General features: G+C 46.9%; 4 protein-coding genes across 8 annotated transcripts in view; 3 read left to right on the top strand and 1 right to left on the bottom strand.

Annotated features, from left to right (window-relative positions):
* Positions 1–2392: 2392 nt before the first annotated feature.
* Positions 2393–15164, top strand: Rasl12 (RAS like family 12). The gene is made up of 5 exons (XM_076925807.1): positions 2393–2591; positions 4684–4740; positions 10776–10849; positions 11488–11678; positions 13837–15164. Exons 1-5 carry the CDS (start codon positions 2489–2491, stop codon positions 14210–14212), a joined length of 801 nt encoding a protein of 266 aa, XP_076781922.1. The 5' UTR covers positions 2393–2488; the 3' UTR covers positions 14213–15164.
* A 567-nt stretch (positions 15165–15731) lies between these two features.
* On the bottom strand, positions 15732–25456 carry Slc51b (SLC51 subunit beta). The gene is made up of 4 exons (XM_076925808.1): positions 25148–25456; positions 18591–18711; positions 17013–17103; positions 15732–16102 (listed from the first exon to the last, which is right to left on the bottom strand). Exons 2-4 carry the CDS (start codon positions 18679–18681, stop codon positions 15898–15900), a joined length of 387 nt encoding a protein of 128 aa, XP_076781923.1. The 5' UTR covers positions 18682–18711; positions 25148–25456; the 3' UTR covers positions 15732–15897.
* An 8823-nt stretch (positions 25457–34279) lies between these two features.
* Positions 34280–51756, top strand: Mtfmt (mitochondrial methionyl-tRNA formyltransferase). 4 transcript variants are annotated; one of them, XR_013107670.1, is made up of 9 exons: positions 34280–34523; positions 35516–35725; positions 37781–37903; positions 38770–38872; positions 40032–40213; positions 43094–43185; positions 46515–46593; positions 47942–48024; positions 51328–51382. XR_013107670.1 is itself a non-coding variant. In XM_076925811.1 (9 exons), the coding sequence occupies exons 1-9, from the start codon at positions 34330–34332 to the stop codon at positions 51360–51362; spliced, it is 1041 nt and encodes a 346-aa protein (XP_076781926.1). In that variant the 5' UTR covers positions 34281–34329; the 3' UTR covers positions 51363–51587. The 4 variants fall into 4 exon arrangements, 2 of the variants coding, with proteins under 2 accessions (XP_076781926.1, XP_076781924.1); XR_013107671.1 differs by having other exon boundaries at positions 51282–51331; XM_076925811.1 differs by having other exon boundaries at positions 34281–34523; positions 40032–40107; positions 51282–51587.
* A 5269-nt stretch (positions 51757–57025) lies between these two features.
* The window catches only part of Spg21 (SPG21 abhydrolase domain containing, maspardin), a 25662-nt gene continuing 13002 nt past the window's right edge, over positions 57026–69685 (top strand). The window contains exons 1-4 of one of the 2 annotated variants that reach the window (XM_076925812.1): positions 57026–57253; positions 61272–61358; positions 64606–64767; positions 69437–69517. In XM_076925812.1, coding sequence (XP_076781927.1) covers positions 61296–61358; positions 64606–64767; positions 69437–69517 — 306 coding nt within the window. In that variant the 5' untranslated portion in view covers positions 57026–57253; positions 61272–61295. Of the gene's footprint in view, positions 57254–58793; positions 58905–61271; positions 61359–64605; positions 64768–69436; positions 69518–69685 lie in introns of those variants that run through there. The other variant, XM_076925813.1, reaches the window with a different exon arrangement.

Raw genomic sequence — 69685 nt, forward strand, 5'->3', positions numbered from 1 at the left:
GCCAGCAACACAACCTCCACATTTTGGCTGTCTGAAGTCCTCTATAAGAGCTTTGACTGAGGGAGCTAGACAAGAAGAGTTGAGCTACTTTCCTGAAAAGAATAGACTGACTCTCTCTCTCTCTCTCTCTCTCTCTCTCTCTCTCTCTTCAGGAGGGGGGGTTTGAGACAGGGTTTCTCTGTGTAGCCCTGGCTGTCCTGGAACTCACTCTGTAGACCAGGCTGGCCTTGAAATCAGAAATCCACCTGCCTCTGCCTCCCAAGTGCTGGGATTAAGGGCGTGTGCCACCACCGCCCGGCTAATAGCCTCTCTCTTGAGCGAACTGCCTTCTTCTCTCTGAGATAGGCTCTGACATAGTACAGGCTCCGCCTGTTCTCCTGATCTTGTAGGAGAGAATGAACTTGAACTGATTCTCTCGCCTCCAACTCACAGCGACTGGAGTTAGAGGCCTGTACCATTAGTCACTCTAGTTTATTTGATGCTGGGTGGCGAATTGACTCGAGGGCCTTGTGTGAGCTGAGTCCCAGCCCAAGAAAGACTCTAAGCAACTCCTCCCACCTCACACAAACTCGGACGTGGCAAAACCCTCATCTGCTGGACCTGTGCTGGCTCCACCTTGCTCTCTCCAGCACTCCTGCAATGAGACAAGTTTTCTCCCCATGGACCCCATCTGGAATGTCTGCACAGGATTGTACCCAGCCCAGGGATGTGACTACAACCTGGTTCCTACTTTTCCAACTCCCACAACTCAGAGGAAATCACCTTATGCATCAGCTGTTCAAGCAAGTCTGGTCTGAGGTACAATGTACACAAATGCCTCTGGTATCTCATGAGCTTTATAACGGCTGGTTTACTGTGAATCCCTCAACAGCTAGACCAAGTCAGAACTCACATCCTGTCCGTTGCTTGCTTGGGAGGGATGCTGCCATCCTGTTTATACCCTGGACCCTCTGCCTGCTGGCCAGGTTTCCATGTTTTTTTTCCTGGTTGGTGTAACAGGGCCCGCCAGAACTTAGTAAGCCCCCAGACCTTAACAGAACTGACTCCACAATGGAAGTACCATTCCCCCCACAAAATACACCTCATACACAGCACCACCTGCCAAAACAAAAACAAAGACCTGATCCATCAAGAACCATGATCCCGGGAAATTCTCTAACTGCTTTTCTGTCTTCTGTAGTTCTGATTCTGGATAACTGTCTGGCTACCTGAGATGTGTCAACCTAAGAAAGGGTTCTGTGGTTAAAAGCTTACCCTGAGGAAGGCTCAAGGCTACACTGGGATCCCAAACACCCAGCTGGCTAACTAATAGACTTTATATTGGCCTAACAGCTCTCCCAGCAGGTGGATTCCCCCCGTAACTGTGGGCGAATGGGTCATCAGCTCACCACTGTGGGGCAGGAATGGGATGGAGCTAACATTTCCTTCTCCATTCCAGCATGAGTGTTTTCTAGAATATAGGTCTTCAGGATTCTGGAATTTACTCAGTCTTGCCAAAATCGCATCCCAAAATTTTGTATTTATTTGCCCATTGGTATTTATAGATAGGAACGCCAAAACCCGAAGAAGTGGGTGATTTGCCCAAAGTTACCTCAGCACCTAAGTTCTGTGCCCTGTCGCCAGCATAACCAGATATAGCTGAGACCCCAGGGAATGACCCCCTACTTCATCAACCTTAACACCAAGCTCAGAACTACTGTTCACTGTAGAACATAGAAGACATGTTCAGCCTTTTACTCCTGTCAGGGACAAAAAGTAATCCAGAATGGATTAGATTTCTGGAAGTCGATCAATTATACATAATAATGAGTTTTGATGTGACATTTTCACACATGCATCTCATGTATTTTGATCATATCCACTGTCCCATACTCCCTCTCACGGCCCTACCCCTCACCCATTTCCTTCTTCTTCCCAATTACCTTCCTTTCAATTGTCATATCTTTTGATTAATTTTTGACGACCCAGTGAGTTCCATTAGAATTACTTACAGGAGTGTGGGTGAGGTGTTTTATGCTTGATTTGAGACAGTCTCACAAGTAACTCAAGCTATCCTGGAATTCACTAGGTAGCCCAGGCTGGCCTCCAATGCGCCACTGCTGCAACCCTCCCTCTGCCTCCCAAATGCTGGGTCATGAAGTCTTAGCAAGGCACACAAATCCTTTGTCCCAGGAGTCTGAGTTCTGCAGCGATGCTACTTGGAGTCGCCCACGCAAAACACAGACGTGGAGTGCTGAGGCTGAGCTGGTTGTAGTCTAAAGCAAAAGTGACACAGAGAGCAAGCAGGAGGCCTGGAGCGCAATCCTGGTTGCAGAGAGCTCTGGAGAGGGCTCAGCGGCTTTTAAAAGGTGTTTGGAGCACGGAGGCCACGCCCCGTCCACGCCCCGTCCACGCCCCTCCTCCCGCGGCCGGACTCGGCTGGGTGACTGGGGGCGTGCAACCAGCAACCCATCGCCCGGAGACCGGCGTGGCCATCAGCAGCTTCACCATGTCGTCGGTGTTCGGCAAGCCCCGAGCTGGCAGTGGGCCGCACAGCGTGCCCCTGGAAGTTAACCTGGCTATCCTTGGGCGCCGCGGAGCGGGCAAGTCTGGTGAGTGGCGTGGAGCGCGGAGGATGAGGGCAGCTTCATCCACCAGCTCCCAGGGACTTGCTTCCCTCGGTGGTTGGGCGAGCCTTTTGCCTCAGTTTCCCTCTTGCTTCTCCATCGCTTTTGTTTATCTTTAGCTGCTTGCCTGGCTCTTCCCCTGCCTCTGTTCTCCTGTCCCCCTGTCCTAAGAGAAACACAAAGAGTGTTTCTCTTAGGTCCTCTACTCATCTGCATCCCTGGGACCAGCAGCCAAATCTCATCAGCTGACACTAAGCTGAGACCTGTTGGCGCTGGTCTCCAGCCCCGGGTCCCCTTTGAATTTAGTGGCATTCTTGCTACTCCTTGTTCTGTGCTGTCCACCCCCTCAACACCCCCTCCAAGAAACTTAGTAGAAGTCAGTAGAGATTAGAATTTCTCAGGCTTGGGCCACTCCTCCGCTGCCAACCCTTGGGACTCTGAAACAGACTATTCTTATCAAATGTATTTGTTTCAAGCCAGACCCCTCTTGACTTTCTGGAAGAAGACTAGAGTCCCAGGTGCCAGGAACTTGTCCTTGGGAAACCTTAATCTTGGGCTACTGCTGAGATAATTTCTGTCAACCCTGAACCTTCATCACTTCTAAAAGCCATCACAGAGACCCCAAAAAGGAGTGTTTACCCTGCTCTCTGACACTGAAAGACCCAATAAGCTGTAGATGGGTCGCCAGAAGGGGCTCCTCTGGCTGCCCAGTTCCTGCCCACAGTGAATGGCCACAAAGCCTGTGAGCTATAGTTTTTCTTCTCCTCCTTTCTGTGAGATTCCCTGGGGAACTTTGAAGCCAGCACCCCTGCTTCAGAAGTGGGACCCAGAACAAGGTTTCCCTTTGTAAACCAGCCTGTTCACAGTGACCCGTCCAACGGTCAGCTAGTGACTACATGGATAAAGGAAATTCTTTTTATTTTTTGATCCAGTCTCAAGTAGCACAGGCTTGTCCCAGGACTCGTTATGAAGTCAAGGATAGCCCTATATTCCCTGAATCTTCTGCTTTCCTCGTCCAAGTGCTGGGTTTGTAAATGTGCACCACCATTCTTGGTACTGCTAAACCTGGGGATGGAACCCAGGGCTTCACGCATGGTAGGCAAGCACTCCACCAACTGGGCCACGTTTTCAGCGCCAGATAGTTTAAAATATGTATTCCCTGGCTAGTAGTTTGTCAAATGGCAGTGTTGGGAACACTTCGAATCTTATGTTTATTTTCGATCCCATCAAGAGCATAATATATTTGGCCGACTCTTGCCTTTGTGTGCTGAGCTCTGAGCAGAAGCAATCCTGTCAGTTCACGCTACAAGGGAAAAAGAACTACTTTTTCAAGTCTTACATTTTCAAGAGCTAACCAAGAGGGGTGTGGAAGTCCCACCGAGAGCCAAAGCCCAAGGTGTAGAGGGCCCAGACTAGAGTGTGTTTACCTGGGACATCGCCCGTCATGGACCTTGTCTGGAAACTCATGTCCTAGGGCAGAGGTGAGGGGATCAGATTCTTCCCGGCAATTGCCAGCCCAGTCTTCATGTACTGCAATGGTTCTCAACCTTCCTAATTCTGCAGCCCTAATACAGTTCCTCATAACCTCCAACCATAAAATTATTTTTGTTACTACTTCATTACTGTAATTTCGCTACTGCTATGGATCATAATGTAAATATCTGTGTTTTCTGTGGAAGGGTTATTTGACTTCCAAAGGGGTTGCGACCCACAGGTTGAGAACCACTGGCTTACTGTCTCTAGCATGTGTACGTTGGGTTGGTGGAGTCGCCAAACTTCAGGATAAGTAGACGTATGGTCTTGACCCTGGATTTGGTTGTTCACAAATGCCTCTACTTTCATGCTCCCAGAAATTTTTAGAAACTAATCCCAGGGTGCGTGCAGTTAGTGGGGCTCGGCACCTTATTCCTGTGCTTTCCGAGCCAATTCCTCTGCTCTGCAGCCTGGGGCCTTTGGAGAGCCAAGCTTGGTGTCAGCAGAGACCACAGAGGCCAGTTGGGTCTTCATATAGTGACAGGGGGAGTTACCTCAGCTGCCGATGCAGCGGAAGCCTGAGCTTACCTCTTTCTTCTTGCAGCCCTGACTGTGAAGTTTCTCACCAAGAGGTTTATCAGCGAATACGATCCCAATCTGGGTAAGAAACAGCTCTTCCCTGGGCTTCTTGCTGCCTAGGCCCCACCTGGATAGTCCCCTGGGAGCTCCCCATGGGTGGGCCCTGAGCAGCCTTGTGGCTCTTAGGGGAGAAGAGTAGGATTCCTGAGATGATTCAGTGCACACCAGACAACCGGGGGGGGGGGGGTAGTCCAGCTCAAAGAACTGAGACTGTTGGCCCTAAAATATGCAGTGCAACGAGACTTTAGAAGAATGTTTTTCTTAAATAGCGGAATGTCCACGTCCAAATAGGCACGGTTATTCAAAATGTTCACTCAGTGTTCTTCCCGGGACAGCCAGACATACTATTTAAGGGACTCTCTATTGGTGCTGGACATTCTTTGAACCAGGAAGAATTTGTTTTGTTTTAGAATTTTAAATTTATTGTATTATAAATATATATAAATGTTTTGGCTGCATGTATGTCTGTGCATCATGTGTGTGCCTGATACCAACAGAGTTCAGAAGAGGGCACTGGATCCCCTGGAACTGGCGTGACAGATGGTTGTGAACCACCGTGTGGGTGCTGGGAATGGAAGCTGAGTCTTCTGCAAGAGTAACAAGTGTTCTCAACCACTGAAACATTTGTCCATCCCTTCCTGCACTTAGTTGTATAGAGCTAAGTTTGGATGTTGGCTCTGACATTTACTGGCTGGGTAACTTTGAGACAGTCACTTAACCTCTCTGAGCTACTATTTTCTCATCTGCCAGAGGAGCCTAGGCATAGCTATAACAGAATTGCTTGAGGTTTAAAGAAATGGTGCATGTTAGCACGTGACCCCAGCAGACTCTCGGAGAGTATTTACTTCTCCTCAGATGGCTTCTCACACGTACAGCCCTCACATTCATCAGACCTGGGCTGTGAAACTTATTTTTAACAGAAGGATCGTCCCCTAAAATAAACCCTAATACCCTAAAGGGACCCTGATACCCAAGACAGACAAAATTAGAATCTGATCAGCACCAAAGTCACTTCTAGCTCATGTTTATAACACATTTATTTGTAAACTGTCCTGAGGACAACAAAATGTCTGAAAGAGCTTAGCTTTTTGAAAACGATGTTGTTTACCCATTCATTAAAATCGAATAAAGTGTCGGTGCCCCAAGGCTGACCCCCCCCCCCCCCCCCCCCCCCCCCAAGGGTGCACAGGACTCTGGGTCACAAGATGAGGCCCCAACTGCAGCATTGCCCCCAACAGGCTAGCAGTTCATGCTAGACTAGAATACAGAGGAGGACGAGAGCGCTCAGACCTACAGCTACCATTTTTATTCTGAGCCTGGTTGTCATGTAGCTCGAGCTAGCCTTTAAACTGTCAGGGTGGCCAAGGATGACCTTGAGCTTCTGATCCTCCTGCATCCACGTAAGTGCTGGTGTGCACTACCTTGCCTGGTTTGTTCTGTGCTGCTGACTGAACCCAAGGCTTTGTGCATGCTCCTAGTTCAAACACCTCAGTAGGCCAGACTGGGAGACCCAAGCTGCTCCCATGGAGAGAAGTCTGGATGTACAAGAAGAGGGTGTGTCTCAGGAACAAGTGCTCAAACAGCTCTGTAGCCTTTTGCAGGGTCTCCCAGAAACCTGAGCACTCGTTGGGGACTCTTTGAGGTGGAACGCCATCCCCATTTTCAGCCTGATGTGTGGTATTAGCTATAGCTTAGACGGTCTGTCCCGTGGATTGAATTGTTTTTGAATTCTGTTTCAAAGAATTACTATCAGCTAGGCTGTGGTGACTCACACCTTTAAGTCCAGCACTCGGGAAGCAGAGAGAAGTGGATCTCTGTTTGTTTGAAGCCAGCCTGGTCTACAGAGTGAGTTCCAGGACAGCCAGGGCTACACAGAGAAACCCTGTCTCAAACAAACAAGCAAACAAACAAACCCCAACCAAACAAAAAGAACTATTATCACCTCCATTTTCTAAGAAAGAAACCGAGGCAGAGTGGACTCAGTGAAGGCAGAGTGGACTCAGTGAATCTCCTAACATCACAGAGCCACCTCAGGTTCAAAGGAAGGAGAAGTTTCTCCACTTCCTGAGAACTAAAGTTATGGGTCCAGAGGTGGAGGTGTGTGGGGTCCTGGGCTCTCTGAGCCTCAGTTTCCCCATATGAAGCCTGAGACTGGATTGTCTGTGTTCGAGTTGTGTCTCCTGGGTTGTGGCTGGAGCTGCTAGGAGCTGGAGACTCTGCATAGAAGGTGTTTGCCTGTGCTCTGCCCTGGGTGGGCAAGGGGCACCAGTGAATATTCTTTCCTGGCTCCTACAGGGACAATGTCAGCTTCTTACTTCATCTGCCTTCATCTTCTTCCTGCAAGGACAAGGATCCTCATCGTGTCTGAGGTGCCACCTGATGTACATTCACACACACCTTCTTTGATGCCTTTTATAGAATTACTATTTTAAAGACATTGAAGTCCCCAAGGTCAAGATAGGCTCTACACAGCTATGCCTGCCTGGGTGAGGATCTGCCATTCCAGCGCCTGAGGCCAGTCAACGGGTGGCCTGACGTGTCATCCAACCTGCACATCTCTGCGATTCTTTAGAACCCCTACTAAATAGGACACTTCATGTCAGACATAGTTGGGAGACCACCAGATCCATCATTCGTCAGGGGACAAGGGAGTCACAGTGGAAAGGCAGCCCAGAAGTCCTAAATTCAAGTCCCCCCCACACCTCATTAGTGGAACCAAATGAATTCAGTGCGTCTACCAAACATGCTAGGAAAGCCTTCTACATTTGACCTGTATCCCCAGCCCCCCAACGCCACCCCAGTTTTACAACAGGGTCTCACTACATTGCTCAGACTTGTCTTGAACTCATTCTGTAGCCCAGGCAAGGCTTGACCTTGCAATCCTCCTGCCTCAGCCTCCCCAAACAACCTTGCCATCTTTGGGCAGCGGAGCTGACAGATGATCTGCTAGCCTCTTGGGTAACAGGAAGACCAGGAAGACTAAGGTTAAAGTAACACTTGTCACTGGGCTGGGCAGGACTTTGCCTGTTTGGGGTTAGTGCCTAAGAGGCAAGTTTGGCAGGAAAATAAGAAATATGAACACAAGATAGGCATCCAGCAACAGCTCTTCTTGGGCCAAATATAGTTAAGCATTTGTAACATATTTTCCGTTATTTTTTTCCCCCTTCTTCTTTGGATAAGAGCAGCTATTTATCCAAGTCCCCAAAGCAGGCCGGGGACGAGGAGCTGTCTGTGACTCAAGTTGGATGTTAGTGGGCCTGGCATGTGTCCAGGCCTGCTTGGCTGCCAGCGGTGGTCAGAGAGAAGTATGTGACTGTATTCCCCCTCAGCCCCCCCACAAGGGTGCTGTTCCCAGAGTGGCCACTTCCAGGAAGGCAGAGAACACCTCAGTTTTGCCTAGAAGGGTCACGCAGTGAAAGGTGGGGTCTGAGGGCACACACATACAGGTGCCAGAAGCACAGGGACAGCGGGGTTGAGAGAAGCAACTGTCAGCGTGCCAGTGATGGTTTCTGTATGCCGGACCACATTCTGATGTCTTGGTTTTAAAGTCATCAGAACTAAAAAAAGAAAAAAACACAAACTGGTGAGATCCAAATAAGGTCAATCATTTAGTTCGTAGTGTAGAACTAGCATCAGTTTCCTGGTTTGGCGATTGCGCCGTGGTTATTATCTAAGGCGTTAACACCGAGGGAAGCAAATGAAGAGCGCGCGGGAGCTGTGTGAGTTAGTGACTTCTATTTGAGTTTAAAATTATTTCTCTAGAAAATAAATGGGTTGTGGGGACTGCGGATATCACTCAGTCAGTAAAATGCTCGCCACGTGAGCACGGGGGCCTGAGTCCGCACCTCCGGCACCCATGTCAAAAGCGAGGTCCGGTGGCGTGCATCTGGAGAGGCAGAGACGGGCGGATCGCGGATCGCTAGAGCTCAGAATGAATTGGTGAGCTTCCAGTTCAGTGAAAGATCCTGGCTCAAAAAGAGAGGAAGAGGGGTGGGGCTGGAGAGATGGCTCCGTGGTCCTTCCCGAGGACGCAGGTTCTGTTTCTAGCACCCATAGTGGATGCTCACAACTACCTAAAACTCTAGTGCCAAAGAATTCAGTGCTCTCCTCTGGTCTCTTTGGGCACCAGCACACCATACAGGCACATAAATAAAAATAAACCTCTTTTAAAAATAATAAAATGGGCCGGGCAGTGGTGGCGCACGCCTTTAATCCCAGCACTTGGGAGGCAGAGGCAGGTGGATTTCTGAGTTCGAGGCCAGCCTGGTCTACAGAGTGAGTTCCAGGACAGCCAAGGCTACACAAAGAAACCCTGTCTCGAAAAAAACAAAATAATAATAATAATAATAATAATAATAATAATAATAATAATAATAATAATAATAATAAATAGAGGGATTGGGGATTTAGCTCAGTGGCAGAGCACTTGCCTAGCAAGCGCAAGGCCCTGGGTTTGGTCCTCAGCTCTGAATAATAAAATAAAATAGAAAGAAGCTGAAGAAGGCACAGGTGTCAAACTCTGACCTCCACACGGACATGCGCACACGGACTTGCGCACAGGGACATGCGCACACGGACATGCGCACATACAGACACCACATCCTCACCCAAATAAATAGAAACAAAAGGGGAAATGATTACCTGGGAATGTGTATCTGCCCTGTTCCTCACCACCGTTTCTGGGTATTTGTTACGAGCCAGGCCGCAAGCCTGGAGTCCTAAATAGTCTTTCCACGGTCCTGGAAAACAGGGAGGTAAAATGTGCTAGCTCAGAGGCAAGCCGAGCAGAGCGAAGGGTTGAAACTCGTTAGCTCCGGCTAGGCAGAGGTATGACACGCCTTTAGTCCCAGCACTTGGGAGGCAGAGGCAGGCAGATTTCTGAGTTTGAGGCCAGCCTGGTCTACAAAGTGAGTTCCAGGACAGCCAGGGCTACACAGAGAAACCCTGTCTCAGAGAGAGAGGAGAGAGAGAGAAAGAGAGAGAACGAACAAAAAAAAGGAAAAGAAAAGATAAAAAAAAGAAAAGCAAACTGTTAGTTCAAGTTCATAGTGTTTCTGTTTCAGGACACACTGACACACTCCCTGAAAGCTGAAGTGGTGTGACCAAATCAGGTAGTTGAAATGTAGCTGAAATAGGCTTTTGGGGAAGTATGCAGTATATGTGCGTGCTGTGTGTGTGTGTGTGTGTGTGTGTGTGTGTGTGTGTATGTGTGTGCCTTGTATGTGCATGTTGTGTGTGTATGTGTGTGTAGTCTATGTGTGTGTGTTGTGTGTGCTGTGTATGTGTGAGCTGTGTGTGTGTAAGTTTGCATATCTGTATGCACAGAGACCAGAAGAGGCATCAAACACCTTGCTCTGTCACTTTCTACTGTATTCCTTGAAGAAAGGGTCTTCACAAGCCTAGGCATAAGCTGATAGTCAGCAGTCCCCAGTAATCCTCCAGGATTTTTTCTGGGGTTACAGGAACGTTCACATCTGTGATTGGTTTTTTACGTGGGTACTGGGGACTTGAACTCAGATCTTCATGTTTCTTTAGCAATCACCCCTCCCCAGTGAGCTCTCTCCCATTTCCCTGAAGTCGGCCTGGCTTCTACATCACCTTGTCTATTGAATGAGGATGACTTATAAAACCTTCGAACTTCTGAGTGAGGTCTGGCTGCCCTCTCCCTGTCATATCAGAAGCTTCTCTTTTCCTTTGTCTCCTATTGAGGGAAGAAGTATTTGGGGATTCCGTGTGGTGTGGGCCAGGTACTGTTCTGGGAAGGGAAAATTGAAATTCCTGGAAGAAATGCCAAGCCTCAGCTGCTGAATCTATGGGCCACGCTGTATACCACAGACTTTGTGTATGAATCCAGAAACGGCCCATCCCCCAGGGCATGGTATATAGTGGCCTCTGATGCTTCCACCCTGACAAAGAGGGACAGTAGCCTGGTTGCAGCTCCCAAGGGCCAGTCAAGGTTACACAAGAGTCCAGCACAGGAGGGAGCTGGGACATTGACCTTGTCCTTTATTGTGTGGGCTGCCATGCCGCTGACCTGGCTGACCATGTGTGTTGCAGAGGACACCTACAGCTCTGAGGAGACTGTGGACCACCAACCTGTGCACCTGAGGGTCATGGACACTGCAGACCTGGTAACATTAACCCTTCCCCCAACCCCATCCCTGCTCCCCCCATCTCCCAGAGAGAGCAGACAATCAGTGTGGCCCCTCCAGGTCCTGACCTCACAAGGGAATCGGGAACCCTTTAGGCTTCAGTCCCTGAATGGGACTCTTGACTTTTCTGGGCCTGAATCTTTCATTTGCCAAATGAGAAGGGTGATCGCTGATATCTTCCCAGATATCTTAAGATGTAAGATATGCCTGTTTATTCAGGCACTTCTAGAGAGTCTGTGAGCCCAAGTCTCCCCAGCACATGCCCTGTCTACCCACTGCTGGAGTCAGTTCTCAGAGGCTAAAGGGGCAGTGTCCATCTGACCTGAAACCAGGCGTACTCAGGGACAGCAGGTCCTGGGAGGGCCGTGCCAGAACCTTTGACTGGGTGCCCAAGGGGCCAAGGTCTCCAAATCTCTGGCTGGGTGGTGGGAGGAAGGTTCATGACACAATGCCTCTTTTCACACCAAGCCAAATCGACACTGAAGTGCTCCTTTGAAAAGAGATCTGTTGGGGAACAATATACAAAGACTCAAAGGTGGAAAGGGCAGCCCAGGTGAAGGCCTCCCCCCCTCCCAAGTTCTTCTGCCTCTCAGTTAGGGTCCTCTCTCTTACTCCAGGACACCCCCAGGAACTGTGAGCGCTACCTGAACTGGGCCCATGCCTTCCTGGTGGTGTATAGTGTCGACAGTCGCGAGAGTTTCGAGGGCAGCAGCAGCTACCTGGAGCTGCTGGCCTTGCATGCCAAGGAGACACAGCGTGGCTACCCTGCCCTGCTGCTGGGGAACAAGCTGGACATGGCCCAGTACAGGTGAGTGCAGGCCCCTTGGCCCTCTTCTCTAGAGCTTGCTTGCATAGGGATGCAGGGTGGCATCCTGCAGCCAGGAACAACAGTGCTCTCAACTTCAGATAAAAGAACTGTGTTGGGAGAAGGGACTGGGAGTCTTCTAGGCACCCAAAGACAGGAAGGGAGAGACACCTGGGCTACTTAGGACATGGACTGGAACCCCAGAAGGCAAAACAAGCACCCCTTCCTTTCAGGTGCCTTGGTGGTCTCTTGCCTGAGGCCGTGTGACATTCTGGTTGCCTTCCCAGCAGCCGACTAGTCATTTAGTGACCAACTCCAGTCCCAAGGAGAGGGTCTAATTTGCTCCTTGGATCAGGTGACTGCTGTGGTCCAGGCATAGTATCTCAGGCTTGCTGCCACAGTTGGCTGCTGAAGGCAGGCCTCTCTTAGAAAGGGTTGGATTTGAACCAGAGGTCACAGACTGGGCCAGAGGGCAGGGCACCCCAGAATATTACAGCCGTATTTTACTTGGCTAACACTGTTTTAAATGACTTCGATTTGGAATGCTTTAAGGTGGGGCCTCTCCCTTCAGCTGACCGCAGGCCTGCCACTCCCTGCGGCTTCTACCTCCACCCTCTCCACACATCCAAGTCGCCGGCCTGGCCTTAAGGTCCTTGACACGGAGGCCTAAGCTTGAGCAATTCCACTGAAACTCTCCAGTGTGGACATTGCCCCTTGTATCCAGCACACCTGCTAGGTGTGGCACCTTCCACTTGTCCCCTCTGGCACCTTCCACTTGTCCCCTCTGTTCTTATTCTTGTTTTCTCAGGTCCCCGAGGCCCAGGGAGTGATGTTGTGGTTTTTTCAGAATAGATCACACAGGCAGAGGGAGGAGAGAGTTATGGTTTCCTGAAAAGTAACCATGGTGGTATGGGGGGCCTTCTGCATGGGTGGCCCAGCCTTCAAGCTAGGAAAAATTGCATCTTGGGGAATTAGGGAAGTTATACAGTGGGTAAGTCACTGAAGGTGGTTTTCAAATTATCTTGGAACCCGAGAGATCCGAAGACTGGATTGTGTATGAATATGAAGGAGAGTGTTCAGTATGGTGTGTGTGTGTGTGTGTGTGTGTACAGAATATTGTTTTGACCCCAATGTTTACCAAAGAGATTGTTGAAAAATGGTTTGCAAGTGAGTGACCAGGAATCTAGGACTTGAGTGAACAGGCCTGTTCCCTGTGTTTGACACATGGTGGTTTGCCCCACTTCCATTTCAGTTGAGTACAGCACCAACAAACAGGTTAGGGTTTTGTGGCACAACATGCCTCCCGACCCCTTGCTCCTGTCAAGTCAGCCTTGGCCCAGAGCATCCTTACCCTGGCATCCCCTCCCATCTTGGGCTGTGCCGTGGTCCTAAGGAATGGTGGCTGGGCAGCTCATCAATGGGTGGTGGTGTTGAGCAGGATTCAACCAAGGTGCAACCTTGGCCTCAAGATCTGAGGAGTCCCCGCCCCTCCTCCTCTGAACAAGAGCCAGTCTTCTTTTTTTTTTTTTTTTTTTATTTTTCTCCACCTCCATTTCCATGGGTTCCAGTCAGAAGCTCCTATGGGGACCCTCCACTTGCAAACACTTATCCTGTCATCACAGGAGGCAGGTAGAGACAGCCCTCGGTGATATGGCACCCTCATCGCTGTTCTCTGTTGGCCCTCAGCTGGACAAGCAGACAAATCACCTCTGAGCACCAAGAGTCTCAAAGTCACGGGCTTCCCTCATAATCTGAGGGGTGCTATCCCGTTCATTGCAAACAACTGGTTTTTACTGCTAGTCCCTCAAGCTGAGGGTGGCCATTTCTTGAGGAGGTGGGCCATGGCTTTCTTCATCTGGCCACAGGCAGGGTCTAGCACGGGAGAATTTGACTTGGCCTTTCTCTCTTCCTGGTATTCATTCCTAAATTCCAGCTTTGGCAGTCGAGGGCTAAGTCTGTAGCAGGTACTACGCTAAGCACTCCATGCAAGTTATCTTAGTCCTAACAGAGGTGGGTGCTATGATGCTGTTACGTGGATGAGCAAACAGACTCAGAGGATGAAGATGGGTCCAGACCACTGGGTGGGGAGATGGGTGTGGGGTTCTCTCTGCCTGACTTGCAGTGACCTTCCCCTGACTGCCTCACCCTGGTTCCTCTCCAGGCAAGTCACCAAGGCGGAAGGTGTGGCTTTGGCAGGCAGATTCGGGTGCCTGTTTTTTGAGGTCTCTGCCTGCCTGGACTTTGAGCATGTCCAGCACGTCTTCCATGAGGCTGTGCGTGAGGCGCGACGAGAACTGGAGAAGAGTCCCCTGGCCCGGCCCCTCTTCATCTCTGAGGAGAAAGCCCTGTCCCACCAGACCCCACTCACAGCCCGGCACGGGCTGGCCAGCTGTACTTTTAACACTCTCTCCACTGCCAGCCTGAAGGAGATGCCCACGGTGGCCCAGGCCAAGCTGGTCACTGTGAAATCATCTCGTGCCCAGAGCAAGCGCAAGGCGCCCACCTTGACTCTACTGAAGGGCTTCAAGATCTTCTGAGGTTCCTTCTGCAGGGACCTGAGGCTCAGCTGAAGCCTGGGGCTGCAGGGAATGGGCCGAATTTCACTCGGATGAACCAATGGCCCTTACCCTCTGGTAGATAGCAGATTCCACCTGCAGCACCAAGCAGGGTCCCTACGTGCTCACTGTGTGAGCCACAGGGACAGGGATGCTGCTCCTGACTGCCTCACCCTGCTTCCTTGCCAGGCAAGGGCTTGGACTCCATGGTAACCTCTGCATCCACCACCCTGGAGGGAAGCTGCCCCCGTTACAGACAGGAGACTTGGAGTCAGCTGCAAGCAGAAAGGGTCTGCAGTACACATCCTGTGTCATGACTCTCCTGCTCCAGCCACTGCCAGACCAGCTGCAGCCCCTGTTCAAAGAGGCTTTGTCTCTGTGAAGGCTTGCTAACAGTGTACAGGATGGCTGTCCCGGAGGTCCTACCATCACCTGCTGGTAGGAAGAGGTAGGCCAGCTACTCAGACGCCCAAAGTTTATCCGAGAAAATTCTAGTTAAAAGAATCCTATGCGAAGGGTTGGATAGGACAGAGAAATCTGGACAGAAGCCCTACTGTACTTGCCTCTAAGTGAAGGGTGCAGAGAGGGACTGTGGGTTGTCCAGGCTAGAGAGCCTCCAGCCTTTTTTCACTGGCACTGGGGGACTATTATGACCACTTTGTTAGTAGACCCCCAGGACCACCCTTCTTGAGCTTAATGAGCAAGGTGGCAGAAAGTCATTCTACCCAGTGACAGTCCTCAGGGAGTTCACAGCTGAGCTGACAGGATCAGACACCCTCTGGTGGGAACCACTGGCCTGTTCACCGTTAAGTAGGTGCAGTCTGGTTTGGTTGGACCTAGGTCCCTCAATGATGAAATTGTTCAAAGCCTGTTTTGGCAAGCTAGATCCCAAACCTTTTGGGGTTAGTAAGGCAGAGTTTTACATAAACTATTTGGTATTTTACCAAGACTCAAGCGTGAGAAATCTGTCAAAGGCAGGGCTACAGCTCTTTCTTACTGTTTACCACAAACTCTGGATGTGGGGCATGAGAAGGCCTAGGCTGGGCAACCTAGGACACCAGCTCCTTTGGCTCCCACACAGCAGCCCAGGAGTTTGAACCAAGAATATCTCTAACCCAGTCTTCAGCTCAAGTCTATAGCTGGAGAAGCTGAGGTCAGAGGGAGGCCCTGATCTATTCAAGAGCTGCAAGTCTTGGTCCTTTGTCATGACCAAAGACCAGCTCTGAACTTTATACATTTTTTTTTTTTTTTTAAAGATAGGGTCACTTTATTATGTAGGTCTGGCTGTCCTGGAACTTGCTATGCAAACCAGGTTAGCATTGAACTCACATTGATCCACCTGCCTCAGCCTTCTGAGCGCTGGAATTAAAGGCTTCCACCTCACAGGGCTGAACTTTGACCTTTCCGTGCAAGCCCCTTGTGTGTGCTTTGTAGACACCATCATTCGAACCCAGTACACGATTCCAGCTGCCCACCTGGAGAAGCATTTGAATAAAAGACTTCTTTAAATAACAAATTTTCGTCTGGTTGCAGCTTGTTTATTAGGTCTGCTAAAAATAAGTTAGGTGGCTTGTGGGGTATTGTCTAACCTAAGGGGTTTGAGGCCTCGGAGCTGAGCTCAGGTCACAGTCCTGTGTCTGGCCAGGGCAGTGGTCCCTCAATGCTCCCTAGCTCTCAGTTTCTTGTGGGTCTGGTAGAAAGACGAGCGAGGCGTCTCTCTCATCCAACTCAGTTTCCCCCAGGGCCAAGTCCGGCTTCTCTGAGACCAGTGTCTCTCTTAGGAGACCCAGGCTATTCTTCTCCGTCATCCCGGAATCATCTAGATGCAGGTCGTCTGGAGTTTCTTTGTCTTGTGACTGCTTCTTCCGATTTCTAGGAGGAGAAATGGTATTGGTGGGGGATACTGAGTGTTTGGGTCAGGGCCCAATAGTTAGCTTGAGGGGAGTCCCTCCGTTCAGAAGTGACAGTGGCTCCCAGTGGTTCCCATGCCTGCATCTGTTGTCTCCCTGCAAAGCCACCTGGGCTAAGCTTTGATTGCCAGCCCTTTCTCTTAGAGATGAGCAAACATGCTGTCGGAGGCCAATGAAGCACGTGTCTGCATCACACATCTAAGTCTACCTATTCTGGCCCTGTGACCTTTCACCAAAGCACACTGTCCTGACCCCAGGGCTGTCATCACACTTAGTACAGGTCTTCACCTGCCAGGCTGTATCCCTAGGATGCTGCCAGAAATCCCTTACTAACCTTCTACCTCTTACTCTACCTGTTTCACCAAACAGGTTTATCCACACCACTGGACATGTGTGTAAGACACAATCTTACACATGGCTTCCCACTGCCTCCTCGACCTGACAATCTTTCTAGTAATCCCTGAAAGTGTCTCCTTTCTCTAAGCTGGTTTACACAAGGAACTCTTGGACATCCTGGCCACAGTGGAAAGAACTGAGTCCCTGGCCCACGGGAGAGCAGACTTGTACCTGCTGCTCCTGTGGTCGTCTCTCAGTTGAGTCTGCTGAAGGGGATGCTTTCTGACAGGCTAAGAGGGCCCAGGACCACTTGTAAAGGGTAACACCCTTCTGAATCCTTCCAGCTTACCGGCTGAGGATGGGGGTGGGGGGGGAGGGGCAGCTGCTGGGTTGTTTATTTCATAGCTTTGGTCTTTGATGACCAACGTCAAAAGCTGAAGAGCTAATTTCACTAACATGACTCCTGCTTAGATCTACCATCTAGGAGGGAGGCCCCACTGCTCCCTGTGGAGACCCACACCTACCCAACTCCTCACCTGTTGGCCAGGATGCTCCTTCTCAGGAGGTACATGCTTATCACCACCACCAGGACTGCCAGAACCAGCATGGAATAATTCCAAGGAGCCGCTGAGGAGGGACACACAAAAGAGACAGACCCTTGAGCAGAGGCCAGGGCCTTCAGGCTCATTCATAGCTGAGGTTTGGGCTCAGGCCCATCTCAGGGCCTCCTTTGTCCCTTCTGTGGAGACTCCTATCAAGACCCCTTGCTTTACAAGAATTCTCCAACTGACCAGTGGGGTTGGGGTGGAGACAGGGTTTCTGCTCTGGACCAGCCCTGATCCTATGGAGAGCGGGTGGGGGACTGGGTGGGGGCTGGAACAGTGCCATGTTTGCGTAATGACTGGGTGAAGGGGGTGTGAGTGGCAAGGAGGAAACTTGAACTCCAGTCTTCCATTTTATACTGCCTTTAGGAAAAGGAGGAGGAGGAGAGAGGGATGGAGTAATGGCAGCCTAACTGGATGCATCTACTGTTACTGTAGGTGAAGGTGGCAGATTGGGTGGTGCGTGCACCGGGCATCAGACATGTGACATGTGAGGCAGGCTCCAGGATCGCAGCTTTGACTTCCCCTCCTGCAGGAATGGTCCTCCACCGAAGAATCTGAGAGCGAATTCCTTCCCTTCTTGCAAGGGTTTCTCCACTGCAAGCCTTTACCAGAGTGTTCTCTTAGTGAGACTTTCCTTGATTACATGTCTTTCTTGCTGCAAAATCCCCACACCCCATACCATATTGAGGGTTCAGTTTAAGATTTCTCACACACCCGGCAGGCACTCCACCGCTGAGGGCCAAAACCTTTTAAAATAAGGTTTCACTAAGTTGCTTGTGCTGGCCTTCAGTTCACCGTGTGGCTCAGGCTGGCCTTGAACTTGTGCTCTTTGTGGTTGAACCTCTTGAATAGCTAGGGTTGAGGGTCTGTGCCACCATTCCCTGCTTCTGCTTCTGCTTCTGCTTCTGCTTCTGCTTCTGCTTCTGCTTCTGCTTCTGCTTCTGCTTCTCCTTCTCCTTCTCCTCCTTCTTCTTCCTCTCCTTCTCTTCCTCCTCTTCCTCCTTCTTCTTCTTTATTTTCCTTCCCTTCTCTTCTTCTTCCTCCTCTTCCTCTTCTTCTTTCTCCTCCTCCTTTTCTTCCTCTTCCTCCTGCTCTTCCTCCTCCTCCTCTTCCTTTTTCTTCACTTTCAAGACAGGGTTTTTCCTTGAACTCACAGAGATCCACCGGCCTCTGTCTTCTAGTGCTGGGATCAGAGGCACGAGCCACCGTCACCTGGCCTCTTTTTTATTTGCACTAAGAACATGTTATTCTCTGGTCTGTTGATTTATTTTCTGTCTCCTCTACTAGAATGGACACTCTGTGTGAGCAGAGACTTGTGTTTTGCTCACTGCTGTATCCCAGTGCGAGGGGCAGTGCCTGGCACACAGTACAACTAACTTAATAAATAATAGAGGTGATTGAGAGTCCAGTGGGTGGCCCATACCCTGAGGAAAGGGGAGTGGGCGATGTGCTTCTCGGTGGAGAATGACAGACAGTGATGAATTGCCCTGCCTACCCACCATCACTTACCATCTTCTGCACGAAAATACCAAAGCATTTCCTCCAGCAGTTCCTGGGGCACTTCGGTGCTGGCTGCCGCTCCCTCTGCACTGTGGTCCATGTTTCTGTTCCTGGTTCAGAGGTTTCTGGCCTGTGAATAGACAAGTCTTGAGGTCCCAGCTGCCCACCTGGCCTTCCAGGTTCTGGCCTCTGAGCAGACAACTCCAGAAACCTCAGGAAGCACCCTTGGTTTACCTGTCCTCCTTGTCCAAACCAGCAGCTCTACAGCCCACAGGTTTAGGGCCGAAGGAGCCTGAATCGTGGCAGGAACCAACTAGGATAGCCTAAAGGCATGCGAGTGGCCTTCCTGGAGACGGCCCACCGTATGTATGCCAAGGCCCAGAGAGACTTCATTTCAGGATTGCTTCTTGCAGCTGGTATACCTTTCCTGCCATTATTAAAATACTATAATAATTCCTGGGCATTAGCTCACCCTGTTGAGCAGATGTTCCACAGATCAACGAAGATGTCTTGTCTTGTAGTAATGCTATATAGGCAAATTGATGATTTTATAATTCCTAATAATGATTCTATAGAATTCTTAAATTTATACAGGTAGTTTTGATCCCTCTATGGATGAAGGCTGCAATTGGGGCTCTGAAAACCTTCATGTGTCACAGGCTCATTGCGTTAGGATAGAAAGAGTGCTTGGAACAGGTTTGAGGTCAGGGAAGGCATTCCTTCCAGGCTGGCTGTGAAACCACTGTCTGATAACTAAGGGTCGTAAACCCCGAGTGGGCAGTTTACTGTGGGTGCAAAGACAGAAGATTGCTCATCCAGAATGAATGAGTTTTTTCACTGATGCTCAAAGGAACTTGCTCATGGGGGCTTTTGCTCCATCCACCAAGTGTGTGTGTGTGTGTGTGTGTGTGCATCTTTTCTTTCTGCAAGTGTGGCTTTCTTTTCCTGGTTCACAAAGAGTTCATAGCTCCAGTTCCCCTGCTGCCATACAGCTTATTTTAACCACCAGAAGTCAGTGCTCATTCAGGCACAGAGAATTATAAAATAAGAGTTAAGCTTCCTACAAGGTTGGAGACCATCCATCTTTTGGTGTTGGTGTCTCCCCTCAACCCATTCCCCAGCCGGAGCAGGCCTGAGTGTGGCAGTGAGTCCACTGGAGATGTTTAAGAGACTGAGTCAGGAGGATTGTTAGGCTAGTTCAAGGCCTGGGTAACATGGAGGGGACCAGGCCAGCATGAGCTACACAGAGACACCATGTCACAACAAACAACTGATGGGCAGGCAGAGTGAAAGTTCCCTGAAAGAAGCACACCTTACAAAGCAGGTCACTGACTAGAACCTGTCTGCGGGAAGGTTGGAATGTTACAAGTTCGGAGCCAAATTGTCTTTAGTCCCCTCGGTAGCCATTATTCTCTTCTCCAGGTATGACCTAGCATCTTTGTGACTATCAGGTCCGTCCTTTAGAAAGTGCAAACAGACCTCTAGCTTGGACCATTCAGAAGACTAAGAATGTGGTCCTAGAGTGTCCGGGACTACAGCAGACGCTGCTTTTCTGTACCCTGATGCCTTTAGCCATGCACTTGGAAACTGTCTTGACTTGTGTTTTTCATTGACCTATTACCATAAAACGTCATGAGGCACTTGGGAACCAGAGGCAGGAGAGTTCCTGTGAGTTTCAGGCCAGCATGTTCACCACAGCAAGGTCCAGTACAGCCAGGGCTCCATACTGAAACCCTATCTCGAAACAACAATAACCCATCATGAAACTGCTACTACTTGGAATGTGATATTTAGAGTAACTGAGATCTCTGTTCCTGGGCCACCGGCACTTATATTTGGCTTTGAAGTGAGATTTGTGGGGATTTTGAAGTGAGATTTGTGGGGATAGCTAGCTAGTAGATAGATACATAGATAAATACACAGGTAAAATAAGAATGTGCTCTTAGGAGCAGGTGGGGCCTGAAGTCAGGAACTACAGAGGAGGGAGCGACTCAAATCTATTAAAATTCATAGCGTGCAGGGAAGAGGATGGGCCAGTGTGAGGCTGAGCCACTGGCGGACTGAGAGAGCCCTTGCAATTGACACCTTCCCCCAACCCTGCTTCTGCCAGCCAGGCAACTCCATCTCACTTTTAACCTAATTATCTCACCCAACCCACCTCCCCCATAGCCAACCCACCTCCATAGCCAATCACAGGCCAGTGTCTTTTCACACGCCCAGAAATCTAGCCTAGCTTAGTCTCCCTCTGGGGATCGACACGCTGCTGCCCCCTATGGGCAGGAAGCTGGAAGAGTCCTAGAAAGGCAATTGCGGGGCACTAGGCTGCATTTGGTAAGCCTTATCTCGCTACTCAGAAAACTGTTTCTTCTTTTTCTTTCTCAGGGTAAGTGGCGTGGGTGGGATGAGAAATGGTTTCTGTTGTTGGCGAGAGAAGAGCATGAGCCACTCTCCCTGGGATGGTCCCTTAGCGTGAGTCTGGTTTTGTCCCTGGGAAATAAAGCAGGTGAAGCTTCCTGTCGTATTACATCACCCAAGATTTTCTGGACTTATTTAAAGAAACGGTGACGTTAATTTTGACAGCGTATTCCATCCAAGACAGAACACTTAAAGTATTATTCCAGCGTGATTGAAATCACATGGTGTGATGTAAAACTATCGAGGTGTTTTGCATTTTTTTTGATACCAGGTCTCTGAAACTGGGTATAAACTCCATGCTTGCAGCAGGCTCACCTCAAATCCCACTCATTTCAGAGGCAGAACAATCTGTGGCTGACGGCTACTGTACCGGGCAGTCCAGGCCTTGGCCAGCATCTGGTCCTCCTGACTACTCTGCAGGTTCTTGTCATCTACAAGAACGTTATAATCCCAAATTTTAAAACCTTATGTTGAGCTATTCTCGGCTGCATGTGGCCCGTGGGCTGGAAGCTGAAGATCCTGATAGATTAACCTGACCAAGAATACAAAACGCATGTGATGAAAATTCTAATCCTGGGTGGGGGAACCAGCACAGGTAACAGCTAAACCGAGTTCGATTCCCAGGCCCCGCATTGTAGAAGAAGACTAATTCTCACCAATTGTCCTTTGATCTCTAGATATGTGCCGTGACATGGGTGTACCCCCCACCCCAAATAAATGCAATAAAGGCTTTCACTGTCCTCAAGAGGGACATGCTATACCATTTATCAAAACTGAAAACATTCAAACAAAACAGCACATGTTTTACTAGAGTAACTTTAAAGGGGCGTGCTAAACGCATTAGGGTTGCTGCCTCTGAGAAACCAAGGACAAACAGAAATCAAAGAAAATTTAAAATACATAACTGAAGATATAAAGCAGGAGAAGAGGGTGGAATAGATCCATCATGAAAACAGGTTCTGGGCACTCATGAGACCCACCAAGGGCAGAGGGACCACATGCAAGGGGTCCACAACTCCGCCTGAGACTGCCTTTATAATCACAGCCTGGAACTTTCTCATACAGCTGACTGACAGACAGCCAAAGGGAAACAAAAAACAAGGGGACCAAGTCCCCTTGAAAAAACAAACAGCACCAATAGACTGGAAGACAATCGTTTGACCCGAGTGTCAGAGCTCAGCTTTCGTGGATACGACTATTCACTTGTGTGTCTAAGTAGGTATGAATTGTGGGAAGAAAGACCTTTGTGCGGCTGGACAGAGGCTCAGGGGTTAAACGCACGTACTGGTCTTGTAAAGCAGCAGTTCTCAATCTGTGGGTCATGACCCCTTCAGGGGTTGCATATCAGATACCTTGCATGTCCGGTATTTACGTTACAATTCACAACAGCAAAATCACAGTTATGAAGTAGCAACAAAAATCATTGTATGGTTGGGGGTCACCACAGCATGAGGAGCTGGATTAAAGGGTGGCGGCCTTGGGAAGCTGCTGTAAAGGAACTGAGTTCAGTTCAGTTTCCAGTCACCTGGAGCTATAGTTCTAGAGAACCCAGTGCCCTTTCCCGGCCTTTACAAGTACCTGCACACACACACACACACACACACACACACACACACACACACAGAGAGAGAGAGAGAGAGAGTTAAAATTAAAAATAGAGTCCTTTAAAGACCTTTGGGGACTCAGATGCCTACTTCCAACTTCCTTGATTGAGGGATGTGAGAGAAAAGACAGTCATGAGATTGGCTAACCAATGAGGTCTGCATTTAGCCCCAGCTAACTGTTCAGAACACCACACTGAGAAAAACGAGGTATGCTAGCCAGTTGCAGTGCCTGGGTTAATAACGTCAGATTATTGAGATCCAGGTAGCAGAAACTGTCTCCATCTGAGGACTGTGATAGAACCTAGATACCAGAATGTGACATCACTTTGAAAACCTTTGTGCTTGTTTCTTTTGAGTATGTCATTCATTCATAAAAGCAATGTGTAGCCGGGCGGTGGTGGCGCATGCCTTTAATCCCAGCACTTGGGAGGCAGAGGCAGGCGGATTTCTGAGTTCGAGGCCAGCCTGGTCTACAGAGCGAGTTCTAGGACAGCCAGGACTACATAGAGAAACCCTGTCTTGAAAAACCAAAATAAATAAATAAATAAATAAAAGCAATGTGTGTAATTCCTCGTGTGTGTGTGTGTGTGTGTGTGTGTGTGTGTGTGTATTGCTGGAGATCAAACCAAGAACCTTACACAGGTAAGTACTCTACCACTGACCTACATTTTTTGGTATATATATGGTGTGTGTGTGTGCTTTTCCTGCATGTATGTCTGTGCACAACTTGCATGCCTTGTGCCCATAGAGGCCAGAAGAGAGTGTTGGATCCCTGGAACTGGAATTACAGGCAGTTGTGAGATACCACATAGGGCTGGGAATCAAACCCCAGTCTTCTGGAAGGGCAGCCAGTGCTCTTAACCACTGAACCGTCATCTGTCCGGTTCAACCCCTTCACTCGTATGTACACACTTACAGACATGTTTCAATGTGATGCATAATGTACTTTTTTGAAAGACCAATTCTGGTTTGAGATATTTAATTCGTGGAACTAACTGTATGGAGATGAATGTCTGCTTGGGCTGTATCTCAGTGCTGAGCGGCCTAGCATAGATGAGTTCCTGGGCCAAATTCCCAGAAGAGATGGGCATAGGGTTAGGGACAGAAATGGAAGAAGGGGGATCAAGGGATGGAGATGAAGACGGAGAACAGGGATATGTCAGAGAGTCGGGGGAGGAAGGAGAGAGGAAGAGAAAAAAGGTGCATGCAGGCTGATATCTAAATGGAATATGTGGTCTAAATGTATATAATGTATATAATAATGTTGTGATAAACGTATATAATGTATATAATAATGTTGTGATAAACGTATATAATATATATAATAATGTTGTGATAAAGACCAAAAGCCCAAGCCCTCCCACTCTGAGATACCACAGCAGCAGGGACCTGTTCACATCCATTGGCATTTAAAAGGTGTGTCTACTCGCTTCTGTAATCAAATCCATGTATGACGGCTGTATGCATTTAATATAGTGTGTTTCTCCCAACAGGGGATTAAGTTTAATGTTTGTAGGCCCTAGTGGCTATGACTCTCTCTACACTGTCAACTCAGTATAATAAAACAAGGTCCTTTCCTTCCGTAAATGACAGTACAGCTAGTTTCTTTTCTTTTTCTTTCTTTCTTTCTTTCTTTCTTTTTTTTTTTTAAGACATGTTTACTTTATGTATGAGTACATTGTAGTTTCAGACACACCAGAAGAGGGCATCAGATCCCATTACAGACGGTTCTGAGCCACCATGTGGTTGCTGGGAATTGAACTCATGACTTCTGGAAGAAGAGTCAGTGCTTTTATCCTCTGAGCCAGCTCTCCAGCCCACAACTAATTTCAAAAACTGCAGCTTGTGGGTTTGTGTGAGTGGGTGGAGAGGGAGGGAGAGAGAGAGAGAGAGAGAGAGAGAGAGAGAGAGAGAGAGAGAAGATGGTAGTAACAATATACTATGTATCAGTAGCAGCACAAGCTTTTCCAGGTTCTGCAGTCATCTGAGCAAAATTGTAGAGACATCCAGCCTATTCCATTAAACAAACAAACAAACAAACAGACAGACAGACAGACAAACAAAGTAAAAACTGGGAGCTAGAGAGATGGCTCAGCTGTCAGGACCACTTGCTGCTCTTGTAGAAGACCTGAGTTTGATCTCTAGCACCTACATAGCACCTTACAAACATCTGTAAGTCTAGTTCCAGAAGATCCAGCTCTGGCTTCTGGCTTCTGAGGACCCTGCACATGCACGAAGCACAGACAAAACAGTCATGCACATAAGATCATTTTTTTTTTAAAAAGTAAGAATAATAGTCCCAGAAATAGCAAAGTTCAGTTGTTTTTAAGGTACCCGGCACATACTATCATATCTTAAATATCGTTATTAAATTAAACTTCATCTGTCTTTGGATGTCACCTAGTGGACATGACATTGCATTCAGGTGTCATGGTCCCTTTGGCCCTTCTACCAAATCCCTTCATTTTAAACAGAGCTTAAACTGTTGGTGTGTTTCCTGCCACAGACCCCGCTCTTCCCACCACACAGCAGGCTGAGAGCACTCACCCTGGATCCGGGATTCCTGCGAGCTCAGGCTGGGTAGAGTGGCCCTGGTTTCTGTGTTTTCCTCTTCTTCCTCACAGGAACTCTCCCCGGGAACGCACAGTTGTAGCTAAGCCATCCACCACAGAGCTCACAACAGCCGGGGCACATTTGGTAGCTCTGCCCTAAGCACACACCCAGACCCGATGCCTTTGCTGCCAGTCCAGGGTGAATGACCCCTCGAATGCATGACCTCCCGTGACAGACTTGACTCACAACCTGAAAGCTCCCGGAGCCCAGTATGATCTGCCATTGCGGGTGCCCACTCCGGTCCTCTCTCTGTCTCTTAATTATTATCAATCGTTAACCATGCAGGAAGGAGCCAAGGATCTTTCCTTTTATAGCCAGTACTTTCTCATGCCAAAGGTCATCGTACGGACTGAGAGCAACCATCGTACGGACTGAGCAACCATAAAGTCAGACCTTGGAAGCTGGGGCTTGGGAGATGGTGTGATCAGGGGATCCACAGAGAAGGAAGCAGGCCCAGGAGGCAGATGCTCTCCTATCCAGGCCAAACTGACAGTTGCCAGTGCACACAGAGGGAAACAGGCTGGCTATAGGTCACTGTCAAGTCCAAGGTCCTCTTTGACTTAAATAGTGCATGGCCGTGTAGTTTAAAGGGAGAGACCCAGCAGATACTGGAGCTGCACTGGATGCCACACCTTGTGTTATATAAGGCACCCGGTCAATAACTGTTGATTACCTGCTGTGTGGATAGATTGTGGACAAGGCAGGACCCCAGGGAGATGGACGGGTGACAGAGAGTAAGGGCACCCATGATGATCTGAGTTATGTCTCCTGGACCCTCATGGTGGAAGGAAAGAACCAACAACCAAAGCCGCCCGTTGTGTGCCCTGTGTTCTCACACTCACGAGTATCACAGGCAAACACACAAGAACTAAAACAAGATAAAAAGGTGGACCGGTGAGATGGCTCAGTGAATAAAGGTGTTTGCTGCCAAGCCGAAAGTAGTAGGTCTGGGGAGCCACAGTTATATCACCGTATAAAAAAACAAAAAACAAAAAAACAAAAAAACAAAAAAACAAAAAACAAAAAAAAAAAAAAAAAAAAAAAACAAAACGGGGCTGGAGAGATGGCTCAGCGGTTAAGAGCACTAACTGCTCTTCCAGAAGTCCTGAGTTCAATTCCCAGCAACCACATGGTGACTCACAACCATCTGTAATGGGACCCGATGCCCTCATCTGGTGTGTCTGAAGACAGCTACAGTGTTCTTATATAAATAAAATAAATAAATCTTAAAAAAAAAAAAAAAAAAAAAAACGACGAGCTAACCATAAACCCCCAAGCAGTGGATTCAAGGACAGGGAGGAAACCAGGAATGTGAAGAGTTTGAGAAACAAGGTGGCCAGAGAGGAAGGAGGAGCCCTGCGATTAGGAGAAATGGTAAGAAGTCTCACATGCATGACCTCCCGTGACAGACTTGACTCACAACCTGAAAGCTCCCGGAGCCCGGTGTGATCAGGCGATCCCAGGGACATTTCAGGGGGAGAAGTGACGTGGTCCTGTTGACCTTGCTCTAGGACAGCCTGTCCTGCTGAGTGGACAGTGGATTACAGGGAGCAGGAGAGGGTCAGGGGACCGCTGGGTGGCTCCTGCCCTCCAGGCTGGTGCCAGTGGGGAAGTAGAGAACTGTGTTTCAGAAACAAAGGTCTCTGAGCAGAGTTCTGAGAAAGGGGAAGACAACCCGTGCAAACAAGGAATTTATCAGCTCCTATTACAAGGAAAGGCAGGGTGGGGCGGATGTCAGGGATGGCTGGAAGCAAGGCTCAAAGCTCCTTCTCTGCCTCCCTCCTCGCAGGTGCATTAGCTCACCTGAGGGTCAGCAGGAAGTCGGGCCACGCTGCAGGAAACCCAAGCCCACACTCTTACACCCAGAGGGGAAGGGGTCCACTTGCTTAGTTTTGAATATTTCTAGGGAAAGACTCTCACTGTCCTGGTCTGTGTCCTCTATGTGTCTTGGACCAATTGTTCCAGCGGAGGCAGGAGAGGTTGGGTTCCTCAGATGGCCAGCCCAAGTGTCAGACGACCCATCAGGTCTGTAGAGTGAGAGCCTGTGTGGTGCCCAGATGCTCCCATGTGACCCCTGTGTGAGCACCTGACAGGGTCCTTTCTAAGTGCTGCACGGCTCTGGCAGGTGTCCCCCTTGAAGCACAGCCTGCAGAGTCTCCTCTTCGACTGGATTCCAGACCCCCCCCCCCCCCCGCTTTTTTTTTTCTGACTCTTCTAACTCTAGCTCCTCCTGTGTCCCCTTTCCAATGACATCATCCCATGCTGCTCTGGGACGGGAATTATTCATTAGTTATTGTTGCATGGCATTTGGTGACTCTCTCACGGAATTTTTATTTCTACCCTGCGGGATGTTGGTTTTGCTATGTTTGAGGTGATGGGGGAAGTTATTTGGTTATTGTTTTTAAAAACAAAGTCTCATGCAGTCTAGGCTGGTCTCAAACTTGAAATATATCTGAGGCCATGAGCTGAGCCCCTGACTCCACCTCCCAAGTGCCAAGATTACAGGCGCGGCTACCATACCCAGGTAAGGAGACGCTACGGAGTGAGCCCAGCGCTCTGCATGCCAGGCAAGCACCCTACTGACCAAGCTACATCCCCCAACTGTAATGGTGTTTTATAAGAAAATGTCAACCCTTCTACTTTCAAAAACTTGTATTTATTTATTGTGTGGATGTATGTGGGCCCATGCACGCTGGTGTGCCCATGTGCAGACATGGAAGGCCCGTAGGCACATAGGCACGTAAGCACGTAAGCGTGTAAGCACGTAGGCAGGTGGGCACGTGGGCACGTGGGCACGTAGGCACGTAGGCATGTGGAGGTCTTCTGACATTCATGGAGGTTAGAGAAGAACTCTGAGAAGTTGGTTCTCTCCTTCCATCATCAGCCTTGGCATCTCTCACCCATTGGATCGCCTCTACTTCATGCCTCTGACTGGCAGGTTGTCTTATATGCCGTTTTTAAAAACAATTTATTTATTTTATTTATGAATATGAGTACGGCGTCTGCATGCACACCATAAGAGGGCATCAGTTCCCATTACAGATGGTTGTGAGCCACCATGTGGTTGCTGGGAATTGAACTCGGGACCTCTGGAAGAGCAGCCAGTGCTCTTAACCACCGAGCCATCTCTCCAGCCCTGTATGTGAAGTTTTGTTTGAATGTGCTACACTTGTTTGATTATGTAATATCCAGCTGCCTCAGGCTAGACCAGCAGAACTGAACATCATTAATAGTCTGCTTTGGTTGGAGGCAGGCCTTGAACTCACAGAGATCTGTCTGTCTCTGCCTCCCAGAACAATCATCAGTTTTGTTTGTTTTAATTTATATATCTTATTATTTTATGTATGGGAGTTTTGCCTGCATGTGTCTGTGTCATATGTATTCCTGCTGCCTGAGGAGGCCAGAAAAGGGCCTTGGCTCCCCTGGGACTACAGTTAGATGGTTGTCAGTCATCATGTGCTGGGGACAAAACTTGGGTCCTCTGCAAGAGCAGCAATTACTCTTAACTGCCGAGTCAACTCCCCAGCTCTAGCTTTTCACTATTTGTTTTGCATTTATTTATGTGTGTGTGGGTGAGTATGTATTGCATGCATGTTTATGGGTATGTATGTATTGTTTCACATATGTGAAGACAACTTGGAACCAGTTTTCTCCTCTGATCACGTGAGTTCCTGGTATTAAACTTAGACCATCTGTCTTGATGGTAAATGCCTTTTAACACTGAGCCTTCTTGCCGGCCCCTGGAAGCCAGTTTAATATTATTTTTCAAACAATGGTTTCTCCCAGTCTCCAGTAGCAGCCTGTTATCCTCTCAGCAGAGGGAACTTCATTGGAAATAAAATAAAAGGAAGGGGATAATACAAGGAGATGACCACACAGAGCAGAGATGTCTGCGCAAGGCTGTTCGGTGAACTGTAACAACACTCCTGTAATCCCAGCACTCTGGAAGCTGAGTCAGGAGAATTGCTATGAGTTCAAGGCCAGCCTGGACTACACAGCCAGTCAGGACCAACGTAGCAAGATTTTATCTTGAGATAGTAAAATAAATAGATGTTTAAAAAGGGAGAGGTCTGGGGTTACAGCTCAGTAGTAGAGCACATGCCTAGTATACTTGAGACCCTGGCTTCAATATGTAGCTCTAGAAAAAAAATCTGTAAGTGATTTCTGCTGCAGCAGCATCTGTAAACCTAGTACTTGGAAGGCAAAAGTCAAGAGACTCCTCACAAGTTTTAGGTCGGCCTGATAGAAAATGTTCCAGGACAGCTGGGATGGCCTAGTGAGACCTTGTCTAAACAATAGCAAAAGATCTGTCTTGGTAGTAGGTGTCATTAGTCCCAGCACTTGGGAGGTAGAACAGGAAGATCTCTGTGAGTTTGAGGCCAGCCTGATCTACGGAACCAGATCTGGGACAGCCAGGGCTACCTAGGGAGACCCTGTCTTAAACAAACAATTATCGACAACAACAAAAATGTACACTCCACCACACTTCCTCAAGGGACTCATTTTCACGTTAAAGCCAGAGTGGAGGGAGGAATCAAACGGTGGAATTTGCAGTATTTTGATAAATGGTGTGTGGTGGGGGTAGTAATGAAATCCATAATCATTGGTTGTAAGGCCCTGACTTGATCCCTACACATGAAGGGTCATAAAGGGCTGTCACGTGTCCCAAGGCAAACCATCTTTGTGCAGGAGGAAAATCATCTTGGTAAACTGATGCTTGTTCAGAAAATGCTATTGAGATGCATATTTTACTGGGGACACAGTGAAGACTCGTGTGGGAAGTGCCTTTCTCCTGTTGGTTTTATCTGCAGTGCTTGGGACTCTCTATGTCACTGACCTGAGTTTATCATCCTCACTTCTATTCCTGTGGCTCCTTGATGCTAGTTACATTGTAACTAAATATCTTCTTCAGCTGCTGTCTGAATCAGAGTCCAAATGTAAAAGAAATCAAAGTCTAACAGCCCTCTCTGTAGCCCTGCGCTGTCCTGGAAGTTTAATCATTGCAAGATACAGCAGGCTTTGACTAGTTTAATTTTAAGACTGGGTACACAGTATCATGCTTGAAGAACACCAAGCCATCTGTCAGTGAGCACTGCATGTTAAGAATGCGTGTGCATTCTTCGAAAGGCCCTGTGTAGTATCCAGTTGACCTTAGCACTCGTGAACACATAATGCCAGGCACGTTGACCTGTACCTGTAATCTAAGAATTCAGGAGATGGAGTCAGGAAGATCCAGAGTTTAAGCCCCTCAAAGATTATCAGGAAAATAAAATGTGGAAGCATTTTTATCAGGCATCATAATTTCTTTCCAGAAGGAAGTTGTCAACTAAGTTATGCAAAAAAAAAAAAAAAAAAAAAAAAAAAAAAAAAAGCGATACAGTCTGTCTTAGATTAAACTTGGCACAAGATCTGTCCTGTTGTTTGAGGAGATCGCTTAGTTAGTCAAGTGTTTGTCACACAAGCATCATTCCCTAGAACCCATGTAAAAATGCCAGGCTTGGGGGCTGGAGAGATGGCTCAGTGGTTAAGAGCACTGACTGCTCTTCCAGAGGTCCTGAGTTCAAATCCCAGCAACCACATGGTGGCTCACAACCATCTGCAGTCAGATCTGATGCCCTCTGCTGGTGTGTCTGAAGACAGCTACAGTGTACTCACATACGTGAAATAAATGAATTTAAAAAAAACAAATGCCAGGCTTAGAAAAACCCAGGCGTGGTGGAACATGCCTTTAATATCAGGATGAGGGATTTGAAGACCGAGGAGAGACCATGTCTTAGAACACAAGGTAAATGCCATGCAACTGTGATCTCTGGCCTTCACACGTATGTATGAAGATCTGTCTTGGTTTAAAAGAAAAAAATTCTCTCTTTGCATTCATTAGATCACTGATTCATAGATTCATTGATCACTTGTTTTTTTTAGATTTATAGATTTATTTACTTATTTTATGTATGTGTGGGCACATACATAAAATAGCTGTCTTCAGACATACCACAAGAGGGCGCCAGATCCCATTACAGATGGCTGTGAGCCACCATGTGGTTGCTGGGAATTGAACTCAGGACTTCTGGAAGAGCAGTTAGTGCTCTTAACCTCTGAGCCATCTCTCCAGCCCCATCCCTTTTTACATTAAAAACAAAACAAAAGCAAAAAACAAAGGGAAGCCAGCGACCAACAAAGCAGAGACAAGCATGCCAGCCGAAGCCCTGGCACCCACACTGATATTATTTCTTTAGCTCAGCTTCCGCTTTTGGAAGGGTTTCCTAATAAATACAATGTGACTGAGCCTGGGGGTGACTATTTCATACAGCTTGTGAATCTGAATTGTAAATGATGCTCTATTTAACTCAGAAGCACACGGAGACTTCTGTAATGGACAAAGACCTATTGGCATGAGATACAGTCCAGAGAAGTAAACTATGCCTTTTGTTGTGCCCTCCCCACTGCCTTGAGCAGGCCTGAAAGACCTTGTTTACCACAACAGATCAAAAATAATAGGACCCAGGTGGCGTTACCCACCTTGGCTGCACATACAGCCTGCTACAGGAACTTAGAAGCATAGACTGTCTGCTGAGCTTGCCTTGAGACACCCCCGACTGTGACCAAGGATGGGTCCCCTCACCTATCTCCAGCTGAAGCAAGAAGGGGTTCAGTGGTGGGGCTTTCCCTTTAAATTGAGAGCTGAACATTAAACTTCCAGCCTTGATCAGAGAACTTTGTCTTGGCTCCATCTTTTCTCGCCCTCCGTCCCTTTTTTCATTTCCAGCCCCCCTTTTAGGTGAACCCAGTTGATCCGTGGCCATTTTGTCCTCTTAGGCCTTTTAAAGGGCCTTTCTCTTTAAATTTTCATGTATTTATTTGAGTTTGTACATGGCTATGCCTATGTCACGTGACACATGTGGGAAGCCAGAGGCCAATCTGTGGTAGTCAGTTCTTCCACAGTGTAAATTCTGGGGTTTGAACTCAGGGACCCAGGCTTGGTGACAAGCAGATTTACTTGCCGAACCATCTCACTGGCACCAAACTTTCTGACATTACAAGATGATGTCATCTAACTGTTTTGTGCCCCATTCAGCTATGCTGGGACACATGGAGTCCGTGGGCCTCAGGTTGAACAACCTGATAACAGTTCTACTTTTGGGAATCTACCCAGAAGAACCGAAAACATTTCCACACTAAAACTTGTATGCAAATGTTCCTAGAAGTGTTAGTCATATGTCTGTTATTGCTGTAATAATCACTAATGTGATGACCTGTTAGATAAGTGTAAGGAATTTTTAACTCTAGTCAATTATCATCACCAGGATATAAATCTGAGTCTTACATTCTATATAATCAGACCATTTAACTTTCTTTTCCTATTTATTTGTTTGTTTATTTACTTATTTATATAAGACAGTAGTTAGGCCAAGGTATTTGCTGCTCTCCGGGCACACATTGGACAACTTTCCTCAACTATGGCAAACAAAGCCCCTCTCAGTTTTGAGGGGACACATGGAGAAAAATATCGAATCTATGAGGCAGGAGTTCAAAGCCTTAGGGAGGGCGTTGTCTTAGCACTGAAGATGGATGCCAGTTAGTGAGCAAGAGAGGACAGGTAAGGCGGGTGGAATGCTCAAAGGCTCAGAAGCAGGGTTACTCAAAACTAAACTAAAGGCCGGTCCAGGGCCTCTGGCTTTCAGCCCATGTGATAGGATTTAGATGAGAGTAGAACCTGGTGTCGCTGTGTAACAAGAACCAGCATCACAGGCATGGCCCACGTCACCTGCCTTGGAAACACATGTCTGACACCAGTGGTCTTCAGAGGTCTTCGGCAGACAGCCCCACGCCTCCCTTTCCCTACAGTCTTCCTTACGGCGTCCCACATGTGAGGTACGAGGCTCTAAAGACTCTTAGACTCATGAAGTGACCTTGGACAAGCGAGCACGCCTTAGTTTCCTCAAGTGTAAGTGCGAATCCTGAGTTGCTGAGCAGATAAGGTTGGCGTTTAGGTCAAATGGTTGAGATCATGGCTTTGGAGCTAGAGGGACAGGATCCCACCCTACTCCAACGCTGCCATCCTCCAGCACTGTGGACCTTACTGACAAGTCCTTAACTGCACTGGGTGTCGGGTCGCTACAATTACAACGGTTGAGATAATAGCCCCCTTGGGTGGATCACATGAGGATTAACTGAAATGCCGGACACAAAATACGTAAACTGTGGCGTAAGAACTATTAGTTGTAGTGGCTGAGAAAATTATGTGTATGGCTTCATAAGCTGACAGGATGGGCAGTTTGTTCTCAAATGAGTTCTTTCTGTGGTGGTGGTGGTGGTGCGGAGGGGCAGGGTTGGGAGACTGCAGAGATGGCTCTCAGCTGGTGGCTCACAGACATCTGACCCCCAGTTCCAACAAGCACACATGTGGTGCGCATACATGCACACAAGCAAACCATTCACACATATTTCTTTAAAAAGCTGTGGCTAAAGTTCAGTTCTCAGCAGGAACATGGGACACACACACACTGACTTCAGTTCTAAGTGCACACATGGGACAGACAGACATACACAAAATTGTGGGGCTGGAGAGGTGGCCCAGAAGAGCACTGGCTTCCCTTCCAAAGGACCCAGGTTCAACTCCCAGGCCCACGTGGCAGCTCAGAGCTGTAGGGGATTCCACGCCCTTACACAGATAGACATGCAGGCAAAACACCAAAGCACATAAAACAGAAATACATTTTAAAAATTAATTTGTAAAGTTTAATAAAAACGGTTTCTTCTAAAGGTTTATTTTATGCATATGAGTGTCGTGCTTGTGTGTGTATGTGTGTGTGTGTGCAGGGTTCTTTGAGGGGCTTGGCTAAAGTAACACACATCAAAGTACTCTCAAAGTTCTTCCCACGCCCCCAAAGCGGCAGGCCACGCCTCCAAAGCAGCAGGCCACGCCCCAAAGCGGCAGGCCCGCCTCCAAAGCAGTAGGCCACGCCTTTAAAGCGGCAGGCCCGCCTCCAAAGCAGTAGGCCACGCCTTCAAAGCGGCAGGCCACGCCTCGTCTTTTGCGTGTGCTTGGGCCTTTGAGCCCTATGCTCCGCCCCCTGGGCGCGCATGCGCATGGTGGGCCGCTGCAGGCCGAGGTGATGCTCCTTCCGCGGCGCTGCTGGGCTCGCTGGCTGGCGGGAAGGAGGCCACGCTGTTGCTGTCAGTCACCTCCCGGGTTCGGCGTGAAGGGCGGCCGAGGCTCCGAGGTCCGCGAGAAGCCGCCCTGGCGGGTGCTGTTCCTCGGCACCGACCACTTTGCTCGGGAAACGCTGCGGGCGCTGCACGCCGCCAGGTACCGGGGCAGGGTCCCACGCCGGGCGGCAGCGGCGACCCCAGGGCAGCGGGGGTCCCGGCCCGCGGAGCTCCTGCGAGCTCCTGCGAGCACCTGCGAGCACCTGCGAGCACCTGCGAGCAAATCCTCCACCTCCCCCAGCCTGGGAACCCGAACTTGCCGAGGCCCGGCAGTGCCCAGGGCCGTGGGCGGAGCCGGTTAGCTGAACCGGGCTGTGGCTCCGAAGTTTGTCCCTTCCCGGTGTTGCTGCGGCTGCCCAGCGGTCCTGTTGGTGGCCTCCAGTTGCCTTACCTTCTACACACCTGTGTTTTCTATTGCTGAACAGCCTCCAACGAACCGTCTTCAAATGAGTAGATTTCTAAGTTAGAACAGTTTCGTGCGCGTGTAATACTTATGCAGTTTGACAAACCTTGTCTACTAGGGAGAAAGTTATTTGTAATTCAGCGTTTCCTGCAAGTCTGCTCTGTCTACCGCCCCACTTCCCTCCCAGCTTACGGTTATCTGGTTATTTATCATTCCTGACAGGTCTCCTCCCCCGGTTCTCTCACCCCCATCCCTGCCTTCCTGCAAACACTTTTCTTTTCAAATAAGATTCTTATTTTAAAATTTTATTTGCACGTGTGTGTCTCTGAGCATATACGTGTTGGTGCCTGTGAAGGCCGGAAGAGGGTGTCCGATCCCCTGGAGCTGGAGTTACAGGGCATTATGAGCTCTAGCCCGTGGATGCTGAGAGAACTGACTCCTGAAACTTCCTCTCATTTCCACACACACGCTGTAGCACACGCCCGCACACACGCACACAGTAGTAATAACAACAAAAGATAAAATTTAATCTTTTTGTATTAAATGTAAAGCCCCATTTGTTGGTTGCAAAAATAAATGTACCATGGGTTTCATCGTAAAAATAGCTTTGCTGTGCGTGAAGTAGTTTAGCGTTACGCTGTTGCCCTGACACTGACGAATTATTTTTTTTTCCAATCTTTCTGATTCAGAGACGACAAAGAGGAAAAGTTAATTGAGAAACTGGAGGTGGTCACGGTGCCTTCGCTATCCCCCAAAGGACTCCCTGTGAAGCAATATGCTATCCAGTCTCAGCTCCCGGTATACGAGTGGCCCGACGTGGGATCCGGAGAATATGACGTTGGGGTAGTGGCTTCCTTTGGCCGACTTTTGAGTGAGGCTCTAATTCTTAAATTTCCCTAGTAAGTTTTACTTCCAAGGAAATACAGTGTGGAGATCATGTCTTTCATGAATGGCCCTAGCATCTAAATTGCCATAATTTAAACTATATTTCCTTTTCCTATTTATTTATTTATTTATCCATCCACACAGGGTCTCAGTGTATGTAGCCCTGGCTGTCCTGCTGGAATTCACTATGTAGACCAGGCTAGCCTCAAACTCACAGAGAAATCTGCCTGTATCTGTCTCCCAAGTGCATAGATTAAAAGTGTGTAACACCAGGCCCAGGTTAAACTATGTTTTCTTTACTGTCTTCTTTTAAAACTCAGATTTGTTTTTGGCACAAAGTAGTGAATGTATTAAACTCTTAACCACTCCTTGGCTTTCATCCATCTCCATTTAAATATCAGGTATATGCTGACAGTCCCAGCCCGGCTCTCCCTGAACTCCAGGTACCCACGTTGTCCACAGCTCTACTTGAATGTCTCATTGGCTTCTCTCACTGAGAAAACCTAACCACTCTGCAGAACTTGATCTAAGAACTATGAACCCCAGCCTTCTGGATGCTGGGCCCCAAACCCCAGAGTCATCCTTCAGTTGTACTGTGTCCCACGCCCAGTCCATTATGGTGGATTCTGTCATCGGCACTGTGTCTGCTCTTGTCTGTGTTACTGCAGTCACCTCCTAGGGGGCCTTTGCTTCTGTCTTTGGCCCTCCCTGTTGGCCGACTCTCTGCTAACCCAGCAGCCACATCTGTTCCTTGAAGGACCCATCTTCAGACCATGTCGCCATGCTCAGAATCCTCCAGTAGCTTTCGGTCTCACCTGGTCTAAAGGTCAAAGCCCCATGTCAGCCCATTATGACCTCCACTGGTCCTCTGCTGATGCTGTGGCTTCTCCTGATTCATTCTCCACCAGCTAGACTGTGTGGTGAACATGGCAGGCATCTTCTTCCCTTAAAATCTCTGGCCCAGCGTCTGCTTTTAAACTCAGCACTCACAAGGTAGAGGCGGCAGCAGCAGCAGGTGCATCTCTGAGTTCGAGGCCAGCCTGGTCTACAGGGTGAATTCCAGGACAGCCAGGGCTACACAGAGAAGCCCTGTCCTGAAAAAACAAAACAAAATCTCTACATGTCAAGTACGTATGTATTCCTTTAATCTCGGCATTCAGGAAGCAGCAGCTGAGAAGAAAATAAGAAATAAAATCTCTGCACTGTTCCCTTTATCTGAAAACCTCTTCATGTTTCTGATGGTATTTCAGTCGACAAGAGATGGTGTATCTGACACTGCTCCGTAAGGTTGTGCCTATGGCCTAGAGACGTAACAGCTGTCTGTACTTGGGTAAATTTCACCCTCAACCGAATGTTTGGGTAGGGATATTATTTGATGACACAGTATTTTAGTGTGTATACCTGTTTGCCTTGTTGTTTTAATTAAAAACATTTTTGCACAGATAGACTCATTTTATGTGCATGAGTGTTTTGCTTGCATAATATGTTTGTGCTCCACGTAGCACCTGGTGTTCAGGGGGGTCAGAAGAGGGTTTCAGATCCCCTGGGACTGTAGTTATAGATGGTTGTGATCCACTGTGTGGGGTGCTGAGAACCCTGGTCCTTTTAACCACTTAGCTGTCTCTCCAGCCTCTGCTTGCTCTGTTTTTAATTATGTTTCACTGGTTGCTTATGGTAAGAGAGTGAACTCGCCTCTGAATTTATGTTTTAGGTGATACAATCTTGAGGTCATGTGCTTTTAACCCTATGGGATATGTGTGTGTGTGTGTGTGTGTGTGTGTGTGTGTGTGTGTGTATATATATATATATATATATATATATATATATATATATATATATTTACAGGTAGTACACACTGTCAGGTATTTTCCAGGTGATGGTTGTTTTGAAATGGGGTCTCAGTCTGTGTCACAGGCCAGCCTGGAACTCATGGTAGTCTCCCCCCTCAGCTTCTCAGATGTTAGGATTAATAAGTGCCACCGTACCAGGCTCTCGGAAAGTTTAATGATGAAAGCTCACGTTAGTTTGGTAGCAGTAACTAATTCCTGTACTAACTTCTGTCTTGTCAGTGGCATTCTGAATGTGCACCCCAGTTGCCTCCCGAGGTGGCGTGGTCCTGCTCCCATAATCCATACGGTGCTTCATGGAGACACGGTCACTGGCGTGACGATTATGCAAGTTAGACCCAAAAGGTAGAACTTATTAAATTAAACTGGTGTGTGTCTGAGACCTTTGTGGTTGGGGGAGTGGTCAGGGTAAGCTGACTGGGTCACTCCCCACTGTTGCTCTTTGTCTTTATAGCCACTGAGTGTCCCTGGTCTCTAACATAAGCCGTGTGTCTACTGAGATTCATACAGAGTCTCTTTAAGTCCTTGTAAATCAGTCATTGGAATTTGTTTTTTAAGATTTTATTTATTTTATGTATGTAAGTACACCATCTTAGAAGAGGGCATCGGATTCCATTACAGATGGTTGTGAGCCACCCTGTGGTTGCTGGGAATTGAGTTCAGGACCCCTGGAAGAAGTCAGTGCTTCAACCACTGAGCCATCTCTCCAGCCCAGTCATTGGAATTTTTAACACTTGGATTTGTCTAAAAGATATAGATGACAGATGGATTCGGAGCCTGGTGGTGTGTGTGTGTGTGTGTGTGTGTGTGTCTGTGTGTGTGTCTGTGTGTGTGTCTGTGTGTGTATGTTGGGGTTTGTTTTGGATTTTTTGAGATAGAGTCATTGTATGTCTTTGGCTTGCCTGGAACTCACTATGTGGACTAGGCTGCCCTCAGACTCAAGAGAGTTCCTTCTGCAGCTGCTTCTCAATACCAGCATTAAAGGCATGCACGGCCGCCTCCTTTCTTACATTTGAGGCAATGTCTCCCGTATGCCAGGGTGACTTCAGACTCGAGTGACTGACAGATTAACAGCCTGCAAAAGCTGTCTCTATGTTATGTAGACAAGTATATTTGTCTTAACAAATAATAATGTTGGCTACTTTGGTTTTTTTGTTTTGTTTTGTTTTGTTTTGTTTTTGTTGTTGTTGTTGTTGTTATTTCCTTCCCAGATTTGATATAGGCCCAATTCTCAAGCAGGAAACCATCTCTGTGCCTCCCAAGAGCACGTCAAAGGAGTTGGAAGCAGTGTTGTCAAAACTTGGCGCCAACATGGTACAGTGTGTGTCGTCATCGTCATTAGAAGGCTTCTTAAGCAATATAGATCTTATGATGTGCCATTTTTAAGCTTCATTGGTAGGGGTGGGGATGGGGTTGGTGGCAGTGTGGTGGCTCAGCAGGTGAAGGTGCTTGCAGCCAAGCCTGAGAAACTAAATTCAACCCCCAGCACTTGCACGATAAAAGAAGAGAACTGAGTCGGCAAGTTCTCTGGCTTCCGCCTGGGTTCTGTACACACTGTAAACAGGAGTAAAATAGTTAATAATGTGAGAGAGATCAAGGCTGAGATTGGGACCAAACATGGTCATATTCACCTATAATCCCAGCACTGAGGAGACTGAGGCAGGAGAATCATGTGCTTCAGGTCTCGGAGGCTAATGAGACCCTCTCTTAACAACCAAGCAGGGTGGTTCCTGTTCCTGGCTTCCTAAAACTTGAGTTGCAGAGTGGGTGTTTAATAAAAGCTTTCAAATAAAATAAGTGATCTTCAGCGGTCCCCTCCAGTCATTCTATAGTGAGGTGTTCGGTTTATTCTCCCCAGCCTACACGTCTGGCCTACTTCTCCCACTTGGCCAGCAGCCACTCCCTGGGAGCCTTTCATTTCCAGCTGTATGGCTAGTACATTCCTGCTCCGAGCACTCCCTCAGAAGTGACTCTCTGTGGAAGCTGCCATTTGTCAAGATTGTTCTAGATGCCCTGTGAGTTTTCTTTTGCACCTTCCCAACAACCTCTGAGGTGATTGTTGCTGACACTTGTTTCACAGACGCAACATCGAGGGCTACAAACACGTCAGAACTTTTTTCAAAAGTGCCAGCACCCGTAGGTTATGGGATAGGATTGGAGCACGCTCCTGTGAGGCCTTACCGCCTGGCGTAGGGTGACGGTGTAGTTGTTCCTCTCAGGCTGCCTGATAGTAAGAGCCTGTGAGTCCAGGAAGCAGTTTGGTGCCTGTGCTCCACAGAGCAGCTGGTGTAGCCGCCCGTCAGCACGCATCCTTACAGGCGAAGCCAGTTCGTCCCCACTCTTACTGGGATAGGTTACTTCATGGCACTGAACTGTAATGTTTCTGCCTTGTCCTATTGAATGTATTCTCTCTCTCTCTCTCTCTCTCTCTCTCTCTCTCTCTCTCTCTCTCTCTCTCCTTTTGTATTTGTAGCTTATCTCAGTTTTGAGAAATTTGCCCGAGAGTCTGAACAACGGAAGGCCGCAGCCAGCTGAGGGAGTGACATACGGTGAGTGGAGGCCAGACACTCTCACCTCTTGTAAAGGTTCCGTTGGTCATGGTGGCGGCCGAATGCCCTCGTCACCGCCTTGTGTGTGCTTTCCAGATCATGGTTGGTAAGCTCTCAACAGTTCCCCCAACCTTTTGCTTTGAGAAGTATTTAGCACCTCTGTTTGCCCCAGATCTTTCTGTGTCTATCTTTTGTGTATATATTTTAAATTTTGATTGTTCGTCTGCAAGTATAAATGATGACGCTCGTCTCCAGTTCTGTTAGCATGCACTTGGAGATACGGCGCAGTGGTTAAGAGCACCAGCTGCTCTTGCAGACAACCTAGATTAGACACCCGGCACCAACATGGTGGCCCACAACTATCTGTAACTCTAGTCCCAGGAGATCTGATGCCTTCTTCTGGCCCTGCATCTATGGGATACACGCAGAGACATTCACATGGGCAAAGCGTGCACATAAGATGAAACAATAAAAAAAATGTTAATCCTAAAACAAAATAAACCAACAAAAACAAAGGCATTAAACACGTCCTGATAGTATCCATCATCCAGTCAGTACAGGTCTTCCTAAATGTCCAAAGATGTATTCTATATTCATTTAAAAACAAGTAACAATCTAGGATCCAAAGAACACATTTTCCTTTCTTTCTTTCTTTCTTTTCTTTTTTTTCCCTTGGTTTTTCGAGACAGGGTTTCTCTGTGTAGTCCTGGCTGTCCTGGAACTCACTCTGTAGACCAGGCTGCCCTTGAACTCAGAAATCCGCCTGCCTCTGCCTCCCAAGTGCTGGGATTAAAGGTGTGCACCACCACTGCCCGGTTTGGAACACATTTTCAAGACTGCTTGAATCTTTCTTTTTTGTTAATAGAATCCTTATTAGTTAACCCCCAAATGTAAAACTTTTTGGTATGTTTTGAGTTTGTTTTTTGAGACAAGATCTTGCTAAATAATCCAGGATAGCTGAGAAATGACATCAGTCTCCTGCCTCAGCTTCCCAATTACCTGAATTATAAGTATATATTAACACACCTAAAAATCTAGTTTTTGGGAAAAAAAACTTTAAACATGAAAAGGTCTGGAGCTGTAGCTCCAAGGAAGCTTGCACAATGCCCAGGTCTCCACCAGATCATAACAACAATGAGAGTTAGAAAAGGATTCCCTTCCAACCCAGTTTCTGCTTCTCGTCTTTCTCTTTGCTTTGTCATTTTAAAATTTTTGCTTTTTGAGACAGTGTCTCATGTATCCCAGGCTGGTGTTAAACTTGCTATAGAGCTGACTCCTGACCCTCCTGCCTATGAACCCCAAGTTCTGGCATTACAGGTTTGCGGCACCACACTTGGCCTTTTGTTTATTTTATTTAAAAAAAAAAAGATATTTGCTGTTTTTTTGTATGTGATTTATTTATTTTTATTGATTTTCGTAGTTAACAATACATCTCTGGCACTGCTGCTTTAATTAGATTTCTCTCTCTTTTTTTTTTTTAAAGATTTATTTATATTTATTTTATAGATGTGAGTACACTGTCACTCTGTGACAGTGTCAGACACACCAGAAGAGGGCATCAGATCCCATTACAGATGGTTGTGAGCCACCATGTGGTTGCTGGGAATTGAACTCAGGACCTCTGGAAGAGCAGTCAGTGCTCTTAACCACTGAGCCATCTCTCCAGCCCAATTTTTCTCTTTAAAAAAAAAAAAAGATTTATTTTATGCGCGTGAGTGTTTTTTGCTGCATGTGTGTAAGTACACCACATATGGACAGGGTCAACAGAGGATATTCTGGAACTGGGGTTGCAGATGGTCATGGGCTACCTTGTGGGTGCCAGGGGCCAAAGCAACAAGTCCCATGAGCCACTGAGCTGGCTCCCCAGACCCTGCTCCTCGTTTCTGTCTCTTCAACAGAATTCTCTGTTGCTTGGCTCTGTCCTGTTTATTCAGCAGATGCCCTGCTGAGGGGTCTGAGTTGTTCCCAGTCTGGAGTCACTTTATGTTCATGATCCAGTAGCTGAGACCAAGTTGACAGTGAGGTTCCTCCCTGTAATCACAGCTGGCTCGGGAAGCAAGGCAGACGGATCTTCAGTTCAAGGCCAACCTTGGCTATAGAGTAAAACCCTCTCAAAATATTGGAGCAGTTTTAATGTGCATTAATCCTGTGGGTGATGTTAATGTTTTTTTGGGGCGGGGGGTTTAAGGAGTATTTCTCTGCTTTGTGTTTCTTTTTTTCTGGAGGTATTTTACTGCTGTTCCGTTTTTTTCTGTATCAGGATTTTGGTTTGTCCTTTTCACTTATTAGAGATATTTTGTATAATCCCGCAGTTCAGACACACATAACGTTTATATTTACAATACGCCTTAATCAGCACTAGAGCTGGGCAGAGACCTACCCTCTGTGCTGTTAGAGTCTGCTTTGCTATGGATAACCCCGAATTACTGCTCTCAACTCTGACTGGCCAGCCCTCAGGGCCATGGCTGTTTTTATGGCTCACCTAACCCGAGGCTGCTTCTCCTTCCTCCTGTAATTCCCTCTCATGCTTCTCCTCCAAACCCCAAACACCCCACCCTATCCCACCCCACCTCTGTAGGTCACACAGATTCTCGCTTCACCATCTCCAAGACAACCAGGTCTTGGGGACCCAATATTAGCATTAGAATACAAGCAGCATCAGGCCAACCCACTATTGACTTTCAGGAGCTGGTCCTCATACTGCAGAAGATCCACGGATTGAACTCACGTTGTCAGACTTGGAGGCAAGCACCTTTACTCGCTGAGCCATCTTGCCTTCCCTCTCTGGAGTTTCGACTCCAGGGTTATAAAGTAGTTTCCTCATGCTTTAATACTTGTTAGGTTTGCTTATTTTAACTTCATGTTGCAGCCCGTTTTAGACATGTGGAGAAGCTGACCATTCTCTTCTGTTTGTAATTCAGCCTGACTCTGTATCCGTTCGTGAACACTGAACCCTGTTCATTCTTTCTTGTGTCTCATCTTGCAGCCCCCAAGGTCTCTGCTGGCACCAGCTGTGTCAAGTGGGAGGAGCAAACCTCAGAGCAAGTACTCAGACTTCACCTTGCCCTTGGGGATATAGTGAGTTGAACAGTTACATTGTGTTTTTACCACATTATTTTCTTCCTAGGTATATTTATTTAGGGATGAACCCTATAAACTAAACCTAGGAAATTTTCTTAAGCTTTAAGTTTTGATATAGCCTTGGAAGTCACAAAGTGCTTTCAAGTGTACACACTACAATATCTGCTAACCAGGTTTGATTACCCGCTGTTATAAAGGAGAATAAAAACAAGTAACTTAGGTGTGACAGTCACTAAGCAGTGATTCTAAGTCCTCTAACTCTGTCTAGTATTATCTTCTGCATCTGGTGCTGGGAGCTGAACTTGGGTCTTCTGCAGGAGCAGCACTTGCTCTCAGCCGCTAAGTCATCTCCAGACCCCATTTGTTTGTTTGGAGAACAGGTCTCAGTCTGTGATCCAGGCTGGTCTGGAACTGTGTAGCCCACGTTGTCCTCATATTCAGGCATCCTCCTACATCAACCTTCCAAACGCTGGGCTTACAGATATGGCCAATACCTGGCTTCTTTCTTTCCTTTTGAGACAGTTTCACAGTGTAACCCAGACTGGCTTTGAACTCACGATTCCCCTGTTCCCATACATACACATAATGTCTTAACACATCAGCATCAAAATACAGCCTGAAACTGATGAGCTCAGAGAAACCGAGGGAAACTATTTCCTGTATGTTTATTTTCATTATGTTTTCAGACAGCTTTTGTTCAGTTTGTTTATATTGTTTATAGTAAAGGTGGCATTCCACATTGTCCAGTAATGGCACCACTGGGGCAGTTGGCTGGCTCTGGCCAGTGAAGCCATGGGTACACATACACGTGCACGCACAGATTCCAGGAGAGGCCATTCGATACTGCAGAGCTGTAGTTACAGCTGTCCGGCTTGTTATGTGGGTGATGGGGTGTGAGCTCCTGTCCTCACGGTTACACAGCGAGCTCTTTCAACCACTGAGCCATCTCTCCAGTCTCAGACGGAGGCCTGGCCACCCTACCTTTACGTGATTTAATGCATATGGGCGTTTTGCCTGCATGTATATCTTGGTACCATATTTGTCCCTAGTGCTCCTTGAGGCCAGAAAAGAGCATTGAACCCCCTGGGACTGGAGTTACATATAGACAGTTGTGAGCGGCCATGTGGGTGCTGGAATTTAAACCCAGTTCCTCTGGAAGAGCAGCCTGTGCTCTTAACTACTGAGCCATCTCTCCAGCCCTGTTTCTGCATTTTAAAAATCAAACTGCTTAAGCCTGGTGTGGTGGCACATGCTTTAATCCCAACGTTCAGGAGGCAGAGGCAGACAAATCTCTGAACTACATACTGAGTTCCAGGACAGCCAAGGCTTCATAGAGCAGCAAACAAGCAACATTATAAACCAGACTTACGTATACACGTACGGTTAATATATAGTTAACAGTATCATATACCTGAAAATTGTTAATAGGGTTAAACTAGTGCTGTGTGCTTTTTATTTAAAAAAAAAAAAAAAAAACAAAGATGTGCTAGGTATTTTCACACATACACACACACACACACACACTGACTGGAAGACAGCAGAGTTAAATAACTTTATAATCATATTATATTAAAGTATAAAGAGGCCTTTCTCTTAAAACATGGTTATGAGCTACTGAAGTCATGTGAGAACAGACTGGTGACTGTAAATCCATAAAAATTAAAAACTGTCTCAGAAAAGAAAGTAGTCATAAGACTCAACATTGCCAATCTGGAAGACAGATCTATAAATCATACAAGAATTTAAAGTCTAACTTGCTAAATGTGTATAAAATTCTCATAAATTAATGAGAGACAGACTGCCCCAGTTTTTGTTGGTTTTGCTTTTGTTATTAAGGCAGTATCTTACTCTGCTGCCAGGGTGGACTTGAACTCACGGAGCTCCTTCTGCCGCATCCTCCTGAGTGCTGGGATTTGGGTATAACCGTCACGCCTGCTTAAATGGCAGACTTGGGAGGAATCTCTTTGTGATTGGATTTTTTTCCCTTCAGGGCTGAGGGTGGAATTTCGACTTTGCACTTGCCAGGCATGTTTTCTTTTCTTTTTTTTTCTTTTTCTTTTTTTTTTTTTTTGGTTTTTTGAGACAGGGTTTCTCTGTGTAGCCCTGGCTGTCCTGGAACTCACTCTGTAGACCAGGCTGGCCTCGAACTCAGAAATCCACCTGCCTCTGCCTCCCAAGTGCTGGGGCTAAAGGCGTGTGCCACCACCGCCTGGCACCAGGCATGTTTCCTACCATCAGTTCTACAACTCAGTTTGTGGTTTTGATTGTTTTGTGTGTATGTATTTGAGATGGTAGCCCTATCTGGCCTATAAGTATGTAGCCTAGGCTAGTCACAAACTCACAGAGATCTACCTGCCTCTACCACCCAGTCCTGGGATTTATGTAAGTTCTTAAAGGTGTCTCTACAAAGCTGTCTTCTCATCACATTTAGTGTGTGTGCACATGTGTGTGTGTCGTGGCATGCATGTGTTGGTCAGAGGACAACTTTCAGAAATTGATTCTCTTTTCATCTTGTGCAGCCTTCATGCAGGACTCAGGCCATCTGGCTTAGTAGCAAATATATTTACCTATTGAGGCAGCCACACAAAGTTGCTTACTGCCACAGTTTATAACAGCAAGACACCGCTGTCTGAAATAGCAAGAGATTGGAAATGTGTGAAATGTCTTTTATAAAGGTATTATATATGATTCTATAACTGTGATTAATTAACAGATGGACACAGGTGAAGAAGACACACACATGCCCTGACAGCCATGCTCTAGGCTTTTGTACTAATAACATTTGGTGTGAGGGGATAACATAGGGGCATACACACCAAGCTCTTAACAGTGGCTGTCCCTTGTGAAAGTATGAAATTCTATCACTTTCGAAATTTTACCACAGACGCTTAATTCCTGCTTCCAAACTGAGCAGAAATGTTTAGTTGGACATATTAAGGCTACTATTTTAAAAATATTGACTCGCCGGGCGGTGGTGGCACACGCCTTTAGCCCCAGCACTTGGGAGGCAGAGGCAGGTGGATTTCTGAGTTCAAGGCCAGCCTGGTCTACAGAGTGAGTTCCAGGACAGCCAGGGCTACACAGAGAAACCCTGTCTCAAAAAACCAAAAAAAAAAAAAAAAATTGACTCTTACATAAAACTTAAGATCTTACACATACTGCAGAGATGACACAGAGGGTCATCCAGACTCTGTTTCCGCAGTTTAGATGACTGAGTGCCTGTCCCTCTGGACATGGAAGAAACATCAGAGTGGGTTAATATATGGCAGTCTCCAAAAGGCTGTGGGCCTGTGCATTCCTTCATGAATCCTTCGTTCCAATTGCAGGTTCCATTGAAGACGCTCTGGATGGAGAACACCGTCAAACTTCTGGATCTCGTAGAAGTTAACAGCTCCATCCTTGCAGGTGTGGACTTGTGACTAGCTGACAAGTTGTTTTCACTACACTGTGCCGTCATTTTTCCGTGTGCTAATGACAACACCTCACAGTTGCTCTCCTTATCCCTCGCAGTGTTCATCCACGTGTACTTTCTTACGCGAGCATCACATGAACCCGGAAGCTGGCAGGCAGTGTCGCTGTGCTCCTATACATCCCAGAGGGGGGCTGTGGAGTGACTTAGTCACACTGTTGAATATAATAATGACAATGTCTGGACCGTGCAAAGCGAGCACGGCCGTTCACACTACAGTTTCTTCTGAGGTCCTGGAGCAGTCTCTGGATGTGATGAGCGGGAGTGTAGGCAGTTCTTATGAAGGACGTTTAACTGGGGCTGGCTTACAGTTTCAGAGGTTCAGTCATTATTATGGCATGGCATTCCAGACAGACATGGTGCTGTAAGAGCCAAAGTCAGCAGCAAGAGACTGTCTTCTGCAGGCAACCAGGAGGAGGGTCTCTTCTGCACTGGGCAGAGCTTGAAATCCAGGAGTCCTTAAAGCCAGACAACACAGTGACACACTTTCTCCAGCAGGGCCACACCTCCCGTGGGCCAAGCATATACAAACAACCACACAGAGGAAGTCTCACATTCTGTGAGTTGTTCCACTGCTGGGCCGCTAGTTTCTCAAAATGGCAGTGCTGAATTGACAAATTCAGCATCAAAGGTGATTCCTGGGAGGTGGAGCAAGGACTGTAGCTTCTCATTTGTGTAGAACTCTTGCCGGAGCACATGGCTCCAGGAGGTTTTACATTGCAGAGTTAGGGCTTCGCTAAGTGTGTCTGTCCCTCCATCATTAGTTCTGCCTCTGAAGAGTATTTATTTATTTATTTATTTATTTATTTATTTATTTATTTTGTCAGTGCTAGAGATGAGCCCAGTGTCTTGCACATCCTGGGCTACTGCTGTACCATGCTTTACCTAGGGCTGGGGCAGGCAGCTTGGGGATGTCTGTAAAACCCAGCTTGCTGAACTCCATCACACGCACGTGCACACACACACGCACACACATGCACGCACACGCATACACATGCACGCACACGCATACACATGCACGCACACGCACATGTACACACACGCACACACATGCACACACACACACATGCGCACACACGCACATGCACACACACATGTACACACACGCACACAATGTACACACACGCACATGCACGCACACGCACACACACACACACACACACACACACACACATGCACGCACACGCACACAGACACATGCACGCACGCACACACAGTTTTGATGTTTAAGGAGTACCATGATGTTGCGTAATCATCTCCCTTGTGTTCTTCCCACCATCTTAGATCCGAAGTTACCAGGACAAGCTGTGACTCCGGGCTCCGTGGTGTACCACAGACCATCGCAGATGCTGCTAGTTCACTGCAAGGTGCGTTGACGTTAGCTTCAAGTTACTGTGATTGCTTTTGCTAAATTTGTAATTTGTATTTCTTTTTCCTTTTCTTTTGAGATGATGTCTCAAGTAGCCTAGGCTAGCCTTGAACTCACTGTTGAGTTTTCAGCCCAGGTTGGCCTAAAACTGGTCCTTCTGCCTCCACCCTGCCGAGTGTTGAAATGGCAGGTATGTACCATCATACCAGGCTTTCCTTTTACCATTTGTGGTGGTTGGAGTGAGAATGGCTTCCGTGAACTCACAGATCTGAATTCTTATTCATCAAGTCATCCTCTCTCTGAAAGGATTAGAAGGACTAGGAGGTGTTGCCCTGTTGAAAGGAAGTGTGCATGGGGAGTGGGCCTTGAGGTTTCAAAGGCCCATGCCAGGCCTACAGTCTGTCTGTCTCCGTGCCCCACTTGTGAATCAGAATAAAAAACTACTTCTCCACTCTGAGCATGCTGCCATGATGATAATGAATTGAACCCCTGAAACTGTAGCCGAGCCCCGTTTAAATGCTTTCTTTTGTAAGAGCTGCCTTGGTTACGGTGTCTCTTCACACTGATGAGACAGCACTTTCAGTCTCAGATTAAGCTAAAAAACGATTTAATTTCTGTAAGAAACAGTCAGCTCTCCAGCATGATTTTTAAAAGTAATGAAGGTTTTATCATTGCTGCCCAATAAAAGAAGATTCCACAGCAATGGACTTCTGGGCGTTACGTTCAGTCATTAACTTAGTCAGTGAGCTCCGATACCTGCTGCCAGTGATCAGGCATCTGCTTGAGTGGCCACGCGGCACGAGTCCTGAACAGCGGGGATCGAGGGCCAAGTCCTCGTCGGGCTCTGTTGCTGTGCATAAGCACCTTGACCAAAACGTACCTTCCTCTCACATTTCCAGGCTACTCCGTCACTGTGGGAAGTAGAAACAGGATCCCAGGGCAGGAAGCTGGAGGCAGGAACTGAAGCAGAGGCCACGTTCTCCCCTCTTCCCTTCCTCCCTCCCTCCCTTTTTATTTTACACAGATGAGTCTTTTGCTTACATGTGCATGCCTAATGTCCACACAGGTCAGGAGGAGGTGTTGGGTCCTCTGCAGCTAGAGTTACGGATGGTAACAGAGCCACCACGTGTGAGCTAGGAACGGAACCCCAATCTTCTGTAACAGCAGCAAGTGCTCTAATCAGTGAACCCTCTGCAGCCTCCTAGATACCCTTCTTACACAGCCTTCCTGTGTCAATTAACTGTCAAGAAAGTACCTCACAGATGTGCTCAGAGGAGCGCAGAGAACAACTTTTCGATGCTGGTTCTCTCCTTGCACTATGTCCATCCCGGGGATGGCGCACTCACGCTCGTCAGGCTGGGCAGCAAGCGCTCCTACTGACTGAGTTGTCTCATGCCCAGAAGAAAGTTTCTAATATGTATATATGTGTAGAGTGTGTGAATGCAGGCACATGCATGCCACAGCACACGTGTCAGAGGACAGTGTGGGGTCAGTCTGTGCTTTTCACCTTATTTGAGACCCAACCTCTGTTCTCCACTGCAGATTCCCGGTTATCAGCCCCATAAGCTGCCTTTGAGACTTCTGTCTCTGGCTTCCACTCCCCAAAGCTGTTAGGTATATTCTGGGGATCTAAACTTGGGTCCTCGAGTTTACATGGTAAATGGTTTACCCACTGAGCCATCTCTCTAGCTCAATTTTTTTTTTTTTTTGAATAATCTAAAATGGCTGGAGAAGGCTCTCAGGATGGCTCAGCAGGTAAAGGCTCCTGACACACAAGCCTGATGACCCAAGTAAGTTCCGTCCTCAGAATTCACTCGAAGGTAGACAGAAAGAACCAGCTCCACAGAGTTGACCTCTGACCTCCATATGTCCCCCCCATCATGCACACATACAGAGTAATGGTAATGCTTCTTTTAAAAGTTTAAAGTGATTGAGAGCCTGCTGTTGTTAGCACCCTGAAAGTGGAGGCAGGAGGGTTGTGTATTAAGAGGATTGTCTGAGCCACATAGTGAGTTCCAGGCCATCCTGATCCTGGGCTACATAGTGGGTTTGTGTGTGTGTGTGTGTGTATGTGTGTGTGTGTTGGGGGGAGAGGTGTTGTCATTTGTTTTGTTTTTCATGACGGGGTTTCTCTTGGTAGCCCTGGCTATTCTAGAACTCACGCTGTAGACCAGGCTGACCTTGAACTTAGAGATCCACCTGACTGCCTCCCCAGTGCTGGGATGGAGACGTGCACTACCACACCTGGCTGCTGCAGTGGATTTTTTAATGGCTGGGACTATTGTTTAGCAAAGCTATGGCATGTTTCTAAGAAGTGTTCCACATCCCTTCAGGTTTGGGTATTTTCTATCTTGTGGTAGTTTTGCTAGATTTTGAGTACTCACAAAGCATGTTTTAAACTGTGTGAAAGACCAGTGTACCAACACAGACTGTGTGTGCAGAGCAGCCCCCCCCCCCCCCCACTGCTCAGCTCTCCTCAGCTCACCCTGAAGCACACCAGAGTCTGAATGTACATATTCTCTGTCTGTATTTGGCTCTCACAGAAGCAGCTGTAGCTGGGGGAGCTTGTGGACTAGACTCTTATCAGTTGTGTAACCTTGGAAAAAAAATCACCCACCAACCACAAGCGTTGGTTATCTAACCTGTGGCTGACACTGGATTTGCCTACCTTTCAAATCTATTGTTTTTAGATTTAAAACATTGTGTGCGTGTCTATGTGTGTGTGTGTTTGTCTAAGTGTGTGTGTGTGTGTGTAGATATGTGCATGTGAGTACAAGTGCCCACATAGGCCAGAGGTGTTGAATCCCCAAAGAACTGGAGTTACCGCCAGTTGTTGGCTGCCCAATAGTGGGTGCTGAGAGTCAGCCTTGGTCCTCTGTAAGAGCAGAGCTCACTCTGTAACTGGTGAGCCAGCTCTCAGGCCGTGACTGGTTATGTTTGGGTTGTTGTATTCTCTTCCCTCTGTTGAACTAGGTCAGGACAGTTGTCACTGCTCCTTCATGAGGAACTTTTAGAGAGACGGCATTACCTGTCATCCAGTACAGCGTGTTCTGCAGCTAGGTGATTGATTAGTAACAGCAATTGTTTCTATAACATTTTGAGGTTTTGTTGTTGTTGTTGTTTCTAAAAGATAGGGCCTTACTAGGGCTTTCCTTGAACTCAGAGATCAGCCCGGCCTGCCTCCCAGTGTTGGGGTTAACGGCTGCATCACCACGCCTGACATGGTTTATAAAGTACGGTTTATTTTGTTTCCAGCGTTCGTCCCCATTGTCCTACTGTCCGTCTGCTCTCTGTCCTGTAGGATGGCTGGATCGGTGTTCGCTCAGTGATGCTTAAGAAAACACTAACAGCTACTGATTTCTACAATGGATATTTGCATGCGTGGTGCCAGAAAAACTCCCACGCTCACCCAAGCCAGTGCAGATTTCAGACTCTCAGACTTCCAGCAAAGACGCAGCAGAAAACCAAGTCACTGCTATGCGACAGTGCAGTAAGTCACTAGGAGGACAACGGACAAGGACCGGTTACACACTTCTAACTTATTAAAAGCTTTATTTACAAGCAATTGCTGTGGTTTTGGAAGAAGATGACACCGTGGGAGAAAGAGAAATGGTTATCAGGAGGTGGAGGTCTTGGGCTCCACTGTGTGTAGCAGTTAAGAGTGGACTTTTCTACTTGAATTAACACAAGAAGTTTAAATAAAATTTGTATTTATAATGTTCAGCTTAAAGGAGGTTGTGTCTTTTGAAGAGTGATGCAGCTAAGTGGTATTTATAAATTCTAAAAGAGTGTTTTAAAACTCTGTGTCTATGGACTGCGGGTCTGCCTCAGTAGGAGTGCCTGCTTAGCCTTGCTGAAGTTCTGAGTTTGATCCCAGCACCTCACAATCCAGGCAGTGGTGCACACCTGTAGTCCCAGCACTCAGAAAGCAGAAGCAGGAGCATCAACACTTGAAGGCCAACCTCAGCTGTCTGCAAGTTCTGCAAGACATTCCTATTTGGAGTTTTATTATTGCTGGAAAAAAGTTTGCTTTACCCCAGACTTAAAACTGGACTCAGGCTTGGGGTGGGGCTCAGTAGGCAGAATACTTGCCTAGTGTGCACACAGCACTGGGTCCCATCTCTAGAGCACACAAACAGGTGTGGTGGTGCAGCCCAATAGTCCCAGTACCTGGAAGATGAAGGCAGGAGGACCAGTTCAAGGCCTCACTACAAAGCATGTTTGAGGCCTGGCCAGGGTGCATGAGAACTTGTCTAAGAACAAAAGCAAATGAAAAAGAACTCTGTTGCTGGCTAACTTTGAGTTGAGTGACTCGGGACAACCTACCTAAATCTTTAAAGCTCTGGTTTCTTAGTTTAATAACATGGGTAATAAATAACTGCCTTGCAGAATGGTATTATATACAGGAAATGCCCAGCACTTACTGGACACTTAATAATTGGTAATGTTTGCTGTCACCTCTCAAGTTGACTAAACCATAGAGCGGCCTTATCTTAAGTACTCTGGCTATGTCTGAAGGTCTCTCTGGATGAGAGTAACAACATTTAGTGGGTCAACTGAGTAGAGCAGATTGCGTTTCTAATTTGAGTTAAAAACAAAAGGCTAGGCTGATAACTTCAGGGTACAATGCCTGCAAAAAAAACCATAAAAACCTGAGTTTGGATCCCTCACTTCCATATAAAAGCCAGACATGGCGGCATGCTCCTGCAACCCCAGTACTAGGTTAGCACAGACAGATGGATCCCAGTGACCCGCTGGCCAGCCAGTGTAGTTCAGTGAGCTCCAGGCTCACCAAGAGACCCTGCCTCAGAAAGAAAGGAAGGGAGGAGACAGAGGGAAAGAGCTAAGAAGGAACCGTAGACTTCAGACTCTGTTAGAAACTTCTGCTCTTCTGAGACTTAACCCTGTCGACCTTTGAACTGGAGTCATAAACTAGTGACTGTCTAGTTGTCTGGCTGACTGCAGATCTGGGGACTCGATGGCCTTCACGACTGCGTGGACCATCTCATTATAAATCTGCCATGCCTCTGCTTGTACTGCGCCTCCGTCTGGTGCTGCTGCTTTCCCCGTTTGGACCTTCTGCAACTGTTTCTCTCCTGGGGACAGCAGCCACGCTGTGGGGACAACTTTACACCAACACGAGGAAAAAGGTTTTAGAGTGAGAAAGGATCTCAGAATTTCATGAGGAGATGAAGGCCGGGCAGTGGTGGCATACCACTGGTTTGCCAGACAGGGTTTCTCTGTGTAGCCCTGGCTGTCCTGGAACTCACTCTGGAGACCAGGCTGGCCTCGAACTCAGAAATCGGCCTGCCTCTGCCTCCCAAGTGCTGGGATTAAAGGCGTGCGCCACCACTGCCCGGCTGTTTTTGTTTTTTGTTTTTTTTAATAATAAAAAAAAGTATTTTCCAGTCACTTCTTTCTGGGATACTCAAATGCACCCAATAAAGGGAGGCATTTTAAGTCCAAGGCCTAACGTGCTGAGACATCACCAGATGAGGGAGAGAAGGGGACTTTTGTGTAGTTGCTATGGTTATAGCACATTGGGCCCACAGAGAACTGATTGGAGAGCCAAACCTACTCAAAGCTTCTTATTAGACAGCAACCTGAAGGCAATGGGAGGCTGTGCGAGGATTTAGAGTAGACTATCGTTCTGGATATAGCTGGTTTTAGTATGCTAATCACAAGTAATATGTGAATAGATTTTTTATTTTTTATTTTATGTGTGTGTTCCTTAGTGTATGTATGTGCACCATAGGATGCCAACGAGCCCAAAAGACAATATTGGGTCCCCTGGAACTGGAGTTGCAAGTGGTTGTGAGCCACCATGTAGACGCTACAAGTTGAAGCTGGGGCCTCTGCAAGAGGGGCCAGTGTTCTTAACAACGGCACCAACTGCAGCCTCAGGAGTAGATTTTCATATGAACTCATACACTAAATCTACAGTGAAAACTTCCATCATTCATTCAATCCTCAATTTCTGCTGAAGTCTAACAATTACATTACTTCGTTTATATCTTTTAAAAATTGCAGGGAACAATGGTGCACACCTTTAATCCCAGCACTCAGGAAGCACAGGCAGGCAGATCTCTGAGTTCAAGGCCAGCCTGGTCTACAAGAGTGAGTTCTAAGACAGCCAGGGCTACACAGAGAAACCCTGTCTTGTAAATAAGTAAAATTTTAAAAGTGTGTGTGTGTGTGTGTGTGTGTGTATGTACATGTGTTGGTAGAAGCCAGAAAAGATAACTAGATCCTAAGGAACTGGAGTTACAAGTAGGTGGTCGTGAGCCACCTAATATGGGTGCGGGGAATTGAACCCAGGTCCTCTGCAAGAGCAGCAAGAGCTCTTAACCACTGAGCCATCCTCCAGGCCTTTGATGTATATCTTTTTAAAACATGAATATGAATGAACACACACACACACATATATGTAATGTGATTTAAAGCAACTGGTATTTTATCAAAAGAGAAGTCCATTGTGATGGCACACACCTGTAATCTCAGCACTCAGGAGGCAGAAACAGGACCACTATAAGTTTGAGGCAAACCTGTGTTGTGGGGTATTCACCAGAGAAGACTGCTCAGACATGAGTTTAAGCCAATCACTGCCAACTACATTGGGTGTTAGTGATCATAGCGTAGCCCCCGAGCCTCTCTCAGGGTGAACTTTTTTTTTTAAGATTTATTTTATTTATATGAGTACACCGTAGCTGTCTTCAGACACACAAGACAATGGCATCAGATCCCATTATAGATGGTTGTTGTGAGCCACCATGTGGTTGCTGGGAATTGAGCTCAGGACCTCTGGAAGAACAATCAGTGTTTTTAACTGCTGATCCATCTCTCCAGCCCTCAGAGTGAACTTTTAAGCACAAAAAAACATATCCTGGGTTGACATGCTTCAGTTAACAAGACTAGTTAACAAGACTAGTTAACAAGACTAGTTAGCCAGAAGCAGAACTACAGAAGCCAAAAACCAAGGTTAGCACATTTAGAGATTTTCCCAGAACTATGGGCTACAATGGTAGTCCATTCTTAGCAGGTGGTGCTGTCCACATTCTGAGTTTTACAGCCTGAATAACGCTTCTGTCATGGAGTCAGTCATGCTAAGGTCTGGGGCCTGTCACACCTGATCCTTATATTAAATTGCAGGCCAGCCAGGTCTACAGAATAAGATTCTGTGTTAAGACACACTCCCCACTCTCACCCTACTTGCCTAAAGTTTGGGACAAATCCACAAGCCATCTGGCCCCTTGTTTACTTTGCTTGGCATTCACAGCATATTTTGTGAACATTCCAGCTTTCCGACGAGAGCCTCACAGGCATCGATGCTGTACATGGACGCCATGGGAACTTCCGGCAGATGCCATGCAGGACAGCTGCAAATTCTTAGCACTCTGCCCACCAGGTCTGCCCAAGCTGTGGCCTGCCTGGCTCAGAAGTCTGCAGCCAACACTTGTATGCTATGAGACAGCTGGGCACACAGATGTTAAGCATTCTATCAAGGGCAAACGGTGTGCTTGCCATGTGTCGAGGAACAACTGAGGATGCAAATAACCCTATGGGATTTTTCTAAGAGATACAAAACATTGTGATAGATGGCTCACATTGTAATAAAATTATATATATGTATATATATATAATGTAATATATAATATATAAACATATAATATAAAATAATATATAATATATGTGTGTATGTACATATTTGGCAAAGAGCTCTAAATTTTGAGAGCTGGCTGAAGGTCATTTCAAATTCTGTATCTGCCACCTTTTGCTATAATTTTGAGCAATTCAGTTAGCTCTGAGATACAGTATCAGTATTTGAGATCCTTCTGCCTTGCCTTTTTGAGGGCTGAGACATCACTGTGCTTTGGGGAAAATGTGTCTTGTATTTGTCTAAGTTCTAGACTGGAGCCTGACTCCTGAGCCATAGACTAGTGGGTTTTTTTTTTTTTTTTTTTTTTTTTTTTTGGAATCATTTTTGTTTGTGCTCTCTAGGACTGGAAAGGTGGTTTGGTGATTAACAAACTTACTGCTCTTCCAGGGGACCAAAGCTGAGTTCCCAGTACTCAAGTCAGCTGCTCTTTCCATCTGCAGTTCCAGAATTCCAGCTCCAGGGGATCCATAGCTGGCCTCAGCAGGCACCAATACACAACACACACACACACACACACACACAGGGGTGGGGGATGATTAAAATCTAGGGGCTGAGATTGGTCAGAGGTTAAGAATACATATTGCTACACATACACAATTAAAAGTAATAATAAAAACTTTTTTTATATATAAAAGTTCCCCCTAAAACGGTTAGGATCTTGCTTTAGGAGCCTTACAGATTCTCAAACAAGATTTACAGATCACTCAATATTATTATACATTATTTCAGAGCAAAACCGTAAGCAGTTACTGAAAGGTGTTGTGGCATCTGCACACATCTCTCCTAAGAACAGTGATTAGACTTTGCCTGACAGAAGAGGACAAGCCTCGTGCTGAGTACGTCCCCTTAACATCAGCACAAAAGCCACAAAAGGAGACAACACTTCGCAAGGTCAGAGGAGGGCGTCTGTACAAAAGGTAGAAACGATTTTGCTGAGAAAGCATATGCAGTTGGGAAGCTGGGCATGGGAGGCAGAGACCAACGGAGGGGGGTGATCAATATTCTGTATATAGGTATCAAAATGTCCTAATTAAGCCATTGTAATGAACTGATATATAACTAATTTTTTAAAAGGACTATGTCAAGGCCCATTCACCAAAGCTATAGCCCAAAGGTGTCCTCCCCAAAGCATAAAGACGCCTAAAAACTGAAGTCAGCCGCAGATCCCCGGGGCTGCAGCCCAGACTTTCACCGCCGGAGCTTCCTCCTCCGCGCTCGGGTCAGAAGTGACCTAGGGTTGAGCCTCATCTCCGAACCGCCCCCCACCCCGCCCCCGCCAGCCCCGTCGCCGTAGTAACCGCCAGAGCCCCGCCCCTTCCTCGCCATCTGGCCCCGCCTCCTCGGAACCCGGAAGCTGGAGGCGCGCCCGCGGAGCTACCCGTTCCAGACCTGGGAGGCGGCGGCCTGAGGCTGCTCGGCCGCGCGCCCCCTCCACCCGCTGCTCGCGCGGGGCCTCGGCTCTGCAGCCGCCCGGCCCACCCGCGCCCCGCCGACTGCATCCGCCGCGCCCAAACCCGAGTGAAGATCCGTCCTGGCTGGAAAGAAAGGGACGCGGGCGCGGCCCCGGCAGGTGAGGGGCAGGCCCTGCAAAGCAGGAGTGTGGGCGTGCGTGCGGAGCGTGTGCGGGCGCAGGTGGGCGTGTATCGAGCATGCGTGACTTGTGAGCCGAGTTCACGGGTGGGCCGGTCCTTGTGACCGTGCACGTGATCCAGATCTCCGCGTGTGCGTGTGCGCGCGGGGCCGCCTGTGTGTGTGTCCCCGAGTGTCTAAGGTCCAGCCTCGGTTCATTGCGGATTGTTGTTGTGTCTGAACTAGTGGCACCCAGGGCGGCCCCTGTGGCGATTGGTGCACAAAATCCGTAGTCAGACGTCCTCATTTTCTCGAGCCGCCCATCCTGAGGCTGTGGCAACTTTTCAGGGCTGTGAGTAGAGTTGTTTTGGAGATCCTGCCTCAGACTAGGTGTGAGGCCTGTTAATGAATCATGAGGAATGTAGCAGGGCGAAAGACTGTCCCTTTTACTTCTTTTCCCAGGGAGTTAGAAGTTAGGTGCTGATGCTGTGTCCTTGCCTCCATCTGCAGTGGTCCAGCTTCTCCTTTTGCAAGGATGCTATAAACTCATACATCGTCTAGTAGCGATGTGTGAATTTTCAAAAACCCTTTTACGCCAGGACCTTGCAACCGAGGTGTCAAGAGAGAAATGTCGTGCAGGCAGCTTCTCCTCTCATGACATTTAGAGAGAAGTGGATAGGTTCCTGGAGAAAGGATAAGTCTTAACTGGAGAAATCTCTAAAAGATAGCTGTTTAATGCATACAGGTGTGGAGAAGGGTGACGTTGTGTAATGAGCAGCCGGCTGCAGGGCCTTAGATGTCGTCCGATGGTAAAAAGCTCATGGTTAGTATTCTCCAACACTGAGAATCGTAGTTGGGTCACCTAGAGCCTCTCAAGTTCTAATACGTTTTTATTGGCTGTATTAACAATCACAGATTGTCCCTAAATAAGTCAACTACACGTTGAGCTAATGGACCAGCAATTTGTGACTGACCGTGTGTTAAACATTTGTAAAGGTGGTTTCCTCAGCTATGAACCACAGGTTCCGTTGAAACTCTGACGGACAAGTACATGCTCACAACTAGCAAACTTGTCCAGCAAACACGAGGTCCAGAAAGAACTGGGTATCCTTAGCGTCCTGGAGGACTGGTTTCTTATCTCTGGCTCTTTCCTCACCAGCCTGAACAGGTGCTTTTGTTCTTTTGTAAAAAACAAAGTCATGAGAAATCAAATCTGTCCTGAACTCACTGCCCATGTTCTTTTTTTCATCCTGACCAGTTTGGTTCACGATCTCAAGCTAACTTTCTGGGCCACAGATTTTTTTTTTTTAAGCATGTTTCTCTTGTGACTTGGAAAAGCATCCGGCTTAAGTGGATGAAAGAGAGCTAGAACAAACTTTCCGTTTCATACCCTTCACAGCTGCTTTAGCTTGGGGGGTGGGGGATGGGTGGGAGGGGTGTTATTTTTTTCTTCATAGCTGTCAGCTGGTCATACGCAACATTTGGTAACATTTGGTAACTGTCTCGGCTTTCCTCACCACCAAACTAGCACAAGTGTTAGTATCACCTGTCCTTGCAAAAGTGTCCTCACAGCTGTGTGGAATCGCTTACGCATCAAGATTAGTTATAATGTGTTCAGTACTGAGGGGCTTGTGAATTATACTGAGGACTTGGTAAGGACTACCCTTCTGCTGCTGTGGGAAAGAAGTGGGTCACTTATTGGTGTGCCTGCCTGTGTGTGTGTGCGGTAGTTTGGTTTCTGAATGGCAGCTGATTCCAAGACTGTGGATAATTTTTATTGTAAGTTGGTTGATCCTAGAAGTAAATTTTAACAAATTGATTGATGTTTTAGTTTTGTATGTTTGAGACAGGGTCTTACTATATAGCTCTGGCTGTCCTGGAGCTCACTGTGTAGACCAGGATGGCCTTGAACTCACGGAGGGCTAGCTGTCAGCCTCCTGAGGGCTAGGATTAAAGATGTGTACCATCACATCTGGTTTTTTAGCCTGTTTTTCATATTCCCTCCTGCAGACATTCTAGAAAATGTTTCCAGCTGGAAATGTACAGATGCTGTGGTGGTATTTCAAGGCTGTCCTAATGTAAAATATTGCAGGATTAACTGTATGTGTTTCATTTTAAAATAAGAGAGACAGGAGAGTTGAACGAACTAAAATGTATTACCTAAATGTACGAAGCTATCAAACAAAACAGTTTTAAATAGTGAAAGATGTGTCAAAAGAAATAGTTTAAATGGCTTAGATATTTTTAAACATGTTTAATATTTTAGATAAAATGGATTTCGTAAAGGGTTGTGTTCGTTGTTTTAGCGTTCATAACCACATCTGTGCACAGTGGTTTCAGCACAAGATTGGTGGTGATTTACTTGATGTTTTAAAACAATTTACAATTTTAACAACTCTCTCTTAAAGCATCTCCTTTGCTTTGAGCTAAGAGACTGGTATCCTATCAGTACTGTAATTAGAGTTTAACGTCAGACTGCCTCTGTTAACTGGAAGTTCAGTTGTGCGATGCTCAAAGGTCCGGGGGGCGGGGGGCGTCCAAGGAATGAGGAAGTGTTTCATTGAACTTAGAATCCTCTGCCCCTTGCCAGTCCCGAGCTTTTTCTAAAATTCAAATAAAAAGTCAGCCTGGACTCTCAAACCCAACTCTGCTAGGGAGTCTAGTCCTGCCCTGGAAGTAGGGAAACACCATGCAAGGCAAGTATGTAAGTCTTTCCTGGTGAGTGGGCGGAAGTGCCTCTCTTGACAAAAAGAACCTGGACCAGGACCTTAGTTTCAGGTTCCTGTAATGACTTTGTGTGAGCCAAGAAGGAAAGCCAGCCAGTTCACAGCCTGGAGGTACCTTGATTAGGAGGGATTCTTGCAGGGCCTGGTTCAGTCTCTTCAGGAGTTAGTCATCCTGTAGTCAGCAGATCAGGCGGGTTGACTGCCAAACCATTCTAGGCTTTGGGGAAACAAAGAAACCCACAGAGGGAAGCAAGCTCAGAGGTGGTTGACTTAACCTGAGGTCACAGAAGTGCTGAATGTCTGTAATCCCTGCAGTTGGTAGCGGCAGGTGGATCTCCAAGTTTGAGCCAGCTTGGTCTACACAGCAAGTTCTAAGATAGCTCAGGGCTACACAGAGAAGCCCTGCCTCAAAAAACAACAAATAAAAAAACCAGACCCTCCCCCCCCCCCCAAAGTAGAAGACATACCTTTTTCTCTAGAGACAAACATTTTGTTGTAAGTTACAGCAGATTTACCTTATATCACAGGTGTTTCAGAGACGTCCATGTAACTTTCTCGCACTGAGGACTGAACCCAGGGCTTAGCTCGTGTCAGGCAAACACTCTGCTGCACCCACCTAGCACCACCTACGTCTCAGCTTATGCACCTTTTAATCACATTGGTGGGAATGGTGTGTTTGGTGTTTGTCCCTCCCACCCTTCTTGGGTATTAGCTACATGTGAATTAAAGTTACACTTTGGCATGTTGTGAATCATTTGAAAACAAGCTTGCTAACCCCTTTGTCATATATGTCCCATATAAGCACATGGGAAGTTTATTAAAACGGATTCTTCAGGTGCTGTCAAAAGGGTTCAGAGTCTCCTAAGTAGGATGGTGTAAAAAAGAGAATTCTGTATCCAGTGTGGTTCTTTTTTTTTGGGGGGGGGGGGTTGGGGGGGTTGAGACAGGGTTTCTCTGTGTAGCCCTGGCTGTCCTGGAACTCACTCTGTAGACCAGGCTGGCCTTGAACTCAGAAATCCACCTGCCTCTGCCTCCCAAATGCTGGGATTAAAAGTGTGCGCCACCACTGCCCGGCTCAGTGTGGTTCTTTAATTCTGCAAGACCAGAGTCCTCTTTTGGAGCTACTAAAAGATTTCATCCTGTTGTCCTCTCTAGTTTAAACCTGTATGGACGAGTCCAACAACCCTGGTTTCTTTGGCTAAAGTATTGTTGGTGCAGCTAGACCAGCCTTTGCGTTGAGATCAGATGTGATGAGAATTCTCTCTGCAAAACTGTCATCTGCTTTTATTTCAGGGCTAACCTGTGTTTCTGCTCATCATGGGAGAGATCAAAGTCTCTCCAGATTATAATTGGTTTAGAAGTACCGTTCCCCTGAAAAAGGTAAGTACAATTTTACGGCATTTCATAGCCGCAGATGCCGATACTTGTGTATGGTTTAGAAGCTGTGCCTCAGTGTTGTGTGAGAGTGAAGGTTATTGCCAAATACTGTGACTAGGTGTCACAGAGTGTAAAGTTCACCCAGTCCCTGTCGTATGCAGTCAGCTTTGGAGTGCAAAGGTTTTCTTACTTGTAATTCCTTTTATATACTGAGCCTCGGATAATGTAGTAAAATATGGATAGTGTAGTCATTTCTGTTTCTGTTCCTGAAACTTAAGCTTCGTAGGACTCTGTGCAGTGACGCTCTCTTAAGTACTTCCCTAAAACCCTGACCAAGGCAACGTGTCAAAGTTTATTTGGGCCTTACAGTTTTAGAGAGTTAATTAGAGTCTGTGACTGTCATGGCAGAGAGCATTGTAGGCAGGCATGGTGCTGGAACAGTAGCTGAGAGCTTGCAGCCTCCTGATCAACAGGCTTGAGGTAATGAAAGACATACTGGGAATCTTTTAAAATCTCGAAGCCCAACCCCAGTGACACACCACCCCCAGTAAAGCCACACCTCCTAATCCCCCCCCAAACAGTTCCACCAACTGAGGACCAAGCATTCAAATATATGAGCCTGTGAGGACCATTCTCATCCAAACACCGTAGATACATCCCAACTCGACTCTAGTCAGCCTCTGGAGCCCATGTGCTTAGGATGTATGTAAACCCTCAACTGTTCAGTTGACATTTGATGTAGACTATGAGCCCCATGTTAATCCTAGACAGAGACCATTTTACTATCACAGAGGGGGTCTTGGCTGATGCCCTGCAGGGGTACCAGATGCTGTGATTTCAGGATCATCAGTGTTGTCTGTTACAGTCATTTTAGCAAAACAGATAGCTGAGAAAGTATGGTGCAAGTCTGACTTTATATGGAAATATGAGCTTCTTTTTGCCCAGGCAGAGGCTTTCTGCTAATAGCTCTGGCAGTGTTGGGAAGCTCCCTGGGTATCTTAATGCTCTCAACAGTTTGACCAGGTGTGGTCAAACTACGGACCAGAAACTTGAGGTCTATGGAATTAGCTAGCATATTAGAGATCATATTGCCTACTAGACTTTGGCTTAAAAATCAGAGTAATCTGGTTTCAAAGTCAGGCTAACTGGAGCTGCTTACAAAGTCAGCCCTTTTACTTTTGCTTCCCAGGAAACTTACCAGCATTGAAGCAGGGCCCCTCTCCCTCAGCCTTTCATGTAACTCCCATGAACTCTTGATAGATGCAGTTCCTCAGCTGGCTACCTCAGTCAGCCCCAAGACCCCCAGATTGACCTAAATATTCTTAGAAGTCACTTCCTAGATAGATCCCTCTCCCCACACTTGTTTTTCATGATAAATTTGCTTGAAAATTTATGGTGCTTTGGTTTCAAGTTGTTGAGCCGGGCAGGTTCCAGGACAGGCAGGGCTGCAGAGAGAAGCCCTGTCTTGAATAAAACAAAAACAAAAGGTGTCAAGCAGATACTGTGTTCTGACAAAGTTCTGATGAGTCTGGCATTCAGAGAACTCAGAGGAAGTTGAATACCCTTCGGTATTCACGGTGTATGTGCAGAATGCCTCAGTCAGTTCATAGAACATGCTGTCTCAGAATATATGTGTATAAGCTACTGTTTCAGAACCCGGTATTTGTGTTACTTTCCTCCCGAGTTACTTATTGAAGCAAATCTCTAGGAGATTGAGATGTATGCTTTCTTAAGATTTTCTTTCTTATTTGTTTCTTAGGATTTTACAAGACTTGGGGTTTGTTGTGTAGGCTGTAGAGGTCCTTGGGTTTGGTTGTTTGCTTTTTAAAAAAAATTTTAAAAAAACCATAATCACGGGGGAAAGATACATAGGAATCAAAACAAATGGCGCAGTAGAAGGGTCACAAACATGAGACACATGTTTTCCTCTGTCGGGAAGGCCCAGCAGAAACGACTCGGATTCCCTGGACTTTGCCTTGCCTCATTTGTCAGCTCTTGGTGACACCAGTGACCGTGGTTAGTCGATTGCTACCCACTGAGGGACATTGTGGAGTGCACAGTCCTGCTAGCTAGGAACACTCAGGGAAAAAAGATAACTATTGATTTGAACTGACGAGTGTTGGTGCAGTGAAATGTAACAATAACTAGCCTGTGTCAAGTTTGTGTGAAGCACTCGACTTGCCTCGATTTATGTTTTTTCTTCCCTGTCAGGCTAAGAACACTAAATGACAAAGGGTTCTGACAACCTCCTCCACGTCCCATTCCTAAAAAACAGTCTACTTTCTCCCATGTCCCATCCTCAGGTGAATGGTTTAAAGCATTTCCTGAGCCAGTGACGTACACATACACTTACCTGGTCCTTCATCTGTCATTGAAATACCCTCCTCACTCACATTTGCACCTCATTGGATCCTGAAGCATCTGGGGTCTGCCTAGCTCTCCCCATAGCCAAATTCTCAGTTCCTCCTTGCCTGCCCTGTTCAGTCTCTGACCCTGTTGACCCCAGCCAGTCCTCTGGGCCAGCATTCAGGGATGACTGCAAACTGCTCTTATGTGTACACACATGCACACGCATGCACGCATACACGCATACACGCATACACACACATACACCGTCACGGAAAATATAAAACACCATGCAGAGTTTACTGTTTACTGATAGATAAAACAGACTTCATAGACAGTCCAGTTAAAAACAGAACAGTTAAACAGTTAAGAATCTGTTCTTTGGCCAGGCAGTGGTGGCACACGCCTTTAATCCCAGCACTTGGGAGGCAGAGGCAGGCGGATTTCTGAGTTCGAGGCCAGCCTGGTCTACAGAATGAGTTCCAGGACAGCCAGGGCTACACAGAGAAACCCTGTCTCGAAAAAACAAAAAAAAAAAAAAAAAAAAAAAAAAGAATCTGTTCTTTGAAGGGGAGGGAGGATGGGATAGGGGGTTTCTGAAGGGGAAACCTGGAAAGGGGAAAACAATTGAAATGTAAATAAAGAAAATATCCAATATTTTAAAAAGGTTTACACAAAAGAAAAGAGAGAGAGAAAAAAGAATCTGTTCTTTGGAAGTTTATAAATTGCACTAAGGAAAAGGAAGCCAGAGCAGGTTATTGTGGACACTCGTCTGCCATCTCCATATTGTCCTGTAACAAACAGGACAGGTTTATCACAATTGCCGGTGACTGTTATAAACCAGCACCTTCAAACCCCAGTCACGAGACAGTCATTTCTTTCCCCATTTCAATCTTCCCTCCAGATAATCGTGGATGACGATGACAGTAAAATCTGGTCACTCTATGATGCTGGCCCCAGAAACATCAGGTGTCCCCTCATCTTTCTTCCTCCTGTCAGCGGAACTGCAGATGTGTTTTTCCAGCAGATTTTGGCTTTGACTGGATGGGGTTACCGTGTTATAGCTGTAAGTATGGCTGCTTCAGCACTGAATCTCAGGTTCCTGGCCTTCTGTTTCTGGCTGACTATAGTAATGGGAACTTTTTTATTTGAAGTAAGATTATATTTTCCTGTTTTACTTCTCAGTCTTGAAGCCCTTTAGTTGTCTTGGATGTGGTGCATCCAACCCATGGCTGAGAGAGCCCCATGCCGCTAAGTGTACACTTACCGTTAGTGGCTCCATACCACTAAGCTCTGTGCCCTGCTCTGGTATCCTCAAGGAATCATCGAAAAAGGCTTTGTATTTCTGAGTATTTCTTAACAGGCTTAGGGCTTGATCTAGTGTCCCACTGTCCTTCTGCATTTCTTTAAGAGTGGGGGTGTTTATAGGAAGGTTTCTGTGGCTTGTGATAAAGGTTTGTAGTGCATCCAATTTAAGCTCCCGACCAGCTTAAAAACAAATGAGACTCCACTATGGTGATTTTATTTGGCTTTGACAGTTACTGGGAGGGTAACCCCTAATCTACTTTTGTAACTGCTGGTCTGGCTTCCTCTACAGTGGTGTACCCCAAATTCTTGCTGTTTCTCCTTGCCATGTGCTCATGGCACCTCTCCTCATGGCACCTTCTTCTCATGGTCTCTCCCCTCTTCTTCTCTACCCACAACTGGGTAACTCAAAACCTACCTCTAATTCCTCCAGTAATTGGCTGTAGCCAGTTTTATTTAAGCAATAGTTTTAAATGAAGGAACAAGGTTTGTACAACAAAAGCTTGTACATGTGAGAATTCACAGGGAACACCTGTCTTCATCGTTATATAGCTGCAGTGGCTTCCGGGACCTGCAGTGTTACGTCCCCCACTCCCTGTGGACGGCTGTTGTAATCCATGCCAGTCACAGTCTTGTGTTGGGAGGGGAATTAGTTACTTTGCATGTTGCAGGGACAGAACACCTGCCAGAAGCAGTGTAAGGAGGGGCGAGTTCATTTGGCTCACAGTTCAAGGGCATCATGGAAGACATGTCACAGCTGCAGGGGCTTGAGGCAGTTGGAGGCAGAGAGAGAATGTGGGTGCTCGGTTCGCTTTCTCCTTTCTGTGTTCAGTCTGTGACCCCAGTCCATGGACTGGTGCTACACACGATCAGGTAAGGTCTTCCTACCTCAGCCTCATGTAGATAACCCCTCATGGCCATTCCCAGAGGCCTCTGGGTGAGCCTACAGTCTTCAGAGTTGGCAGGCAGTGATTGGGTTTCACCTCAGAGGTCCCAGCAGACAAGTCCGAGTCCTCTTTCTCCTGACAGCCCTTTTCTTGGGAGAACAGTTGGCATCACCACTGCCTCCAGGCCTTTTCTCTGGCTTCATCAGATGGTGTTAGTCTCTGCGGCCACGGGTGTCCTGGGTGTTCAGTAATCCTTCACACACAGCACTCCAGGAGAGTGAGTGCCCCAGCCCTCCACAGCCATGGGTGGAACCTGAGCTGCCTTCAGGAATCTGCCCTCTAGAAAGCAAATCCTGACGGGGCTTCCTCCTCAGACTGGCAGGTCTCAGAGGCCTTGGCTCTGTCTGATTTTCTGTTTCGGTTTGGTGTTTGTTTTTCCATCTGTCCCCTCCTTTGGTCTTTGGTTTTTCAAGACTGGTTTTCTCTGTGTAGCCCTGGCCGCCTGGAACTTACTCTGTAGACCAGGCTGATCTCAAAGTCAGATCTACCTGCCTCTGCCTCCTGAGAGCTGGGATGAAAGGTGTGTGCCACCAAACCCAGCTTTTTAAATTTTTTAAAATTTTTTTGAGAAAAGTTCTCTGTAGCCCTGGTTATTCTGGATCTTGGGACCAAGCTGACCTCAAACTCACAGAGATCCACCTGCCTCAGTGCTGGAATCCAAGGTGTGTGTCACAGCACCCTGCAAGGTTCTTTTTAAAATTACGAGTTAGTCTGTCTGTCTGTTGTGTGGACAGGACAACTTGCAAGAGTCATTTCTGTATTCCTACCATGTGGATCCCAGGGATCAAACACCAGTCTTCAGGCTTGGTAGTCCTCTACCTGCTGAGCCATTTCTCCAGCCTCATGACCCCATTTTTTTTTTTTTTTTTTTTTTTTTTTTTAGCTGTAGGGTGGATGCAGAAAAAGTCAGTAGTATATTCAAAACTGTCAATAGTTGATAGGTTAGCAGGCTGGCAAGTTAGCTCGGTAGACAAAACCCTCGCTGTACAAGGCAAGCACCTTCACCTGCTGAGCCATCTTGCTAACCACGCTACCCTATATTTTAAGATAGTCTTTTACCAAACCTGGAACTCATGATTCAGATAGATTAGCCAGTGAATTTTGGGGATCTGGTCCCCTCCCCCCCCCCCCCCAAAAAAAAAAAAAAAAAAACCCAGCACTGGAGTTACAGACACACACCACCTACCAGTTTTTACCTGGGTGCTGAGAGTCCAAACCTGGGTCTTCATGCTTGTGCGCCATGGACTTGAGTCACTAAGCCACATCCCTAGCCCACTTGATTTTAAACAAATTTCTCATTAACAGCCACAGAGTGGTATTTGTAGTTTTCTTATATTCATATATTTCATATATTATAGTTTGCTGCATGTTCCTCCATGCAAGCCCATGTTAATAATTTCTGTCTTCTGTGATGTTAATGTAAATTTGATGCTATTAAATTTATTTTTTTAAGATTTATTATTTAGAGAGAGAGAGAGAGAGAGAGAGAGAGAGAGAGAACACAAGAATGAGCAAGCACAGCCTATCAGAGGAGTATCAGTAACTGGGCTCATAAATGACAACCTCATTTCCAGGGACTGAGACTTTTCTCCTAAGAATTTTTCCATGTGTGTGTCTCTCTGCATGTCTGTGTGTCTGTATGTCTCTCTGTGTATGTTGTCTGTCTCTGTGTGTGTGTGTGTGTGTGTGTGTATGTGTGTGTCTCTCTGTGTGTGTGTGTGTGTGTGTCTCTCTCTCTGCATGTCTGTGTGTCTGTATGTCTCTCTGTGTATGTTGTCTGTGTGTGTGTGTGTCTGTGTGTGTCTCATGTGTCTTTGTGTCAATTGTGAGCTGACAGTGTGACTGTTGGAAACCAAATTTGGGTTCTCTGAAAGAACAGCAAGTGCTCTTAACCACTAAGCCGCCTCTCCAGCCCAGCAGGATGTTAATCAAAGTCTACTGATTTTATTCCGATTTGCTCAGCTTTACCTCGATTTAATTGGGAGTGGGGGCGGGGCAGCATGACATTGTGTACGGCTTTATCGCCAGCATGTGGCATTGATTTTGTTTTGTTTGGTTTGGTCTTAGGGATTAAATTCAGAGCCTATGTATTCTGAGCGCATGGTCTACCACTGAGCCGTGCCTTTAGCTTAGTGTGAAGACTTTCAAATTACAACCTTATTAAATACGTTCCCTTTCCTTTTATGGTAACATCTACATCCTACTCCAGAAGCCTTATCCACAAATAGAATTTTATAATAAAATATATCAAATCTACAGAGGTATCTATCCCAGTGACTTTTCTTCAATGACAATATATATCTGAGGGGTTAAAACAACAAAATGAGACTGCCAGGTAGGTATATAGAGAGATACTTTTTTTTTTTTAATGAGGAGGATGAAGATAGATGTTTCATGTAGAGAGATAAAGAGAGCTTGCTTGAACACACACAGGCACCAAATTCTATCCCTAGCACCACACACACACACACAAGACACACCCTCACACACCCACACCCACATACCCTCACACACACACAAGACCACATGCACAAAGAGACACAGAGAGAGAGAGAGACAGAGATACAGACACACAAGACACACACATGGAGAAATTCTTCGGAGAAAAGTCTCAGTCCCTGGAAATGAACTTGTCGCTTACGCTGTCCTTGCTGGTGACACTAACAGGCAGGCTTCTTAGGGTCAGCTGCCATACTTTGTTTTCGTTGTAAGTGAAAGTGCAGGAAATCAGAAAGACTTAAGAAAATTGCAAAGGACCATTTTATTGAGCAATTCCCTAAATGATACTAAAGAAGGGGTGGGAGTGTCTTCTTGAGAAAGGATTTTTATTTCCGATTCTCCTGGCTGTTTGAGCCTCATAGTCTCTATTCAGAATGAAGTCGGCTGTCTTTACCTGGGCCGACCTCTGCAGTAGCTGCTCTTGACCCTCAGAGTCTTCAGAAAGGAAATTGATGCGGATTGAAACTGTTGTGTGGAGCTGCATTGATGGCTCAGTGGTTAAGAGCACTGACTGCTCTTCCAGAGGACCCAGGTTTCATTGTCAGAAACAACATGGCGGCTCACACCCATCCAAAACTGCAGCACCAGGGGACCTGAAGCCTCTTCTGGGCTCCGTTGGCACCCACATGCATATGGCTTTCAAACACATAAATGAAGATTTTGGTTTGGTTTGGTCTTTTTTGTTTTGTGACAGAGTTTGTTTGTATAGATAGCCCTGGCTGTCCTGGAACTCACTCTGTAGACCAGGCTGGCCTCGAACTCAGAAATCCGCCTGCCTCTGCCTCCCAAGTGCTGGGATTAAAGGCGTGCGCCACCACCTGGCAAGATAAATCTTTAAGAAATAAAAAAATTTTTAAATGTTATTTTCACAGACTTAGAATGAGAAACAAGTTTTGGACAATAGGAAATCTTATGTGATTCCTGAACTATTCAAATATGAGGAACATTTAAAATGTTTAACATAAATTAAAATTTTTATTTCAGTTGCAGTATCCAGTTTATTGGGACCATCTTGAATTCTGTGATGGATTCAGAAAACTTTTAGACCACTTACAGTTGGATAAAGTGAGTAGTGAACGAATGACTCAGAATGTGATTGAAGTGTGAATCCTGTAAAGGCTAAGGTTTCTTATTTTTTTTTAATAATAGCTTCATTGTGATAGAATTCACATACCACACAATGTCCCATTTTAAAGTAGACAGTCACATGTTTTAAATTTCCAGATAAAGTTG

This window comes from Arvicanthis niloticus, chromosome 26 (genome assembly GCF_011762505.2).
Source record: "Arvicanthis niloticus isolate mArvNil1 chromosome 26, mArvNil1.pat.X, whole genome shotgun sequence".
NCBI lineage: Eukaryota > Metazoa > Chordata > Mammalia > Rodentia > Muridae > Arvicanthis > Arvicanthis niloticus.

Bases quoted from the DNA above. Each gene is read 5' to 3' on its own strand.
- Mtfmt (XM_076925809.1), top strand. From the start codon at position 34,330: ATGCTCCTTCCGCGGCGCTGCTGGGCTCGCTGGCTGGCGGGAAGGAGG. The intron at 35,726-37,780 runs GTAAGTTTTACT...CTGTCTTGTCAG, and splicing joins CTAATTCTTAAATTTCCCTA to TGGCATTCTGAATGTGCACC. The intron at 37,904-38,769 runs GTAGAACTTATT...TTTCCTTCCCAG, and splicing joins ATGCAAGTTAGACCCAAAAG to ATTTGATATAGGCCCAATTC.
- Slc51b (XM_076925808.1), bottom strand. From the start codon at position 18,681: ATGGACCACAGTGCAGAGGGAGCGGCAGCCAGCACCGAAGTGCCCCAG. The intron at 17,104-18,590 runs GTAAGTGATGGT...GTCCCTCCTCAG, and splicing joins GTATTTTCGTGCAGAAGATG to CGGCTCCTTGGAATTATTCC. The intron at 16,103-17,012 runs GTGAGGAGTTGG...TTCTCCTCCTAG, and splicing joins AGGAGCATCCTGGCCAACAG to AAATCGGAAGAAGCAGTCAC.
- Rasl12 (XM_076925807.1), top strand. From the start codon at position 2,489: ATGTCGTCGGTGTTCGGCAAGCCCCGAGCTGGCAGTGGGCCGCACAGC. The intron at 10,850-11,487 runs GTAACATTAACC...CTCTTACTCCAG, and splicing joins TCATGGACACTGCAGACCTG to GACACCCCCAGGAACTGTGA. The intron at 11,679-13,836 runs GTGAGTGCAGGC...GTTCCTCTCCAG, and splicing joins CTGGACATGGCCCAGTACAG to GCAAGTCACCAAGGCGGAAG.